General features: G+C 45.1%; 2 protein-coding genes and 1 non-coding gene across 5 annotated transcripts in view; 1 reads left to right on the forward strand and 2 right to left on the reverse strand.

Moving 5' to 3' along the window:
* Nucleotides 1-25694: 25694 nt before the first annotated feature.
* Nucleotides 25695-36319, forward strand: Znf133 (zinc finger protein 133). The gene is given in 8 exon segments (XM_050159576.1): nt 25695-25771; nt 26937-27142; nt 30439-30606; nt 31662-31754; nt 34306-34564; nt 34734-35937; nt 35940-35985; nt 35988-36319. Coding segments are annotated over 6 exon segments (1974 nt in total). The 5' UTR covers nt 25695-25771; nt 26937-27142; nt 30439-30485; the 3' UTR covers nt 36239-36319.
* On the reverse strand, nt 29721-29825 carry LOC126512078 (small nucleolar RNA U13). Its single transcript, XR_007594904.1, has one exon. It is a non-coding gene; the product is annotated as a small nucleolar RNA U13 (small nucleolar RNA).
* Nucleotides 36320-41190: 4871 nt separating the features above from the next.
* Dzank1 (double zinc ribbon and ankyrin repeat domains 1) overlaps nt 41191-71486 on the reverse strand; it is a 64436-nt gene continuing 34140 nt past the window's right edge. For 2 of the 3 annotated variants that reach the window (XM_050159561.1, XM_050159560.1), the window contains exons 8-21: nt 68098-68215; nt 66482-66595; nt 65049-65141; nt 61224-61349; nt 60031-60192; nt 58612-58819; nt 53571-53674; nt 52115-52189; nt 51394-51490; nt 50840-50940; nt 49543-49623; nt 48950-49077; nt 46072-46146; nt 41191-45702 (exon numbers count right to left, since the gene is read on the reverse strand). In XM_050159561.1, coding sequence (XP_050015518.1) covers nt 45537-45702; nt 46072-46146; nt 48950-49077; nt 49543-49623; nt 50840-50940; nt 51394-51490; nt 52115-52189; nt 53571-53674; nt 58612-58819; nt 60031-60192; nt 61224-61349; nt 65049-65141; nt 66482-66595; nt 68098-68215 — 1648 coding nt within the window. In that variant the 3' untranslated portion in view covers nt 41191-45536. The remainder of the gene's footprint in view (nt 45703-46071; nt 46147-48949; nt 49078-49542; nt 49624-50839; nt 50941-51393; nt 51491-52114; nt 52190-53570; nt 53675-58611; nt 58820-60030; nt 60193-61223; nt 61350-65048; nt 65142-66481; nt 66596-68097; nt 68216-71486) is intronic. The other variant, XR_007594891.1, reaches the window with a different exon arrangement.

The raw sequence follows: 71486 nt of genomic DNA on the forward strand, positions 1-71486 counted from the left end.
CATTTTAACTTGTCATCTTTCCCATGATTACTCAATCACCGTGAGCTTTAATCTCTTGCATATGTAGTTTCTCTTTTATGTGAATCTCTTTTTAAAGATTTATTTATCTTACTTTATGTGGATGAATGTTTTGCTTGCATGTATGTGCATACCTGTTGGATCCCCTGGAACTGAACTAGGGGTATGGGTGACTGTAAACCACCATGTGGGTGCTGGGAGTTGAACCTGCCAGAGCGACTACTGCGCTCTCAGCTACTGAGCCATCTTTTCAGCCCCTTATATGGACTTATCAGAAGCATCGCCACATAACAATGGCTTAAAAAGTTATTCTGGGTTAGAGAGTAAAGACGCGCTATGCTAAGCCTGATGACCTGAGTGCCATACCTGGGACCCACATGGTAGGAGAGAACTGACTTCCTGCAAACTGCTCTCTCCCTACATGAATGAATGAATGAATGAATGAATATTAAAGGGGATTACAAGGTTGGAGCAGGAAGCACACAACTATAAACTATACAATATCAAGACAGAAGGATCAAGAGTTTATGGACGTTGTATGACACTATTCCTTGAAGACATGGCAAACATCTAGTTACTCCAAATAGAAAACCAATGATAGACCAAAGTAAGGATAGCACCAAAGTGCAGCTTGGTGAAACAAAGTTTTATTGGGTTACTTGCAAGAGTAGAAATGACTCAAAGGCATCACCAAAGCCCACACCGTCATGAATAACAATTCAGAATATCTGGAGCCTGGAGCACACTTTGTAAACTGTAGACAGCTCAACACATTGGAGAGTGTCCTTTCCAGGTGGTTCAGTTGATGTGAGCCTTTCCCAGGCAGCTCAGTTGTCTTAGAGCGTGTCTTAATATTCCTTACAGCTTATGGGACTGGAGCTGCCCAGTGAATTTGGTCAGATTCAGGGATTTCCTGAAGACACTGAGTTGTTTACTTCCTCAGTATAAGGAGCTTCCCAGAAGGATGGAAAGTTTGACCTCCCTGTAAAAATCCTGCTATTTCACCTCCCCTTTATCATCTTGTGTCTTAAGGAGTTTCCCTTCAAGGAGGAAGGTTTTGATCAGAGAAAACTGCCATGCAATAATGCTATCCTCAGCTACACAGCTAGTTCAAGGTCAGCCTGGGCTACCTGAGACCCTGGCTCTAAAAACCAAACAACAAAATCACTATTTCAGTCAACAACCTAATAACCTCTGGCGATTTCAATCAAATATAATTCAACTTGAGTTTGGGCTTCATAAGCATTGTCATGTATAGTAGAGAAAATCTGCTGTAACAAAAATTAAGTTCATAGGGGCTGGAGAGATGGCTCAGTGGATAAGAAAGCACTTCCTGCTTTTCTAGAGAACCCAGGTTCTTCTCCCAGTACTCACGTGGTAACTCACAACCATCTTCAGTTCCAGGAGACTCAGTGCTTTCTTCTGGTCTCGTGGGCACCACGCACACTTATAGTACACCAACATACATGCTGGCAAGACTGTTATAGCTCTGAAAGGAAAAGTTTCCCCGTGGAAAGTGTTGCAGATCTGAGGGGAAAGGCTTCCCCAGTGGAAATGTTGCAGATATGAGAGGAAATGTTTCGCCAGTGGAAGTGTTGTAGCTCTGAAGAGAAAGATATCCTCACAGTTGGGAGGCAAGGAATACCACAGAGTCACACCACATAACAAACCTCACACAAGAGATTTATTGGGAAAGACAGAAGAGGGTGGCTGCCTTGGGAGAGAAGCAGTGGGGAACTGAGTGGGAGGCAGGCTTTATATAGGGTTTCTTGGGGGCAGAGTTTTTCAGGATGGAAATTTTCAGGATGGAGACTGGTAGATTTTCAAGCTCAGGGACTGGTGGGTTTTCAAATCCAGAAGCAAATTTAGACCTTTGCCCTACGGACATAAAATGAAAATAAATAGATATTTTTAAAAATTAAGTTCAAAATTCATAATTTAAAGCCCACTCATCTTAGCAATTACCTAGAAAACTCTGAGATTTAAAAAAAATGCCAAAAACTGAAACAAGAAAAGGCCCAGCACTCAGGAGGCAGAGGCAGGCAGATCTCTGAGTTCAAGGCCAGCCTGGTCTGCAGAGTGAGTTCCAGGACAGCCAGAGCTGCACAGAGAAGCCGTGTGTGTGTGTGTGTGTGTGTGTGTGTGTGTGTGTGCACATGCACGCATTTGACCTCAAAGGCCAGAGTGTTTAGAGCCCTCTGAATCTGGAGTAGAGGTGACGTGAGTGCTGGGCTCAAACTCGGGTCTTCTACAAGAAGAGTTTATGTTCTTAGCTGCGAAGCCGTCTTTCCAGCTCCCTCCATCAGAGATTTTAATTTTAGTCAAGGATTTTATTAAGCCTAAGACTTCAAGAAAAAAGCAATTGATAAGTAAAAGTCTCATGAAACAAATTAAAAACAAATAGAAAAATGACAGTTCAAGTTCAATTAACAAGCCTATCAAACGTAAGTGAACCAAATACTTCGGCTACAAGAAAGACATCACTCTACACATAAAAGCAAGACTCTACCCATCCTCTCTCTCGAGAACTAGAGAAGCAGTTTAAGTTGTATCAGCCCCACAGCTTGACAGTCTCAGCTGGGAAATGAAATCCTAGGACATTCAGGGCTCGGATTTAGTGTCTTCAAAACCAACAAAGAAATGAACCCTAGGGAAACGACATAGACCTTCCGTCTTAATGGGAAAGAATTTGGGCCATTTAAAATAGAATGCTGGTGGACAGTGAGATGGCTCAGTGGGTAAAAGCACTTCCCCTGATGACACGAATTTGGCCCCTGGCACCCTCATATGTAAGGAGAAAACGGACTCGTTTAACTTGATCTCTGATCTCTTCACGTGTATGTGTGTGCACGCACGCACACACATAAACTCAATAGATAGTTGTAGTCTTTTTTTTTTTTTTTATTTCGAGACAGGGTTTCTCCATAGCTTTTGGTTCCTGTCCTGGACACTAGCTCTTGTAGACCAGGCTGGCCTCGAACTCACAGAGATTCGCCTGCCTCTGCCTCCCGAGTGCTGGGATTAAAGGCGTGCGCCACCACCGCTTGGCTGATAGTTGTAGTCTTAAACATCTAAAGTGTAATTGTATGGTGGTGGTGCATGCCCAGTACTCAGGAGACAGAGGCAGGTGGATCTCTGAGTGCAGGTCTAGCCTGATGTACAGAGGGAGTTCCAAGACAGCCAGGGCTATTCAGAGAAATCCCATCTTGAAAAAAAAAAAAAGTAAAATGTAATGTTGTAAGAATAGATACAGTTCAGGGGTTGGAGAGATGACTCAGAGGTTAAGAGCGCTGGCTGCTCTTCCAGAAGTCCTGAGTATAATTTCCGGTAACCACATGGTAGCTCATAATCATCTATAATGAGATCTGGTGCCTTCTTTTGGCCTGCAGGCATATATGCAGTCAGAACACTATCTACATAACAAAAATAAATCTTTTTTTTAAGTTAAAAAAAAAAAGAATTGCTATAGTTTAGACGTTGAATGGGCTAGGTTGAAAGGATGTTGGTACCCTATCCCCCTTTCTATCCTGGAACTTGAACCTGGGGCCTCATGTATACTAGGCAAGGGCTGTTCTACTGAGCTGCACCCCTAGCTTGACACCCTCCTCTCTCTTTAACTGCCTGGTTCCCATGAGATGAGCATCCTCCTCTACAATGTGTGTTCTGGTGATGCACTATTCAGCTCCAAGCCCAAAGCAGCAAGGTTAAGTGACTATAGAATGGAACCTTTGAAGCTGTAGGGATTATAAACCTTACGAGCCAACACAAACCCTTTCCATCATTAAGGTGATATTCTTCAGGTGTTTCAGTGATGGAACGCTAACACAAAGTCAAAGTCACCTGAGCTGCATGAGAATTTGAATTAGCTATGGTGTTGATACCAGGCCCGTGAACAAGGGGTAACTAATAGCCATATCTGTTAAAACAGTGAACAACTTGAGTGCACAGTCTGGTCGGTCCTTCGGGGCTTCCTGTAGTGTCTCTTCATGAGATGATGTTTAGAAGACTCAGATTCTAAAATAATGATGTGAGTGCCGGTGACCCACTAAGAATGTTTTCTAGGAAGGCTCTTGTGGAAGGAAGACCACACAATTGTGTGATGTCAGGCAGAGCCTATGGCTTCTGCTAGATCCCCGGTCCTGGGGTTGATGCCTCTAGTTTCTCTGATTCCAGGCCAGTGAGTGGCTGCTGCGTTGATGCATCCTTCGAGTCTCAGTCACAGCCACCCCATTTGGAGGGTGTCAACTCTTAGCCACCGTTGGTAGTTTGAGTATGGAAACTGTCTTCAGGAGCCTGAGAACAGACCATCAAACAAGATCTCAGATGTGAACCATGAGATAAGCTCCCGATGTCAAAGGGCTCCAAGGGACCCGAGTCCTGCTGGTGCACGCCTTCCTTATCAGATATTAGGGGGAAACTGAGCTCTGCTGAGGACCGCCATGGTGCTGTGGTCCTCTGTGGGGCCCTGCACAGGCGAGATGTGTGCTCTGTGCTGTGCCCACACCCTGCATTTAATAGGAAAGCTTTGCGCTTACTTAAAGCTGAGAATGCTTCCAGGATAGTTAGGCGGTCGCCCCTAAGTTACTTAGCTGATTGTGAGTCTGTGATTTGTGCTCTGTGTGTGTCTCCCAGACTCCTTCCTGTGGTTTTGCCTGAGAAAGAGATGACCTTCATGAACCCTAGAGGACCTTCCTTTGGTCTTACCAACACAGGATTATAGCTGCGCTGAATTCATGGCTTTCCACTGCTGTACCAGTTTTGTGTGGCTGACAGGACACCTCTGTTAACCGCAAGACATGGTATGGCTTGAAACAAAAACTTACTGCCTTACCGTTTCAGAAGATGAAACTCCAAAATCAAGTTACTGGCAAGCTCAGAGTTCTCTTACACATCTTTACACTCAGGGAAAAAAAAAAATCAGGCATCCTTGATCTCAAAAGGCAAACCAATGACTTCCCATCCAGCAGCCTCTCAATGACTGGAAAACATATCTAAATTCGAAGCTTCAGACAGCTGAACCTGGTGGATTAATCTGGAATGTCATACTCTTGCTGTGAAACATCTTGTTGGCTAACAGGATCAAAGATGCCACCTCAGAGCAGACAGTGCTGTCTACCTTTGTTTGTGACTGAGACAAGATCTCCCCGTGTAGCCCACATTGGCTCCAAGCTTGCTGTCTTCCTACCGTGGTCTCTGAGTGCTGGGGTTACAGATGCACACCACCACCAGGGCAAGCTTCCTGCCCTCTCAGAGTCCCGGATGGTTCACCTGGAGGATCTCTCACCTCAGTCCCTGTGGTTTTTAAACTTGTTTTCTTGGCGTCCGTGTACCCCTTGGCTCTGCTGCAGTTCCCACAGGGCGTTGCCTGGTCACACCTGTCCCACACTTCTGCTGCATGCAGGCACAGCGCTCCAGGGGAGCCCCGAGGACCGAGATTGCACCACCTCTAACTTTTTCACCCTTACCTGCAGAAAGAAAAGCCTTTGAGCCAAAGGGTGGCAGGCCCTGGCCATGTGATCCATCTCGAGTCATCTCTGTTTTCCTTGGCTGGAAGCCTGGGCAGAACTGTCCTATCCAGGGAAAATATTCCCAGCTGTGTTGCCTTGGTCTTTCTCGAACTAGGACTAAAGTTGAGCAAATCTAAGCAAGAGCAGCTGCTGCTGTAGAGAGTAAACTATGATGGTGCATGTTCAAAAGAAAGAAGTGCCTCGGGCAGCTCAGGGTTATGAGTTGCTGATAAGCGACCAGCACCTGCTTAGGTTTATCTTCCATGAAGATTCCCAGGCAGCTGCATACGTGACTCAATCCATGCACCTAACATCCACCAAAGAAGACTACTTAGACATGGACTAAGCCAATAGAAAGTCTTTATTCGCTGACCAGTGGCTACACTGGGTGTAGCCCCGAGCCTTTTTCAGGATGATCTATCTTTTAAGCCAGTTAACAAGAATGCTAGCCAGAAGCAGAACTACAGAACCAGAAAGCAAGGTTAGGTACATTTAGCGACTTTACCAGAACTGTGGGCTTTGATGGATTAGGGTTTTTTTTTTTTGTTTGTTTCTTTATTTCATTTTTTGGCAGTGGTACTGTCCATGTGCTGAGTTTTATGGCCTGAATGGCACTTCCATCATGGAGTCAGTTGTGCTAAGGTCTGGGAACCTATCAGGGTCTGGGGCTCTGTTACAACAGGATGCGGGGAAGAAGGGAAAGGTTAACTGCATGCCACCTCCCCACCCCCACCCCTGCCGCCAGAGTTAGATACTGCAGGGCCCTGTATTATCTAGCTATGTGGTAAATGGTTGGAAAGCATTGGAAAATTGACCATAACTCAGTCGGAGAGAGCAGAGCTGAGGAGAAAGCTTTTCTATGCTGTCGTGTCTTTCCCGGTTACATGACTGGATCTCCCTGGCCTCCAGTTTGCAGACCCCTCCCCAGCACCTCTCCGTATTTCTGGATAAGAAACTAAAGCCTGACACCCTGGCTGACTCAGCATTAGCTGGTCATATTACTTTTCCAGGTTTGTACAGATGGCCCCATCTCCCAGGACTACAAATAATCACACTTTGGGGTGTGGTATATACAACACCTTTTTCTAAACAACAAATCAGGGCAGGGCTGTGACTGAGGCTGAGACCGGGTGACAGAGTGCTTGCTTACAGTGCTAGGTCCTGGGTGGTGCTCCAACGCTGAAAACCAAGGCAGCGTAGAGCCTAGTACATCATATGAATCAGTTTTCTTGAAGTCATTACCTCTGCCTTTTTGGTTATAGTGCATGTATGTGCACATACGTGTGTATGAGCGCATGTGGGGGATCATAGGTTGATGCTAGCTATCTTCCTTTATCACTCTCTGGCTTGTGTTTTGAGATATCTATCACTGGACCTGGAGCTCACAGGTTGGTTAGAATGGCTGGCCCCAAAGCTCTGAGGGTCTGCTTATTTCTGCACACACACACACACACACACACACACACACACGCACACACGCACACACGCATCCTCATACTTGCCCAGCAACCATTGCGCCAGTCCCTGCTTCCCTGAAATCACATGCCATGTTGGCCTGACATTGGTGGGTTGACGTTGGAGAGCAGGTCAGAGAAGCCCCATCTGTTATTACATGACCTACTAGGAACCAGGTGATGAGCAGGAAATAGAGGAAAACAGACTCACATCTCATAGTGTCTTCCGAGATGGAGGGTCTGCGTTCAGGAACCCAGGACATCCTGCATGTCGTTGTGGTTGTGAAACAGCCACCCTAGGAGGGGAAGTAGCTGAACAACATCCACAAAACAACTGAAAAGAACAGATCTTGCTCAAGTGCGGTTCTCAGGGAAAGCTGCTTAAGGAAGCTGCATTAAATTAAAAACGACTTGCTTTATGTATTTTATTGTTTATTTTCTAATTTTGAAAGGCAGTGTAGCCCATGCTGGCTTTGAATTCATGACCCTCTGCCCTCTGCCTCTCAAGTGCTAGGATTTACAGACATCATCACCACACTCCCTATAAGATAATGGTCTATAAAATATAACCCTGTTCTAATTGGAAAGTGAGGCTAAAGCCGCATGAACACTTGTGCACATCACCCGCCTCGGAAACTCCCCAGCTGAGGGGCAGATGCAAATGCCAATCCTTCTCCTCTGTTGCCCCACACAGCTGGGCTTGTAACTGCTGAGGGGGTGGATGCCCTCTCCAAACTACCCAGAATTGCCCCTGGCGCTGTCAATGGTGTGTGTGTGTGTGTGTGTGTGTGTGTGTGTGTGTGCATGCATACACGCACACACGCATGCACACGTGTGAGCACTAGGTGGAAACAAAAGATTTGAAGGTGTAAATTCTGGTAAGACGAAAGAGATTTTGATGACTTATGACTGCTGAAAACGCAACCATATGATGACCCAAATCTTTTTTTAAGTCCGGCTTATCTATCAAAAGTCTAAGACTCTGCTGTCCCAGAAACCTACTTACACTGTTCAGACATTCTTTGGAAATGTCCTGGACCCATAAAAAACAGCTATCTGCCTGCACACACACTGGGTAACTTCGTCTAAGGACAGCTTACTATTCTCTCTTTGTTTCCTATGTTTATAGCGCTGTTCTTGCTATTGTTGCGGTGCAATGAGCATAACATACAATTTACCGTTTTCACAATGCTTCGGGGCAGGGTTTAATTTCATTCAGAGTGTTGTGTGGTCACCTAGCTCCATAGCTTCCCTCACCCCAAAGGGAATCTATCTCTTGAACAGTATTTTTCCAAGCCCTCCTCCCACCCAGGCCCTGGACACTACTGCTTGACTGTCTGACCCTATGGCTGTGGCTGACTTCCTCCTAAGCGAAGCCTAATGCTGTATTGATTGCATTGCTCTTGCTGGGACAAAACACGTGACAAAGCCACGCTTACACAGGGAAGGGTTTGTATTGATTTACAGTTTATGAAGGCACACTGTGGTGATTGTTTGTATTCTAAGAAATAAAGCTTGCCTGAAGATCAGAGTGCAGAGCTAAACCACTAGTTAGCCACAGAGGCCAGGCAGTGGTGGCACACACCTTTAATCCCAGCACCCAGGAGACAGAGGCAGAGGGATCTCTGTTAGTTCAAGGCCATCCAGGGCTACAAGAGATTGAATCTGTCTAAAAGAGAAACAGAGCTCACACAAAGGTGATCTCAGCATTTGGGACCACACGCCTTTAATCCCAGCAGCGCTAGGGAGATGGAGGCAGGAGTGATATGGTTGGGCAGAGAGAAGAATCTAAGGTGAGATGAGACAAGAGGTCAGATGCAGTCTGAGGATTAAATCTGAGCATGCAGCATGAGGTTTCAGAGAGACAGCATTCAGTCTGGGGATTCATAGAGACAGGATCGCCAGCCTGGTCTTCAGAGTGAGTTCCAGGACGGCCAGGGATAATCAGAGAAAACCTGTCTTCAAAAACCAAAAATCAAACCAAACCAAACCAACAAACAAAAAAAAGAAATAAAAATAAATAATTTTGTTTATTATCATTAGTCTGTACAATGTGTGTATGTGTAGACATGTGTGCCACGGTGCGTATGTTGAGGTCAGAGGACAACTTCATGGAGTTAGTCCTCTCCTCCCACCTCTCCTTGGGAACCAGGGATGGCAGGAACTGAGGAACATGAGGCTCGCCATTTTGCCAGTTCTCGAAAAGCTCTGAGAATGGGAATTTAATATCAGTCAACATATGTGTACTAGCATGTAGAGCCCTTTCTGTGATGTCTTCTGTGCTTCAGATATGTCTTCCTGAGAAAGGTCTTTCCTGTTTGAGTTTTGAAATCTCTCAAGCCGTCTTCTGGTATCCCACACGTTTTCAAACTGCTTTGCCATCTGGAATTGACTCTGGTGTAAGGAAAAAGGGATGGCTCTAACTGGCAGTCAGCTGTCCCAAAGCCATTTATTGAATAATCCATCTTTCCCACGCTACTTTCAAATGCCGATGTTCCATATGGATTTGGATCTTGTTGTCCATTGATCTGGCTGCTGCCACAGACTGCTCCAGGCTTCCCTAAACTGTGGGTGTTATGATGCCTCTGGCTGTGTGGAAGGCACAGAGGTACCTTGTTAGCTTTCTTCTCTGGAGTTTCCTTGGATGATTGTCATTTGTTGGTTCACTTTCCATGCTAACTTGAGAATCAGCTCATCCCCTAAGACACTGGAGTTAGTTGAGAGCACATTCAAGTTTAGATGGATTCTAAGGGGAAGTGTGCTATTGGCTCCTTTTCTTTTTAGCATTTTCTACTTTTAGCTTTTAGTTTTTAAACTTTTTAAAAAATTTTCTTGGGGCTGGAAGGATGACTCAGCGATTAAAAAGCATTGGGTGCTCTTTCAGGGGAGGGTGTGTTCAGTTCCCGGAACCCACAGGTGGCTCGCAACTTTGTAACTCCTGTTCTAGGGGATCTGATACGTTCTTCTGGCCTTCAAGAGCATACACATATTGCATTTACAAACATGCTGGCAAGCACTTGTATATTATATATATATTATGAGTTTTTATATACATAAATAATAAATAATAGATAAAATAATATGAGTGTGTGTATATAATAAAAATAAACATATCTTATTAAAATATGTTTTCTTTGTGGCACTGGGTATGGTGGTCCACACCTTTAATCCTGGCAGAATCAGGTGGATCGTTGTGAGTTCAAGGACAACCTGATCCATCCATTGTGGGTGGCACCATTCCCTAGACTGGCTTTCTGAGCAGTATAAAAAAGCAGAAAGTGAGCAGAGCACAATCATGCATCAAGCTCCTCTTGCCTTTGGATGAAGCACGGCCGCCTGCCTCAGGTTCCTGATGCTGTGACTTTCCTACTGTGACGGGCTGTCCCCTGGACCTGTGAGCCAGAATAAACCTTTTCTCTCTAAATTTACTTTGGTCAGGGACTTTTTTTTTTTTTAAATCTCAGCAACAGAGAAGGTAGCCAAGACTGCATCTAACCATGCCCTGCCTGGTTTCAGACCACACATAAAGGTAATCCCAGAGTGGGCACTATGCTAGGAATGGGTTTGGTTCTTTATGTTACAGTTGTGTGCCCCATCTATGCTGTGGCGTTCACACACACACACACACACACACACACACACACACACACACAGGGAACCTTTTTATAACCACATTCTCATTGCTGCAAAGTATTACACTGAAGTAACAAACCCTAATTCATCCTTCCATTCTCTTGGTGGATATTTGAGTAGTTTTCAATTTGAAGATAGTACAAAAAGACATGTTTTGCCTCTCTTCCCTCTCTGAGCATCACAGCTGGGATTGCTGACGACTAACTTTCCCTCTTAGGAGGACAGGGCAGGAAGGGCCATGGAACCTTCACCTCCATATCCAGCCACTCCTCCCAGCCCCTGTGTGCAATGCTGCCTTAATTGCCCGTGGCCTTGGGGACTTAGGGAGGGCTGGAGAGCCAGAGGACTAGGGGAAGGGGCTCCATCTGTGCAGTCATGGGGGTCATCATCATGCTGGGTGCAGACCTTCCTTTGTGACTGCTTAAGGTTACCTATGCTCCTTCCTATAACCCCCTACCTATATGTTCTGTAAGGAACCAGATACACTGATTGGTTCCCCAGGTGAACTCTGATGGAACTGAACCTTGGTTTGTCATTGGAACCTTGTAAGGAGGGCCGGGGAGATGTTGCCTAGTCTCCACCCCAGGGGGAAAAGTAGCATATCACCATGCCAACAATATTCTCTTCTTTAAGTACATTCACATTTTTCTTTCTTTTATTTATTATGGAATAGGATATTATTAGAAAGTTTTTTTAAAAAAGGATTTATTTAAAGCATCCTTAAAGATTTATTTTTAATTATGTTTGTGTGAGAGGAGTGGATATTTACACATGAGTGCAGTTGCTATGCAGAGTCTCAGATTCCTTGGGTTCCTTGAAGTTGGGAGTTATAGGCAGCACTCTTAACCGCAGGGTTATCTCTTCAGCCATTTTTAAGTTCTAGTTCTTCCATTGGTCTCTCATAACTGTACACACTCATGAATAGTGTGATGGTACTGCTGTATATGTAATACTGACAATGCCCTGTCGCCAAATCATGAGAATTGGCACAGCTAACGTTGTGTATGTTTATTATTGCTCTGCACTGAGAACTTTCAAGATCTCTTTCCTGTTTTGTAATATACAGTTATTGTTAGCTATCATCCCCTTCCTCAGTCCTGTACAGGTGAATCCTTGTACCTATCACCTCACCTCTCTGTCACCTGTCCCCCTCCTCCCTTCCCCCCAGTCACTCGTTGGCACTATTTATTCATATTCTATGGGATTAGCTCTGTTTTCTCTGGGTGTGTTGGTGCACACATGTGTGATCCCAGTGTTCGGAAGGTAGAGGCAGAAGGATTAAAAGTTTAAGGTCATCCTTAAACTACATAGAAAGTTTGGGATTAGCCTGGGCTACATAAAATCGTCTCTCAAAAAGAAGCAAATAGGCTGATGAGATGGGTCAGCAGGGAGAAGCACTTGCGGCATAGTCAGGACCCACGTTTAATCCCTCGGGTTCCCAGGGTGGCAGGAGAGAACCGGATCCTGAAAGTTGTTCTCAGACCTCCGTGTGTGTGCTTGGGGCACATACACTCAAGTACACACACACACACACACACACACACACACACGAAAACAAGTTGAAGGGACTGGAGAGATGGTTCAGTGTTTAAGAGCACTGGCAGAAGACTGGGCTTTTGTTTCTAGCACCCACATGGCATATCACAACCATCTATAATTCTTGTTCCAGGGGATTAGATGCCCTTTTCTGGCATCCACAGTCAACAAGCACACAAACACACACACAGTAAGTATGTATATATACACACATATATATATATGGGCAAAATACTCATACACACAAAATAAAAATAAGTAAAATATTTAAGTAGAAAAGCCTTTTAAAATCTTCTATCAGTGAGTGGGAGTATGTCACATACGCCATTCTATGCCTGGCTTATTTCGCTTGACATAGTTTTGTCTACCACGGTTACTTAGGTTCTGCAAACAGCAGGATTCTAGTCTTCTTAAAGAATCGATTCATATCCTATTATGTATGTATGCCACTTAAAGATGCATTCACCAGGGTTGCCGAGATGGCTCAGTGGTTAAGAGCACGGGTTGATCTTCCAGAGGACTCAGATTCAATCCTGAACACCCACATGTTGGCTCCCAGCCATCCATAACTCCAGTTCCAGGGGATCTCACGCTGTCTTCTGCCCTCTGAGGGCACCGCATATATGAGGTACACATACATGCATGCAGGGAAAGCACCCGTGCACACAAACAAATAAGTTTTAAAAAGGCATTCATCTGCGAATGGATGCCTCCTTTTCCCACCTCAGCCAGTGCTGTGATGAACAGGAAGTGCAATGAGATTGTCGGGTAGAATGTTGGGTCCTACTTCTAGTTCAGAGAGGAGAACCGCTGGTAAGTTTTGTGTCACGCCCCACCTCGTCCAGCAAGAATGACGCGCAACACACCGGAGCTCTTCTCACTGCAGTTTATTCCAGGACTTTATTCACTTTCTCTCTCTCTCCCTCTCTCTCTCTGGTCAAACCTCTCCCAGCCCTTAAGTAGGCATGGGCTGCCAATCCCGGATTGCCAGGTGGGCACTGCCCATAGGCCCACGCACATGCAGGCAGCTGATGATCATTGCGTGATCAGGCATAAGTCAGACTTTAGCCATAGGAGTTGATTATCCATCTCCATCAGGTGTGGCTCTATGCTGCTTGCTACAGTTTTGAAATAGGGTCTCATGTTGAAACAGGAGCTCCTGGTCTTCCTGCCTCGGCCGCCTACGAGCAGGGATTACAACCTATACTACCATGCTTGGCTTTGGCTGAGAACACTCTGGAAAGAAATCTCTGAGGGCACAGAGGCCCCGTGTAGTCAGTCTAAGTGTGTGAGAGTGGAATTGTTGGGTCAGAGCGTGAGGCTGTGCTCAGCTTTAGGAAATCAGGCCCCGCGGGTTTCTTGGGGGTTGTACCAGTTTCATCGCTGCCTGGAGCTAAACTTAAAGGGTACAGACCAGTGTTTCTAACTGAGTGACTGCAGTGTTTCAATTATCCAAATGAGGCAGCGCCTTGTAGCAATTGGACCACCTTCAATTTCAACCAAGATTCAAAAAAAAAAAAAAAAAAAAAAAAAAAAAAAAAAAAAAAGCCACTGAGGGCTATAATTCCTTCCCTTTTGCTTCTAACAAGAGAGAGATCAAGTTGCTCACCAAAACCCCAGAGCTTGACGAAAACAGCACTCTGAATACCTTTCAACTTTGTAAAAGATCATTTTATTATTTTATGTGTATGGGAAGTTTATTGGCATGTATGTTTGCACACTACATGTTTGCCTGGTGCCCTCAGAGGCTAGAGGAAGGCAATGAACCCCTGGGATCTGGAGTTATGGACAACTGTGAGCCGCCACATAGGGGCTGAGAATCGGATTAGAGCAGCCAATGCTCTTACCCACTGAGCCATCTCTCCAGCTTTCCTGAACATCTTCTCACCGTGTTACTAGTTCATTAACAGATGCTAATTAGGGTGTAGGGCTCTGCAGCTGAATCCCAGGGTGTAGGCCTGTCTTCTCTGCCAGCTTCTGGACCCCCGGGGCAGAGATCTGGTCCTCACCTGCCTGGGTCCTCATTTATAGCAAAGGATATGGTTTTAGGAGTAGCTGCTTCCTAGTGTTGCTTTGGAACTGAATGATACTATCTATATATAATGACTGAAGGGATAGAGTTTCTATAGAAGCTCAAGAAGTATCAACGACTATTCTGATTTTTTTTTTTTTAAAGTGAGGTGTGATGGTGCATACCTTGGGAGGCAAAGGCACTGGATCTCTGTGAGTTCAAGGCCAGTTTGGTCTACATACCAAGCTCACACCCACAACCCACCTCACCCATACCCCACCCCCCCCAAAAAAAGAAAAGAAAGATGAATACTTAAAAACCTGACTTGTAGCAAGGATATTCAAAGGATACTGTTAACACCGTTGTCTGTTTCCTTGTCTCCACACTCATCCCCCACTTGGCAGCACCAGTTCCTAGATGCACCACCCATGAAAACTAAGGCTGCAAGGCCAGGGGACATCAACAGAGTCAGGCTCCGTTTTACGATCCCAGCAAAGCTTCTTACATACACTTGCATGGCACACTGGGTCCCAAGTGAGCAGCTCCTACCAGCCCACTGCTGGCTAGGGAAAAAAGGGGGTCACTGCAGGCAGGCCACCAGAGGCAGAAAGCAAGAACCAGCAAAACTGCGGCCAGTAGCCGTTGGGACCCTGGAATGATTTCCTGCCTAGCAGAAGTGGGCAGGAAAATCCAGAGGATACCAGTAACTGTGGTCTATCTACAAAGCCTTGACCTTTTATTATTCTCCTGATAGAGAATTTAGGTTTCTTCAAAAGAAAAATTATTTGATGAAAGTAAAGACTAAACTTTAGGACTTTTACAGATCATATCACGGCTTGGAAAATTGCTCAGTGGGTAAAAGGTCTTAGCGGTGCAAGTCTGAGGATCCGAGTTCAAATCCCCAGCCCTCTTCTGTAGCTGCTCGCAGTCGGATACAGGAGGATTCAGTGGGTATAGCCAAGGAGGAGGCCGTGAGCGTCCTGATCAGCTTCTGGGACAGGCGGGATATCGTGTCTTCCAAGACTTGGTATCTTCATCCACATGATAATCTGTGACAAACCGTGGGAGAGCCCGGGAGCCCATTGCTTCTCCCCAAGGGCGTTGCTAGGTGCTTAGTCATCTGAGGAGCCTTGGCCCATTTGCGCAATTCCTGCAACCAAGAATGGTTCCACACCAGCCCTTCTTTGGTGCTGCTGACTCTGTCATCTCTGGAAGCCACAGCAAGCAGTTTTGGATCGGAGCAAAGAGCCAGAAACATGGGTGGCGACTTGCATGGCACAAGGGGCCATAACTGCTGAAGGGCCCCTGCAGCTTTCATGCCTGGATACTTGGCTGGCTTTCCCAGGTTTACAGGGAACGACTCCTTTCTGTTCGTTTGCTTGGCAAATATTTTTTGGCTGGTGTTCAGAGATGATTAAAAGAAGTGTGTGGAGAAGTAAGTTGTAGTCCCCAGAGTGGCTCCGGAAGTTTCCCAAAGGCCTCGAGGTTGGGCAGAAAGGGTGTGCAGGGCTGGGCTGGGTGAGTCCTGGCCCGAAGACCTGCTGAGTGAGGGTGGAGCCACAAATCCGTGCTCCCCACACGCCCCACCCCTAGGTCAGGCAGCAGACAGCAGGCCTTCTGTGAACAGACCCAAGTGAGTCTTTGAGTGCTTGCTGGAGACAATCCTGCCTCCCTGCAGACTGCCCAGCCCAGCGAAGCTGTCCATTGTCACTTGTAAAATTTCCCCAAATCTCACATCAACCACTCACGGGAAGCACACCTAACAAGGAAAGACTCACACCTATCAGCAAAATGCAAACCAAAACCAGTGAGAAGGCAACTAGCAAAACAAAACAAACTAGCCAGAGCTGAGGAGGCGGGAGGGACACGGGAGCCTGTGTGCGCACTCTTGGTGGGAATGTACGATGGCACAGCTGCTATGGGAAACAGCGTCCCTGTTCAGAACAAAAAGGGACAGCCTTATCTGAGGGTCCCACAGTGCTACTTTTGGATCCATACCTGAAAGAATAAAAACCGATTTGAAGAGCTATCTGCATATTCATTTTCTTTATTTTTATTTTTCATTTATCTTTGTGTATACTCCCACAGAGGTCAGAAGAGGGGGGCAGATTTGGAGCTGGTGTTACTAGTGGTTGTGTATGGGTATCAGTGTGTGTGTTCTCTATGGAATATTATTCAGCCTTCAAAAGGAAGGGAATTCCAACACATGCAGTAACTTGAGGACATTATGTTAAGTGAAATAAGTCAGTCACAGAAGGACAAATACCACATAATTCGATTTAAACAAGGCCCCTAAAGTTCTCAGAGTCACAGAGATACAAAGTAGATAGTGGTTGCCAGGGGCTTGGGAGAGCATGCAGGAATTTCAGTTTGGGCAGATGAAGAAAGTTCTAGAAATAGGAACAGCAATTAATGTAGTTAATAACCCTGAATTATAGAGGGGGAAAAAAGCAACCCATCACTTCTGTATTAATGAATCTTACAGCAACAGCAAAAATATCAGAAGGGAAAACAGCTACAGTAAATACAGCAAAAACTCTTAGTCTTGCCCCAGTGTGGCCTCAGGCTGCTGGCTGGTCCCGTCTGCTGTTCCTCATCCTCCATGCTAGCCCCCATCCCAGCTGTGCCCACTTCCTGTGCAGCCCATTCAACAGTGTCTCAGCAGATGGGTGCTTAGAGTTCTGGCTCTACTTCTTATTGGTCATGAATGTGGGTGGGCCAGGGGTTAAAGAGCCATCTCTCCAGTCTCCTGCTCTAAGTCTCGTGTTCAGGCCACTCACACACTAACACTCATACATGCAGTCAAACACCAAATGCACATACAATAGAAATAAGTGGTTATTGTTGTGGTTAGATCAACAACTACCTGTTTGTTACAGTTTTCTGTTCCCAGCCCTCATTGTTTGCTTCTCTTTTGTGTTTTTCTTTTCTGCCTCTTCTGTGTTTAATTGAGCATTTCAAACGATTTCTTCTGCTCTCATATCAACGACAGTGATTTTATGAATATCGTTAGTGGCTACTCTGGAGTTTGTACTTAAACTAATCCAGGTCTATTTTTAAATAACAATATAACATTTTATTCCTGACTAGAAAGAGTGTAACAGTCCTTACATACACACACTTACCACACACAAATATATATACATACACACACATACACACACACATACAGACATTGTGTGTGTGTTTTCAAGACAGGGTTTCTCTAAGTTAACAGTCCTGGCTGTCCTGGCATCTGCTTTGTAGACTAGGCTAGCCTCAGACTCACAAAGATGCCTGCTTCTGCCTCCTGAGGGCTGGGATTAAAGGTGTGTGCCACCACACCTGGCCACATAGTATATATTTTACATTTGAGAATTGTGAGATGTTTTTACTTATTCTGTCCTCACTGTAAGTACATATGTGAGTTGACAAATCTGCTAATTAGCTGAATGTAATAATTTCACTATATATATAGTATATATAGTTATAACATGTATAAATATATATCACATTATGGTGCACATTGTGAATATGATTAATGTTAACTGTGTCTTGACAAAACTGGAGAAAATTAAAATTGAGTAAAATATCTTAATTATTAGATTTTAAGCTTCAGGTTTAATATTTCATTCTCAAAAATCTGAGTTGGGGAAGCAACAATGTGGCTAAAAGCTAATTTTAAGGAGCTCTGCACTTGAACCCAAACACAGTCCCAGTTACTAGCAAGATGCCCTCAACACAGTCCTTACTCATCCCATGGAACAGCTTCTGCTGCTGGTGTAGACTTCTGCCCTAAGGCGCATGGACAGTTAAGGAAAGGGTTCCACCTAGAAGTTTGGAAATGCACCTAGGGCCTCCTGCTGGGGAGACTTCACTTTAAGGGCACAAGGCTAAGCTGCTCCACAGAGGAGAGGGCTCTGCTCCAGGGCACCAACATGAGAAAAGTCTTGCTTGCCCTAGATGGCATATCGATTTTTGTTAGGAAGAATGTGGTGGTGTTATAAAACAAGAGATTTCTTGTGTGTAGGGACATTGGAGGAGTCTTTTGATCTAATATGGCCTTTGCCCCTGGCTCCTGAGACCTTTGTGGTTTCCTGAGTGATAACACCTGTGAGCAGAGCTTCTAACCCCTTTGGAATCTCCTGGGTGATAGGAGCAGCCTTTGTTCCAGTGTGGCGGCTTTTGGTGGGCATCTGCACAGCCCAAGGGTGGGGTCTGCTTGCCAGGGTGCTGTGGGATAATCCTCTGTACACTGTAAAGATTTGTCATTCATATTAGTTTAGTAAAACGCCTATTGGCCAGTAGCCAGGCAGGAAGTATAGGTGAGGCGGCCAAACTAAAAATGAAGAATGGAGTCAGGAGTCACCAGCCAGATGCAGAGGGTACAGGAGATGAACGTGCCATGTTAACAGAGGTACCACCACATGGCAGAGCATGAACCAGGAATATGGGTTAACTTCAAACGTAAGAGCTAGTTAGTCACAAAGCTTGAGCTATCAGCTGAGCATTTATAAGTAATATTAAGCCTCTGAGTCCATTATTTGGGAAATTGCCGCTGGGTATTCGAAACAGGAGGGAGAGAGAGAAACATCTGCTCCCACTGGGACTTTCAGCCAAGTCCCATGTACACACCGCTGGCTGCTGGAGGGAGATGAAGGTTGTGCTGACCACCAGTGTCCACTGATTAGATAGAGGCCTTGTAACGAAACGTCCACGAAAACCCAGAGGACACACACACCAGCCATAAGACTGTGGGTATCTTGGGTGCCAGGGCATGGTAAGTCTAAGTGTCAGCAAATGGCTGTCAGCTGTCTCCGTTAGAATAGATTATCAAATCAATAAGCTAGTCATCCTTATTGCTCTTGGGAGGTGTAGACAGGAGGAGCAGTTTAAGCAAGATACTGCTTAGTAAGTTTGAGGCCGGCTTAGGCTACATGAGACCCTAATAATAAACAAGGGTTGGGAAGTTGACTCAGTTGGTAAAGTGCCTGCTGCCTGATGTATAAACATGAGTACCCAAGTTCAGATCCCCAGCACCCATGTAAAGAGCTGGCACACACACACACACACACACACACACACACACACACGCACACATACACGCGCACACACACAAACACGCACACACAATCCCAGTAGGGCCAACTCAATGAGCTCCGTGTTCAGTGAGAGATCTTGTTGCCAAGCATAAGGCAGATGATGGGCTGAGGGCTGACTCAGTGGCTAAGAGCACTTGTTGCTCTTGCAAAACAGCTGGGGTTGGTTTCCAGAACCCACATGGTGGTTCAGGATCATCCATAACTCGGGTTCCAGAACGTCGGGGGCCCTCTTCTGATCTCTGAGGGCACGCATGTGGTCCACATCCATACGTGCAGGCAAAACTTACTCCTACACAGAAAGTAAAATAAAATAAACAAACCTTAAAACAAGGAAGGTGGTTGAGTTCAAGGCCATCCAGAGCTATGTATTGAAGAATCAAAAGCCAAAGTGGTGGAGAGGAATTGAGGAAGGCACCTGATACCAGCCTCCCTCTCCATGTGTGTGACTGTGTCCACATGTGTAATACACGTGTGTGACTGTGTCTTCATGTGTACACTATGCACATGTTTATTAATTTTAACAGCAACATAGAAAGTCATTTGTGGAAGAAATTTGTCTCTTTTTAAATTAATCTACTTAGTCACAATCTAAGGTGACATTTTTGTTTTTTAAAAGAGGAAGTTTTGAAAAAAATCTTTTTCATTGTTTTTTTCCAAAAGACGTTCTCATCAGTGAAACCTAGTTATTTCCCTTCAGTAGAATCTCGAACTCCAAAGAACTCAAAATCTCTAAGAAGACTGAACTCACCTTTGTGACGGTTTTAGGCACTATGCTGGAAGCGAGGAAAGCAGAACCATTTAGTAGCTGATGCCCCTTAGGTGCCCACCAATCCCTTGTGCGTGCTCTCAGCTCACTGGGGTCCTCGACTGTGAGATGACACCCTCAGCAAACCAGCCTATCAGGAGGAAGCTCTTAGAGTCACGTGCCTGCCTTTCCATTTCAAGCTCCAGGCCACCACTGAGCGCCCTCCGTCATGGACACAGGTGATCCTGGTGCCTCCCTGGGAGGAGAAGCCACGGTAAACATGGTGCAATATAATAAGACGAAAATACTAAGGCAGCCATTGTAAAATGTGCTAGAAAGCCGAAGGAGGAACGGTGGGGTGCGAGGGCCTCAGAGAGCGGCCCTCGGGCTGCAGAAATGGCTCAGAAGTCAAGAGCTTTTGCTGCTCTCGGAGAAGTTCTGGCTTTGGAGAGGGAGGGAAGGAGGAGAATCTGAGACACACTGAGGTGCCTGGTGACCATCCGAGCAACGGCAGAGTGTGGATCTATGGCCTGGATATAGCTATTGTATTTTATTTATTTATTTATTTATTTATTTATTTATTTATTTATTTATTTATTTAGATTTTTGAGACAAGGTTTCTCCGTAGCTTTTGGTTCCTGTCCTGGAACTAGTTCTTCTAGACCAAGTTGGCCTCGAACTCACAGAGATCCGCTTGCCTCTGCCTCCCGAGTGCTGGGATTAAAGGCGTGCGCCACCACCGCCCGGCTTATTGTATTTTATTGTACAGGTAAGGAGACCTTGTTCTGACTGTGTCTTGTTTATTGTCGGAATCTTAGTGTCAAATACAGTGCGGGGCATATAGAAGGTGCCCAGTAGATGATTTGGCTGGCTAAGTAAAACTTTTTGTCTTTTACTTTAAGATCGAGAAAAAAAGGAAAATGAATTCAGGAACTGAGACAGTTAAAGACTTTATCTATCCCTGGCAGGCCATGTTAATATTTATTGAGCAAATGCCATGGTTTGAGATACTTTAGACACACAGACTCATTAAACGGTCACATGACCTATGGAACCTCACATAAATTATGGCAGCATTCACATGGGGGCAGCCTAGCCCCGGGACATGAGCCATTACTAAACCAGATGCCTTAGCTGCTGCCATCGGCCCAAGCGCCCTATCGCTCACTTTAGTCCTGGGACTGATAGATAGGGACAAGCTTTATGTCACCGTCTGTCTTTCTTCTAACAGCGATGTGTGTGAGTATACCTCAGCCCACGGCCATGTTCTCAATGACCTCTTTCTGCTAGTAGAATCACTCCTGCAGAGACAAGCACGAGTTCTGTCCTCCACCCTGGCTCCAGGAGCTTTGTTTGGTACTGTGTAGCATCTGTGCAGTCCACATTCTCGGCTAGAGCAAATATGGTTCCACGTGTGCCCTAGTGCCTAAGGCTATTTCACCATGAAAATGCCCGGATGATCCAGTTTCAGGGCCTTGTTTTGTTAATACTAGAAAGGAATAGTAGCTGGCACTAAGTACCACTTACACATTGAGCTGTCCATGCGGAGAACCCAAGGGCCATTGGGAGTATACATTGGGAGTATGTACTCCCTCTCCCTGAGATGAGCGCTTGTATTAACTCACCTGGAGTTCGCTCTGGAGCAGTGAATTACTGCCGAATAGTAGCGGTGCCCCTCCCCCACGGACTTCAGTAATACTCTTCGTTAGAATGCAATTAAAAGTTTTCATTCACAGATATTTGGAAAATTGAAAAGTCAGCTGATTCCTCGGAGTTCTTGGCTACCCATACTGCCCAGGGGAAAGTTGAATAATCGAATCCTAATGGTTGAAAAATTAGCCTGCTGGGCGGCAGAAAGGGTGCGAGGCAAAGAAGCAATCACTGTGTGTAGGGCGACCCCTGCTGTCCAAAGGGCAGAACAGATAAGAGAACCAAGTCTGTGATCACCTTATGGAGCAGGGGAACTACTAATTTCAATCTCTTGCCTTTGTAAAACTTAGCAAGCACATCATAAATCCACTATGCCCGGGTCTCTAAAAACTTTTAAATTATTTACGTGTGTGTCTTGCCATGGCTTGTGAAGGTCAGAGGACAATTTGTGGGGTCGCTTCTCTTCTACTACGTGGTCCAGTGGATCAACTCAAGTCGTCAAAGCTTGGCAGCAAGGGCCTCTATGCAATGAACCATCTTGTCTCAGCGTGTGTGTGTGTGTGTGTGTGTGTGTGAGATGAAGATTGAGTATCTTTCTTAACCATTTTCTACCTTGTGTATCTATTTTTGTAAGACGTTTATAAAGACAAAAACCACAAGACAGTCACAAGATTACAGTCTCAAAATACAGATTGCTTATCCTACATCCCAATTGGCTAAAGCTTAGGTAAAGCTCAGCTGTTAGTTCCTGATAGGCTATTATTGTCTAAGGGGGATAGCAACAGCCCCCTGGTCATGTCCTCCGGACATCTGCTGACCCTTTGCTAACCGCAGGAGCTGTTTGGAATCCTATCTGATTGGTCCATCATTACTCAACGGATAGGCGAAGTTAGGTGGTCAGCAGTTTTGTGTAGCTTGGGTTTTCCCATTAGCTAATACTTTCCCTAAAAGGGAGCTAGCGACCCCCGGCTTTCCTCAGGAGTGAGGGTGAAGTTCAGAGGCCCACAAGGTCCCAGCACATAAATGGAACCTTTTCCAGCCTCACAAGAGCACTGGCTGCTCTTCCAGAGGTTTTGAGAAATAGGGGTTAATTTAAGTTGTAAGAGCTAGTTAGTAATAAGCCTAAACTATCAGTGATCATTTATAATTAGCAGTGAGTCTTGTGCTAATTGAGTCAATTGGGGAAGGCTGTGGTCCCAGCGGAAACTCCATCTATTAGCACTAGTTCCATAGAATTGCTATAAGACTAGTTAAAAGGAACTCTATTTTGGAGGTCAGGAAAAATATTTGAATTCGATCCCAGAAACTTAGGCTTCTGATAGTCGTTCAAAGTTCCTCGTTCTTAATAGATACAGCAGAAGGGGGGCTCCATTGCTTATTTTTTGACAAATAAGGCTGTTGTGACTTTTTACTTTCCCTTTTTGGGGGCTGTTCCTGAAATAATGGGATGAGCACATAACAGCCAGACAGTCAGTCTTCACTTGACCCTCCCTGCTGGGTTCTTTGTGGTTCTCACAAGCATTCCTTGTTTCTGTTATGATCCTCTCAATCTCCTTTGGAGGAAGAGTCACCTAGGGTTTGAACTAATGGGTTGCTAGCACAGCCCAAGTGTTAGTACCCTGATAAGAATTACACTGGGCAACAGCAACAACCGGGAATAAGGAGGAGAACTACAAAGTGTATGGAGTTCTTCAACCAGCTTTCTATTCAGCCGAACCAAATCCCATGAAAGAAAAATCCAACAGTGGATTTTATTCTCCTGCAAGAACCAAATGACTTGCTCTTTAAGTTACTGTTCAGAGGCAGATATCCAAATACAACTGAAAGTGACAACCTGCATATAAAAATGCCAGTTTTCAGCCCATAAATTCTTTAAGATAATTCCGTGGTCCAGCAACTTGGAGCATGGAACTGAAAAGCCTTTCTGTTCCATTTGCTTACCGACACCAACTACATGTGCAATGACTGCCGCATTTCACAGTGTTTCAGATGTATCCTGTGGGGGTCGCTGGTACAGCTGAGTGGTTAAGCATGAACTTAGCATGTGGAGGGAATCCTTAGGTTCAGTTCTATCATGACAAAGGAAGCAAAACCTGAATCTTATTAAATTCATTCATTCAATATTAAGGAAGAAACCCTGGCATAGAACCATGGGAATCAACGAGAAAGCATTAAGTTATTTAAAGGCTCACCGAAAAATATGTACACTAAGCCAAATAATGACAAAAATCGATTCCTCAGGGACAAACTCCATCCTCTCTTCAAGGATGACATTGTGTGGTGATCACAGCTGACATGGATACATCCAGTAAGGAAAAGTAAAGCCAAGTAAAGTCCATGCATGCTGAAAGTGTCTCGGATATCAGTATGACAAAGCACAATCTAATTAAAAGCAATTCAACCAGCACAAGGACATGGATTAGTTGGGTATAAAGATTATAAATATGTCTATAATTTAACACAATTATGTTAGAAAGCTTTACAGAAAAGATAAAGTACTGATAACTGAAACATTCGTGATGTATTCCCGAAAAAAAAAAAAAACAGTAATACCAAGCACACACCATTAACATTTTTAAACACGGAACCCGCTTCTGCTGCCATGCCATATGTTCCCACCGTGGTGACTCCATCCCTCTGGAACCCGAAGCCAAATCAGCTTCTTCTTCTTTAAGTTGCTATTGGCCGTGGTATTTTATCATGGCAACAGAGAAGTAACAGATCTACTAGGCAAGAACCACTACTGTTTCAGCTACATCTCTAGCCCCCCGAAACAACAACAACAACAACAACAACAGGGCTTCTCTGTGTAGCCTTGGCTGTCCCAGAACTCACTCTATAGACCAGGCTGAAGTGAACTCAGAGATCCACCTGTCTCTGCCTCCTGAGTGCTGGGATTAAAGGTGCACACCACCACTGCCTGAACTTAATTCTTTAGATGAATCTTATCACATTGTGACTTTTTTTTATAGGATATTCTACTGAAAGTACCTCATTGGTTATTTGGAGGGAGTAGGGAAAGGATAATAAATCCAGTTCATTTAAAGTTACGTATCCATCTGTGACCTTACTGACTCTCACAAACTAGTTCTGTAAGGATTAGTAATATAAGGATTAGTATATAAGGATTAGTAATGTAAGGATTAGTATATAAGGATTGGTCTGAGCATCAGGATCATGAGAAAAATAAACAAAAATGTGATTTAAAGTAGTGTCTGATAAAACAACTTGCTTCCATTTTAGGCTTAAAAGTTATCCTATAGTAAAGTAAAACGAGATTCATCATGTTTATGATTAAATCTGTTTCTCATGGATTGGGTTCGCCTGTTCCAGGAATGGCAACCGCGCCTGTTTCCAAAAGTCATTATGACCACCTGTTGTTATGACCACCTCGTTACGATTACCTTGCAAATATGTCTTTGTTTCAGCAAGTTGCTATAACCAATATGTTATGCTTAATTTCTGCTCCTGTAACCCCAACGGTTTGTCTGCCAACTCCCCCATTTGGAAACCCCCACTTCTGAGCTATAAAAATCTTTACTCCATGTCCAATGCTGATCTCTTGAACCCACTTTTAAGGAGAGTTTTTGCCTAAAATATACATGGTCCTAGCTCCAAACTCTCACAGGTTCCCAACCTCGCAGCAGGTACTGAGAGACCCCGAAAGACCCAAAGAGTGCAGTTCTTCCACTGGGTAACCAAGAAGCATCTCTGGGACGCTATTTCAGCTCGCGGGTGGATTTGTGTGTGTATGGGACGGGTGTGTGGGGCGGGGCGTCAGATGGCACCGGGTGCGGAAGTCGCTGCAGGGGGCACTGGGGAGTGTAGTTTCTCAGGCAGAGGCGCTGAGAGGAGCGTGACTACGTTTTAGGAACGTTATCTTAGGAAGGAGGATAACGCCTCCAGGTACCGAAGCAACCACACTCCAGCTAAGCGGGACGCACTCGGCCAGAAATGGACCGATCAAAGGACCACGGGAGCTGCGGGCAGTCCAAGTTAATGGGTGGCGCGGGGGCATCCTGGGAGGCGTGGTTCTTGCGCCTGGAGGACTCTGGGTGATGTAGTCCCGACGCCTGCTGGGGGGGTCGCTCCCCCAGCTGGTGGCTGGAGCAGCCCCTTATTCTTTGGTGGCGTCGGTGAGTTTCTCTCTCGGGGGCCCCTATTCGGGACCGAGGGGAAGATCATGCAGGGCTGGTCTTGGGGTCTAGCTGGGCACTCGGCAGTGGTGCTGGAATCTGGGAGCTGAGGGGACGCGCCCGCGCGGGTGTGTTATCTTGGGGGTGTGAGCATGCATTTCTGAGGAAGTTGTATGAACCTCAGCTGTCCTAGTGTTCTATGGGTGCGCAAGGCTTGGTTCTTCTTTGGTAGGGTTCTTGTGGGTGGGGACAGGTTCAGCGTTGGTTGAAATGGCAGTATTGTTATAGGAGATCGCTCAAGCTTTAGGTGCCTAAGTAGGTGAGGCCTGAGTAAGGAGACTTTTAGGGGTGTGATATTTATTTACTAGGTGTTGGGATGAGACTGTCTAGGTCTGTGAGCCTAGACAGAATTTCTTTGGTGTTTTGGGGAGTTAGAGGTCTTTTGGTCTTACCACTTCTCAACTTTGCTGATATGTGATGAGGGCCCCGTACCCTAGCCCAATAAGCCCAGATTTCACTGTGTGTCAGGTGGCTATGTTGGCCCGGTCTTAGGGTCTCAGCTTAGTGCTCCCCACTCCCAGTTAGGGCTTTAAAAAGGAGGCGGGCAAACTGGGACCTATTCCTCAACTTTTTCAAAGCACCCAAAGACTTAGTGACTACAAGAACCTTAGGGTTTTTAAATTCCATTTTAATGTTTTGTTATAGAGAAATCCCAAACAGCCAGAAAAATATAAAAAATATAAAACTTCAAAGACCTGTCACCCAGATGCTGGCCACCCTGTCACTAATCATGATTCATCTCAAAGTTAACACACGAAGGACCCTTAGCACCCGAGAGACTCTGGGCCTCACAGCCATGTTTTCAAGGCTGTCACTTCCTAGTCGGTCACCTTGGCAAGGGCCTGATCTCATTGTGTCCCCAGTCTCACGTGTAAAAGGAGAGTAGCATCTACTTGGAGTTGTTGCTAGAATGAAGACTGCCTGGAGCAGTCTCTGGAGTGTTCTAAGCGTCCAGTAAGTATTGACTTTCATGACTACCAGCCAGACAGGATTATCTTACGCCTGCCATCAGCAGCACGCCAGGGAAGGCTGAGTTCCTCGACCGCATCCCAGCTTGTTCTCTAGGAAGTACCCACAATTCTTCTCGTCTTGTCTTCTGTGGCAGGTCCGTTCCTAATGCCTTTAAGGAAGAAGCAGTGCACAGCCCTGCTTCTTGAAGCCCTGGAGCTTGAAGATTTCCAAGGACTTTCCTGAACCTTTGTTGTTGTTTGTTTGTTTGTTTGTTGTTGCTGTGCGTCCTGGGACCCCTGGCTGCCTACAGTGCCTCCTGCTGGGAAGAATACTTTTGGGTTCCTGACTGCCCAGCTTCAGGTGAGTGTCGTTCACTTTTGCATCCTGAACCAGGAGTAGGTTTGACTTTGCTCTCATCTTGTATCTTGTGGTGTCCCACTGGGGACCAGAACCCCAGCTGGCTCTCCCAGGAAGATCCCCTTGCTCTAAGGGTGACAGTTTGTGCAGGGAATCAGTATTCAGGCCAGGTGTGCTCACTTACTGCTCCTCCCGCCATTTCCCCTGCGTTCCATTCCACATCAGCGTTTGTTCGCCTTGCTCGGTCCTAGGGCTCGTCAGGAGCTGGCCTGTGTCTGTCCTCATTTGCTGTTTGTCCTGCTGGAATAGTTTTCAGTTATTTTCCTGGCACCTACTTCAGTAGACATCCCTAACACCTAGTGACAGCTGCACACACACGATTTTATTTTAAAAGATGCATAACTTTAATGCATACAATTTCATTGTCACACCCAATGCCATTAAACTTAATCATTTAATATTCAGTCCGTGTGGAGTTTGCGAAGTATGTTTTTTGTTGTCTTCTCTTTTTTTCTCCAGATTTAACATCTGTGATCGAAGGTAAAAGAGATGTGGAATTCACCCAACTGGCTTTCTCTTCCTGTGCCCCTCCTCCTGTTTCCCTGGGCCTTGCTGGGCCATGTTTAACAGCTGTAACTTACCTGGTGATACAAGCTGGCTCTCTGAGTTTGCCTTGCTCCTTTGTTCTTTCCAGATTCACTGTGTTTGATTGGCTGTGGAATCCTCTCCTGAGTTCCACGCGTGCTCACTTAGCTCCACGAACTGTCACTGACACTGGCTGCTTCCACTATGGTCTGGGTCCGTGGATGATCAGTACCATCTCCTGACCTCTTCACTTACTCTCTTACCCTGCCCCCAGGCACGTTTGTACAGAAACCATGAGGATCTTTTCAGCTGTAATGATGTCAGCCGGTGACTTTTCATCTTAATCAAAGTTGAAACCAGTGTCCTCCAACACTAGGTCTCATTGCCCTCTACTGATGCTTGGACTTCCTCTTCACTCCTCTGTCCTGACTTGCCACATCCATCGTTCCTCTGTCTTGCCAGCCTATGCCCGGGCTATTCTCTTGTCTGAGCTATTTACTCCCGCACAGCCTTCAGACCTGACAGAGGTCTCTAACCGCTCTTTAAAATTCCAGAGCCCCAGTCACTTCTGTTACTGTTCTTCTGTGCTCGTGCGTGTTTGTGAAAGGGTGTGTCTTATTCATTCACCTCTTCCCCTAGGCTGTAGTCACTTATGTAGAACGATATAAGATAATACTCTCCACACCTTTGGTGCTTTGGTGGGTTCACTAGAAGACTGGAGTCAGCAAGGACCCCTGGTCTCACCCTCTTCATGTAGCATGCAGTACCTGGCTCCCTGCCTCTGTGTGTTCTCTCCAGCAGGGTAGCTGGAACGTCATACATGGTATCTTAGGGGTGCCAAGAGTGAAAGTTGTCTCGTGTTCTTCAGTGTAAGCTGGTGATACAGTGTTACCTGAATCACGGTTATTAGTTAAAGCAGAGGCAACCCAAAACCAGTGTTTAAGGCTGGGGTAAGGCAATCTGAACAGCAGAAAACATAGTGATAGTAATAGATTATATAACCCCAGAGGTAACAACCCAACTGTATATAAATAAATAACTGAGTTCAATAAGCAGGGAGATGGGACAACTGCTCTTACAGAGCTGTAATGACTGAACTCAGGGTGGAAAAGGGAAAGAGAACATTGCCCCTCTGTACATGCCGCAGTAATAACTGGTGTGGTGGGCTTCACACACGTATGGTTGAGTCCGTGAGTGGAGGTTTGAAGAGACACGGGTTACTGGTAAAAATCTCCAGGTATTCCCTCAGCACTGGGAGTGAAACTGCGATCTGTCCACACCAGTGAGCCAATCCCCGCTCGAGTTTCTGCTCTCGGTGCTCTGTGTGTATGTTCAGAGTAGCGTGGTGGAGCACACTGTCCTTTTGTGAGGAGCCACTGGATGGATTTGTGGCTCTGCCATTTTACATCCCTGCCTGTAACGTGTAGTGGTCGAGTTGTGATTTTGAAAGTTTATTGAAGACTAGTTTCTTTTGCTTACCATCGCTCTGTGTTCTTCTACGACTCCTAGACTCTCTAGTGGATTCTCAGAGTGGAGAGTCGGCCCTTCTCCCTGTCTCATAGTACTTTCATATTTGATTCAGGTCTGTCATCTGTTTTGTTTTGCTTTGCTTTGGAGACAGGGTCTCTCCACATAGCCCTGGCTGTCCTAGAACTCACTATGTAGACCAGGCTACCCTCAAAATCAGAGATTCACCTGCCTATGCTTCCCAAGGGCTGGGATTAAAGGTGTGCACCACCACACCCAGTCCCAGTCAGGTATTTTAGAAGTGTTTTCTTCTATCATGCTTTTAGATACTTGTTCTGCGCATTGTTTTTGTTGGTTTGTTCTCAGAAAGAGTAATTACATGAACGTTATACTTTTATCTCTTTTCTTTCTCACCTTTCTCTTTGGTCCTTTTGCATCTTTATTTTTTTACCTTCAGGGTTTTTCCTGGCCATTCTTCAATGTCTGTCATTTTTATTCAGCCTATTCTTGGATATTTTTTTTTTCTTCACGTCAGACGGGTAATGTGCCCACGTGGTAACAAGGTTTAATGGGCGGCACATATCGCGCACTAGCGTGAAACCCCAATCATCACGCTTATGAACCATGAAAGGATCTATTCTTGGATATCTTATAATTTATTCTTCGCTCTTCATAAGCAATCCTGCAGATAGGCCTTTTCTGTGTTTTCTCCCAGACAGATCTTCTTGGGGTCTAGATTCTGCCCATTTCTCGGTTTCTTAGTTTTTGAATTTTTGATTCTAGATGTTTTCATGTATGTCTCAAGATACTTAATTCAAGCTAGAGTTAGGATTTTATTTTGGTTCTTTTCTTTCTCAATATGAATCTTTTAATGAGGTCATTTTTAGCTGAATTGTTTGAATTCTCATTTTCTGTTTTACATTTTAATTTAAAAAAATGGTGTTTGAGATTAGTTTTTATTTCATGTATGATGTTTTGCCTGTATGTATGTCTGTGTACCACATTCACACAGTGCCTGTGGAGACCAAAGAAGGCATCGGATCCCCAGGGGTTGCGTGCTGCCGTGTGGGTACTGGGAATCAAGCCAGTCCTTTGGAAGCTCAAACAGTTCTATTAACTGCAGAGCCATCTCCCACTCCAGCTTGAGAAAATGCTTTTGTAAGCTTAAATATGGTTTTCATAATGGTTGCTGAGGATAGAGAGGTCAGTGTCCTTTGGTGTCTGTTTTCATTCGTTTTGTTTTGCAGGTACCTGGCTTCGGGGCAAGCAGGGCTGTTCTGTGTTACAGGTACACATGGCATTCAGAGATGTGGCTGTGGATTTCTCTCAGGAGGAGTGGCGCCTGCTGAGCCCTGCTCAGAGGTCCCTGTACAGAGAGGTGATGTTGGAGAACTACAGCAACCTGGTGTCTCTGGGTAAGCGGTGTTGTCTCAGGATGCACGCTCTCAGTTAGTGCATGTACACCTGGAATTTTAGGCTGTGCTGGAGAGGCCATCTTGCTTTTTGTATTGACTTTTGGGTTTGTTTGCTCTCCCTGCTCATTCCCTGTTTTCCTAGGGAAGTCTGATTTTGTAGAGTTGAATGTCAGTAGGAGTGTGTGCACGCGTGCACACACACATGTGTGTGTGTGTGTGTGTGAACGTGCGTGTGCACACGTGTGCGGCATGATAGTTGTAATCTGTGTCTCTAGGCTTTTCCCTCCAACCTGGGGCTCTTTCTTTCCCTAAGTTAACTTTTTTAAAATGAGACAGGTGTGTTAGACTTTGTACTTTTGGGGCAAATACCCAAGAAAACACCTTAAAGGGAGGAATTACCTTTTGTTTTTGTTTCTGAGGCAGGGTCCTCTACATACCATTGGCTGTCATAGAATGCACTGCGTGGACTAGGCTGGCCTCAAACTTGTAGAGATCCATCCTCCTGTGCCTTCCAAGCGTTGGGATTAAAGGAGTGCACCACCATGCTCAGAAGGACTTACTTATGACGGTTCACAGTTTCAGTCTGACCTGGGACTGGGCCTTGACAGATCCCAACAGTATACTGCATGCCAGCCAGGAGCAGAGAGAGGGAGGAAGGGCGAACCTGTGTGTGTGGACTTACTTTTCATCTCTAGTCCATTCAGGCCTAGCCTACGGGGTGATGCCACCCCCTGTCAAGGCAAGGTCTTTCTTCCCAGTGAGTCCTCTCTGGAACCCCTCACAGACAGTCTCAAAGGTGCACTGCACTGATCTCCTAGGTGTTTCTCTACCCAGTCAGGATTACTCTAATAGAGTTCTGTCCACCCAGCATGGAGCAGACTCAGTGTACCCTCATCTGGGTTCACTGTCCCGCTGATCTCAAGTAACGGTTAACCCACGGCACTGCCCCTGAAGCTCCTCCTCCAGTCTTTGCTTTGGAGTCTATTCCAAAGGTAAGTCAGAATTCCTTCCATACCCTAACCTATAGTCATCCTGTTTTCGTTTCTGGTGAACAGGAATTCCAGTTTCAAAACCGAAACTTATCACCCAGCTGGAGCAAGGGAAAGAAACATGGCAAGAAGAGAGGAAATGCCCACAGGCAGCTGCAGGTCAGGGTGAGTGGGGAAAGCCTGGGCATACGGGACGCAGGGCTGGTAGCGGCCCAGGATGCTGAGGAGAAGAGACAGTGATGAGGAACTGGGTTCTCTTTGACTCAGGGCCACCCTGTCTTCCGGCAGGAACTTTCCTGGTGTCTCTTGTCTCTTTTTCCTTGAAGCCTCTGGCCTCCTGCCTCTGCTTTCTGAGAGCCGGGATTAAAGTCATGTGGCACCATGCCTGACTGAGTTTTTGAAATTTAAACTTATATCAGTATTGATTAAATCTGTATGAACTTTAAATATAGGAGCACCTGTAGATGTAAGATACTTTTCAAACTAATTCATTGAACTGATTATATTTTGTGTTCAATTTTCCCTCAGACTAAATAGCCCAGAGTGTTCACATAATGGCAGATTCACAGTCAATGGAAAGAATCAGCCAGTGGAAAACTGAAATTTTGTTTTCCTGTCACTCCATACAGATGTTACAACAATGTTGAAATTTCTTTGAAAGGGCCAATTTAATTCTGAACTGTGTTGACTGCAAATAAAAGCCAGCTACTTTGTGTGCCCACAGAAGTGAGGAGACTCAAGTTGCTGGCCATAAATAGGACCCCGACTCAGCTGATTTGATTTGTGAAATGCCTTCTTGGTGACACAAAAGGAAGTTGCTAACAGCAGCCAGGCTTCAGATACACCCAAGGAACAGGCCTGGGGCACTGCTGGCTACCTAGTCAGGGTGCTCCATTGTCCTGGGGCTGGGGAGGGATGGGCATCAGGTTGGATCAGTGGCTCCCAGACTGTCATTCACAGCTGTTGTGACAACCACAACAGGTGGGAAAGAATTGCACCTAGGTGCTGGAGAGATGATGCAGCAGGTAACGGTTGTCCTTGCCAAGGACTCAGGTTCAATACTCTCATGACGGTTCACAATCACTGAGCTCCACAAGCACCAGGCACACATGTGGTACCCAAACATATACATGCAGACAAAGTATTCATACGCATAAAAAATTTACTAAAAGAAGAACTGCACTTAGTTACTTATAAGACATTGGAAGATAAAAGGGAGGTGTTTCTTTGGTAGTTGGCCATACAGAGTGAAGGGCTTTATGTTAGGAAAGGGTGCTTATGCTTACTTTAATAATGAAGACAATTATTCTAACTATGCTAATTTAGTTATAACTGAAAACTGCATTCAGTATAGGGTAGAATAATGTAATTCTGATAACTGATTGTCCATTGGCTAAGAAAAAGAGTGTTTAGGAAGATTCGGTAAGATCTGTACTAACTGCTCAAACCGTTTGGTCACTGACTGCCTTCAGCTGACCAGAACCAGCACTGCTGAAACAGTAAGAGGTACAGCCAGAGAACTGATTCCTGGGCTTGGGCTTGGTTTCTTCTTAACTTTCAGTTGTCACTGATGTCTGTTGCCTGGGTCTTCTCAGGACCTATCCCTTCCCTGTCATAAGCTGCGTCTCTGCTGTGAGACGTGCAATGGTTGTCTTCTGGTTCTGTTGTTGTCACCTAGTCCTGTAGTTTCATGTTTAACAACAACAATGTGTATATCAGGCTGGCCTCAAATCCATGATCCTCCTGCCTCAGCCTTCCAGTTTCCCCTCGTGTTTCCTGCCTGCCTGCTTGCCGGTCTGTCTGTCTCCCTGTGGTTCTAAGGACCAAGGCCCATGAGAGCGGCAAGTACTCTACCACTCAGCTGTATTTCTAGCCTCCAGGTTTGTTGTTTGTACTGATCTTGGGGACATTTTTATTTACACTAATTCTGGAAATTAACAGGACTTAGAGGTTAGTTAGGGGCATCTTTGACAACACCGTGGATCTTGCTATAATCACGCTGTTCCCTGCTAAGGGCTTACGGCCCTGTAGAATTCTAGCAGAGTGGTCCACTGATACCGTGTTTGTCAAGTGTGGGGACGCCAGTGCAAGTGTGTCATGCACTTTCAATTTAACCATTGCTTCTCTTTTTTTAAAAATATTTGTTGGAGCAGGGCATTCACGTGCTCTGGTGCACATATGGAGGTCAGAAGACAACTTGTGGTACTAAGTTCCCTCCTACCGTGTGTGCTCCAGCTTTGGTGACAAACACCTTGTCTTGCTACACCCTCTGGGCCACCCACTCTCCTAGGCTGTCTTGCACTAGAGTTGGAATTATGCTTTCTCAGGCTGCTTGCTTCATCCTCCAGAACAGCAGGAGACATTTCCACACGGGTCTTGTTCACAGCTCTCTATCAAAAGCACAGTTACACAGCACACAGGGGACACAGTATCTGTCTCGGTGCGGCTGTGAGTCAGAGGTATTGTAGTAGTAACTGTGCGGAGACTCGTGTATTGGCCTGATTCACCCATCTGTCAACTGTGGTGCTTTTTATAGCCTCGAGTTTGTAGTGCTTCTCCGGATGTAGTAGGAGATGGGAGAGGTAGTGAGGCTGGGGAGGAAGTCTTGTGGGGTAGCTCTGAGGACCAGGTGCAGTCACCAGCAGGTTAGGCAGGATTGTTTGGGTGATCCCTGCACGGACCCCATTCTGACTTGTTCTTTTCTCCGCAGCACAGGCAAAGCTGGAACTCTGCCCTGGTCCTGTCTGCCCCCCGGATCTCACCAATCAGAAACTCCCTGTGCAGTGTGTGCTGAGTGATTGTGCACCGTGGATCTTTACATGCCTGTGTGCAAAATGTCACGCCAATGCAGGAGACGCCTGCCATGGGGCCCAGGAGACGCAGCAGCGAGCCTCTGATAGGAGCTCCTGCAGCGATAAATCAGAAGGTGGAGAGAGAGGTGCCAGGCCTTCATTTAGAAGGACAAAGAAGCCGGGCGATGGTGGCGCACGCCTTTAATCCCAGCACTCGGGAGGCAGAGGCAGGCGGATCTCTGTGAGTTCGAGACCAGCCTGGTCTACAGAGCTAGTGCCAGGACAGGCTCCAAAGCCACAGAGAAACCCTGTCTCGAAAAACCCAAAAAAAAAAAAAAAAAAATAGAAGGACAAAGAAAAGGAGTTTGGGGACCCTCTCCAGGCCGTCCCTAAAGCAGCCAGTCAGCTTTCGGAATGGTATCAGACGGGTAGGGATGGCGACCAGCCCAGCACAAGCTGGGTGCACTGAAGAACCCGAAAAGTTGTTGAAGCGAATAGAAATCTTGGGGTTTGGAACGGTCAGCTGTGGAGAGTGTGGGCTGGGCTTCTGCAAGATGACAAACCTGCTTAGTTACCAGAGGATCCATTCAGGGGAGAAGCCGTATGTGTGTGGGGTGTGTGAGAAGGGCTTCAGCCTAAAGAAGAGCCTTGCCAGACACCAGAAGGCGCACTCTGGGGAAAAACCCATCGTGTGCAGAGAGTGTGGGCGAGGCTTTAGCCAGAAGTCAAACCTCATCATCCATCGGCGGACACACTCAGGGGAGAAGCCTTACGTGTGCAGGGAGTGTGGCAAAGGCTTTAGCCAGAAGTCAGCTGTTGTGAGACACCAGAGGACTCACTTAGAGGAGAAGACCATCGTGTGCAGTGACTGCGGCCTTGGCTTCAGCGACAGGTCCAACCTCATCTCCCACCAGCGGACGCACTCAGGGGCGAAGCCTTATGTTTGTAAGGAGTGCGGGCGGTGCTTCAGACAGGGGACAACCCTTGTCAATCATCAGAGGACTCACTCAAAGGAGAAGCCTTACGTGTGTGGTGTGTGTGGGCACAGCTTTAGCCAGAATTCAACTCTCATCTCCCACAAGAGGACACATACCGGGGAGAAGCCATACGTGTGTGGGGTATGTGGACGAGGCTTCAGTTTAAAGTCCCACCTCAACAGACACCAGCACATCCACTCAGGGGAGAAGCCCATCGTGTGCAAGGATTGTGGGCGAGGCTTCAGCCAGCAGTCGAACCTCGTCAGGCACCTGAGGACACACTCTGGGGAGAAGAAGCCCATGGTGTGTGAGGAATGTGGACGAGGCTTTAGCCAGAAGTCAAACCTCCTCGCACACCAGAGGACACACTCAGGAGAAAAGCCATTTGTGTGCCGAGACTGCGGGCGAGGCTTCAGTCACCAGGCCGGGCTCATCAGACACAAGAGGAAGCATTCAAGGGAGAAGCCGTACGTGTGCAGGCAGTGTGGACTGGGCTTTGCCAACAAGTCAGCTCTGATCACACATAAGCGGGCACACTTTGAAGAGAAGCCCTGTGTGTGGACAGAGTGTGGCCCAGAGACTTTATCCAGAAGTCACACCTCACCTTACATCAGATGACACATAAGGGGAGAAAACTTACACATCCAAGACCTGTAGACAGGGCTTTAGGCAAAGGTCTCACCTTATCAGACACAGGAAGATGAAAGGGCCCACCACAAACGGCTCCTGCAGCCCGACTCGGAAGCCTGTTTGGGGCACTCATCTGGGCCCTTCTATTCCCTTTGAAAATGAGGATGATGGAAAGGTTCATTGTCAGAATTCTTACACTTTCGTGAAGCAGACCAATGAACTTCATAAGGCCTACGGGCAGTAACTCAGCCCACTTCCTTCCAGTCTCACCTTCTGTGGCCTGTTGTCTAGTAAACTTTCAGCCCACTTCCTTCTGATCTCACGTTCTGTGGCCTGTTGTCTAGTAAACTTTCAACCCACTTCCTTCTGATCTCACGTTCTGTGGCCTGTTGTCTAGTAAACTTTCAGCCCACTTCCTTCTGGTCTCATGTTCTGTGACCTGTTGTCTAGTGAACTTTGCTTCTTTACAAGTCTGCAACCTGATCTGTGATTCTCATTCTTTTAGGAAATGGACCATTCGGGTGTCTTGAACTCACTGTTCACAAAAATCCATTGCTTGGGAGATAAGGGCATAGCTGCAAGACCCGTAAGGCCTCAGAGAGAGTAAGTGTGTGGCTAAGCCACACAGAGTGGTTTCAGTGGCTGTTGATGCAGCCATTCCTAAGCATTTTAATACCTCAACCTGAGCGTCTTGTTTCGGGATCTTTGTGGAAGGGTTTTTACCTCATGAAGTGAAATTCATTTAAACGGGCAGGAAACCCAATAGAAATTCCAGCTATGAAATCAGATTTTTCTTTTCACCCAAATTCACTCCAAAAGTTGTTTTTATACTTAAGTGCATATACCCAATATTTATTTATTTATTGTTTGTCTTTTCAAGACAGGGTTTCTCTGTAGCTTTGGAGCCTGTCCTAGAACTCGCTCTGTCAACCAGACTAGCCTCAAACTCACAGAGATCCGCCTGCCTCTGCCTCCCGAGTGCTAGGATTAAAGGTGGGCGCCACCAAGCAATTTTTAAAAGATAGTCCAGAAACACAGTTGTTGTTGTTGTTGTTGTTTTTAATTTTATGTATTTGAGTGTTTTTCCTGCATGTATCACAAGCATGCTTGCAGCCCTCGGAGGACAGAAGAGGGCATCAGACACCTTAGAACCAGAGTTATGGATGGCTCTGAGCCACCATATGAGTGCTGGAAATAGAGTCTGGCTCTCTACAAGAGCAGCTGTTGTACTTAACCTCTAAGCGATCGCCTCTGCCCCCTAATTGCAGTTTTTCACCCCAATTGCATACTAGGATTATCTGGATAAGATAGCATACTATATTTTCCTTTCAAATGCTCTTGCAGTTAGGACTTTTTATCCAAATTCACTAATTCTTATAGTCTTTAGGAAATAATGCCAGATTTTAAAAAAATTACCAGGTATGTGATTTTTCTTATAAATTTCCTTAGATTTTTGGAGTGTTCATAGACTATATGCTGCATTATTTTATGGACTGTCAAGAGATAAATAGTTCATATCATTGCACTGTAGGTTTAGGGGACACAAATGTGTTCCCAGGTTTCCCTTTGGATGATCAAGAAACAAATTAAAAACCAAATTTATGTAAACAGTGGGGACTTTGGGGAGAGAAAACCATTATTTCTGTCCAGATTTTCTAGAACTGTGGTATTTTCAGTTACATCTGCTCAAGTGTGAATGGTATAAGAACTAAATCTTCTAAGATATATGCAGAAAATGTAATTTCTTCTAAAATTCACTGAAATCATGGAGGCTTGTTTTGCTGTTGTTACATACCCTTTGCAAGAATTTTCTTCTAAATGGCATTGAAGTACGATTTTCCCGTCAAATTGGCTCAAATAGAGAAGTCTTGGGGAATAATTTCTATGCCAGAATTTTCTTCCAGTGTATCTTAAAGACTTATATTTCATCCAAATTTCTTTACTTGATGGGTACTAGGGTGGGATAGGAAAATAAGCCCTCTTCCACAAGTGGTAAGAAAACACTTGTTAAATTTTGTAACTTCCTAATAGGAGCAGGCTCTGCGCCATATTTTCTCCACAATGGCTCCTACACATGATTTTTAAGAATCCAGATTCAGACCAGTGTGCACGTTTGTTTTATCTTGTTCTTTCCTCATGTCAGACCTTAGCTAGCTAGCTTTTCTTCCCGAAAGCGATTTTTTTTTAATTCAAAACATCTTTTTTTTTGGTCCAAAGTGATTTAAAAAGACAGCCTTTCACCCAAAGTTGCCAGAAGTGGAATTGCAGGCACAGTGCATGACATATTGTCCATGTCCAGATTTGTATAATGTCGGGGTGGGGCAGTCAACATGAGTTATTTACCACTGTCACCTCAAAGAGCATGCAAATGCACACCCCCCCCCCTGTTTTTGAGACAGGTTTTTTTTTAAGATTTATTTATTTATTTATTTATTTATTTATTTATTTATTTATTTAGTATACAATATTCTGCCTCCATGTATGCCCACACGCCAGAAGAGGGCACCAGATCTCATTACAGATGGCTGTGAGCTACCATGTGGTTGCTGGGGAGGTGCCACTGAGCCATCTCTCCAGCCCCGAGACAGGGTTTCTTTATGTAGCCCTGGTAGTTCTGTAGACTAGTGTAGACCAGGCTGGCCTCAAACTCAGAGATCCGCCTGCCTCTGCCTCCTGAATGCTGGGATTAAAGTTGTGTGCCACCACTGCCTGGCAAAAATGCATCTTTTTAAGATCCATATTCATTCAGATTGTGATTTTCTTTATATTTGACCTAATTTTTTAAAAATATTTATTTATTTATTATGTATACAATATTCTATCTGTGTGCATGTCTGCAGACCAGAAGAGGGCACCAGACCTCATTACAGATGGTTGTGAGCCACCATGTGGTTGCCGGGAATTGAACTCAGAACCTTTGGAAGAGCAGGCAATACTCTTAACCACTGAGCCATCTCTCCAGCCCCCTTGACCTAATTCTTAAAGCAGTTTCTTTGTTCTAGACTAGCCCAGAAACATGATTATTCATTTACATTGCTTGTGCTATAGATGATTTTGGATATAATTCTGTGCCAGATCTTCCAAAATGACCCTGGCTAGGGTTTTTGTAAAGCCAGACTGAGCGAGGTGTGTGCCCATGTCTTTAATCCCAGCGCTGGAGAGGGCAGAGGCCGAAAGCAAGTACACTGAACTGCAGGTTCAATGAAGAGACCTCCACAAGGATACCTGGTCTAGCCTTCTCTAGCTCCTGCATGTTCACACCTGCATACGCCCCACACACCCCTCGAGCCCTCATGCTTATGCAGCAGGCGCTCTTACCCCCTGAGCCATTCCCTGGCACCCTTCTCCCATTCCACAGCAAGAATATGAAATAGGAGAAATAGAAAAAAAAAAAAAAAAAAAAAAAAGGGAAAGGGGCATGGGAAACAGACGTCAGCCTTTTTTCGGACCTTTGACCAAGGCTTGTCCATGATGCAGACAGTCCAGTGTCTGAGTACCGTTTGTCCAGGTCTCATTTTAAGGACATCTTTGAAAGGCTGATGGTGTAGCTCAGTGGTAGAGCACTTGCCTCTCACAAGAGGGGCTCTGGATTTGATCCCTAGTACCACCAAATTGGTACATGAATATTTTTGTGGTCTGTGTGTGTGTTGTAATATAACTCTTCACGTAGTAGTGTTCAGATTCCATTCAGATGAAGGGAGCGATGGTCAAGGTCACAGGCAACACAAAGCTGAACTTACGAAGATACACGAAGATGGCTGTGATTTTAAGTTGGGTGTTCTAGAGATGCCTCACAGTCCACTAGACAGACAAACACAGGTTGATTGGCACGCGCTCAGTTTCCTCTTTCTCTTCCAAGGCTACAGCAAAATCTCACACGCTGGGATCACACCTTTTTTTTATTCTTTTTAGGCATATACTAAATAACTTTAGATTGTTTTTATTTCCCTGATTTTAAGGAATTTAAGGAAGGAGGAACATAGAAGCAGGTGATATGATTCTTTTTTAAAAACAGCAGGTGGAAAAAAGAAAAAAACAGCAATTTCTTGGTATACTATGATGATTAGTTTTAAGTTTCAACCTGGGAAGTGTCTCAGTGAGGCTCTGTCTACATCAGGCATTGGTAGGGGTTGTCTAGATTATGCTAATTTGAGGTGGGAAGGCCAAACCACGATGGGTGGCATTATTCCCTGATGTGGGATACCCCTCTGTATACTGTGACTATGTTTTATCATCATTGGTTAATAAAGAAGCTGCTTTGGCCTATGGCAGGACAGAATATAGCCAGGCTGGAAATCCAAGCAGAGGGAGAGGGGGAAAGAAGGCGGAGCCAGGGAGATGCCAGCATCTGCCAGAGAAGTGGGATGTGAGGTAACAAGCCACGAGCCTTGTGGTAGAATATAAAATAATAGAAATGGGTTAAATTAAGTTATAAGAGCTAGTTAATAATAAGCCTCAGGTAAGAAGCCAAACAGTTTGTAATTAATATCAAGCCTCAGAGTGGTTATTTGGGAACTGGTGGGTGGGAGACCAGCTACAGTTCCCTAAGTGGGGGATCCTGGACCGCAGAAGAGTGGACAAAGTGAGCTGAGCAGGAGCATGCAGGCGTTTACTGCTCCTTGTTCCTGGTTATGGATGTGACATGATGCGCTCCCTCAAGCTCCTGCCACATACGAGCTAAGTTGGCGTTGTCAGGAGTCTATCAGAGCAACCAGAAAAGAAACTTAAGACATACCAACCAGAATCAGAATACTGGGGTTGGAGAGAGGGGTCGGAGGTTAAGAGTGCTTGCACTGTAATCATGAAGAATGGAGTTCAAATTCCAGCATCTGTTTAACAAGCTGAAGTTTTCTACAAACATCTGTAACCCCAGAGCTAATGTGGCAGAGACAGGATGGTTGCTCAAGTTTACTTGCTTCCAGCTTAGCTGAGACATGAACCTTGAATTCAAGAAGAGGCCCTGTTCAGAGGAAGAGGCAGAGAGACAGAAGACACCTGGTGCCCTCTCCTGGTCTCTGTGAGCATACACAGGAGTGTGAACCACCCCACACACATGCACACTCTCAGACACCACACATACACACAATCTTTTAAATCATAATATTATTTCATAAGGAAATAGATATTATTTAAAACTAGTTATTTAAAATAACCCATGCACAGAAACCTTGAAAAACTGACACTCTAAGAATGTGATAGTTCAGGAATTTTTCCTTTATTTAAATTTTCTGCTGTTTTAATTTCTTATAACACACATGAAATGTTTTATGAAATGGTCACTTGTCTGCACAGGATAAGCGGTGAATTCATTCTGCTGAGATCTGAACGTCCATCTTGACTGTACACGTATCCAGGAGGCAAAACCTGCACCAGCATTTCTTGTCTCACAACACATAAACCCATACAACCAAGATATGGATCCACTTAGAAATTTGCTGGCATATATATTTTCATTTTGAGTACAACCTTGTATCAGAAAATAAAACTTTTCCAAGCTTAATAGCCAAGATATCTATTTTCCAAAGCTATTCTTTAGGCTCATTAATCATTCAAAAAACCATAAAGTGCATTTTCACAACTACTTCCTAAGAACCCACCTGTGCCAGGAGCTAGAGTTAAACATAAGACGCACAGTCTCAGGCATGGAGACTGGGTGTGTAGGCATGCAGGTACAACATTGTGCTGGTCAGCTTTTCATCACTATAACACAATACCAGAGATGATCAACTTATAAACAAAAAGTTTGGTGTTTGCTCACAGTTTTGAAGTTTCCAGTCCATGGTCATTTGGTTCCATGCCATTGGGCATGTGGCAAGGCAACACATCGTACCAGAACAAAATCATTCACGGCATCACCAGGAAGCAAAAGAGAATGAGTTCCCACAAGCCCCTCCAAAGACCTGCCTTCAACCTTTAAAAGACATCTTACAGGCCCACATTTCTTGAAGGCTTCTTCTTGGGATTCCCCTATCCTCACCCATGCTCCCAGGTGAACTTCAAGATTTGTCCAGCTCAGTGGTCAAACCACTGTGAAATGAAAAGACACTTTCGGGACTTTGGCCATCAGGAACATCACACAGAAACAACCCATATGGTCACATCACTGAAGAAGCTTACTGAAGGAAACGGACTACTTATACTGACATGTCACAGTATTAGACACAACAAAAAATTCACTTTCAACACGTTCGCCTTAAGAAAATATGCAAGGGATCACCAACTCTTTGCTGTCTCTCATGTGATGACCTGGGTAGGCAGGGAGGCGCAGGCTCATTCCCAACAGGGTACCAATGATACATGGTGGATGAGCTGGCATACATGCTGCCTACACTTTAAAATGATTTGCACTCAATGGTTCTAGAGCAAGTGGAAGGCCCGTGTTCACTGCTGTTGACCTATGTACAAAAGCTGGATCGTCTAGACAGCTTTCAGACTTGATAATACATTTTTTTGGTAGATATTACTATTTTGAATAATCACTTTGGGTAACCTGAATCTACAGACTGCATACTGCCAAAAATACCAGCCAAGACAACCTACAGCTCCTCCTGGGCTCTTAGGGTGGATAAAGAGACCTGGAGATGGAAAGCTCCAGCCTGGGCCCAAATGGGAACAGATCAGAAACAATGAAGTGCTTTTGCTTTAGCGGTTGCAGGAGACGAGAACCCTGCCATTGGTGAATGCAGTTTCTGTCTCAGCCTTATAAATTCAACTTTGCTAAAGATGGGAGACTTTGGGGAGTTCAAGGGTATCAGCCCGGGAAGCTTACTGAGACTTTCAGGTACTTTTTGTGGGGAGCTGGCTACGTACTCTCTTCCATCATGAGCCAGCTCACTGCATTATGAATTTACCTAATATCAAACAATGCAGGGTGTACAGAATGTCCCATTAGTTGGCCTGTCACAACCAATCAGTTAAGAATTCAAGACTCCTCTGAGTGCACTAATGCCCTAGACAGACACCAATCGGGAGAAGTATCCTCCTGGACAGATGTTCCTCCCTGGAGCCATACAAGTCCATCCTTCAGATGACCACTCCACAAGAGGACATTCCATCCCAGTCTCCCACTCACGCATGGCCACTGAACCGCTCTCTGCTAGACTGGATTTAGCATTCTCTGCCCACATACCCTCTTTTGTACGTACTAAGAACCACATCCATGCCACTACCATAACATTCTAAGACCTTAGTCTTCTCTTGCCACTTTCTTCCTATGCTCCCCCAGTGCTGTATCTAACGATATCTAACAATGTTGTTTTATGCCAGCTCCATTGTGTGTCAGCATGTGTGTCTATGGGAACAGTGTCACAGTTTTAGAGATGCTTTCTTCTACCACCTCAGCGAAAGGTCGGGGACTTTAAACTACCCTCCGTTGCGTTTTCAAGGAACATACGCAGAGCCAATATCCAGGCCGAGGACTTTGGTTTCAAATTGGCCAACAGGATTTGTAGAGTGAGTGCTGGCAAAGTAGGCTCTGAGGACTGTGGGATCATAATTATCATTAGGCCACTGATCGTGACCAAGAGTGTCGTCTGTTATACAGAGACAGGCAAGATGGCAGCCACCCCTCTGTCCAGGTAGATTCGCATCTACTATTATTACACAAAGGGGACAGATACAGCTGCTGGAGGCCCACAGTGTTCTGATACAATGTCAAGTTTTCTTCAAGGAGGGGTTGAGTGCTAGACTCTTTTCGCCCAGGAAGGTAGGAGACAAAACTCCTGTAGAACTGGAGACACAGAAGCGTCTGCTCCCACTTCCCAAATGTCCACACGTGTGTAGGAAGTGCCTCCCAGGTCTCTTATAGACAGTGGCTCTCATGCCTGATGGAGGGCATGAGTTGAGAGAAGAGGAGCAGCCATTAACACGAAGTCAAGCTGAGTAGGAGTAGCCTTGCTTTCAGAGGACTTAGCAGAACCTAAGTTACAAGGATGTGGGACCCATCCCTAGGAACATACTTCTGGGGAGCCCCCTTTGCCGCAAAGAAAGCCATCTGTAAAGCTCTCATCCGAACAGAATTATTTTCAGGCACCCGTCTGCTGTGGGTGAGAGGTCACTAGCATGCAGGAAGAACTGCCGGGAGGAGGGGGGAAGAGCCTGGACGCACTGAGTCCGGCCTGAGGGAGCGAGAAACAGGGCCATCTAGTTCTGAATCAGGGGAAGAGACCCACAGTTGACTTTCTGCTAAGATAAGGACACAGTCACTCTACTATGAATTCTTATAAGTTATTTGATTAAGCTATATATAGATATATATGTTCAATAGAAGCGGGGAAGGATATATACGTGCTATATAGTTTTATGTTATACTCCTTGTGCACACAGACAGATGTGATTACATAATGTTGTATCACCCCTGCAGAGACATGGTTGACTCTGAGGGTGAAGCAGTGGCTGAAGAATCGGAATGAGAAGAGCTTTATTATAATAGTACTTTATACTTTTTGACTTTGAGCCACGTTAACTATTACCTACTGTAAAGTAAATTAGCAGCTGGGCTCAGGTACTTCAGTTGGTCGGGTATTTGGTTAGCATGCATGAAGCCCTGGGTTCCGTTCCCTGTACCACATAAAACTGAATGTGGTGGTACAAGTCTGGAATCCCAGGACTCAGTGGGTTGGAGGCAGCAGGGTCAGGAGTTCAAGGTCATATTCAGCTAAATAGCAAGTTTAAGGACAGGGCACATGAGACCCTGTCTCAAAAACAACAATAAAGAAGAAAAACAAAAATTTAAAACCAAACTTCAAAATTATCAGTAAAACATTAAAAAGTATCTGGACATGGTGGCACATGCCTTTAATCCTAGCATTTGGGAGACAGAGACAGATTGATCTCTGTGAGTTCAAGGCCAGCCTGGTCTATGTATCAAATTCTAGGCCAGTCATGGCTGTATATTGAGACACTGACTCAAAAAAAAAAAAAAGCAAGAAAGAAAAGAAAAAGAAAGAAAGAAAAAATAAAAAGAAAACAACAAAACAGAAAATAAAATATTAAAAAACATATTTTAATTTCCCCATACTCCAAAGTATATATGGTATTCGATAGTAATACCAGTTAGAAAAAGAAAAAAGAGCTGGGTCTGCTGGTCCCAGCATGTCCTCTCAGTTACTTGGGAGGCTGAGGAGGGAAGATCCCAAGTTGTTCAAGGCCTTTCTATGCTACAGAGTAAGTTCAAGACCAGTCTGAGCAAATTCACACGTTCAAAACAAAGAAGGCTAGGAATATAGCACAGTGGTACACTTGCCTAGCCTCTGCAAGGCCCTGGGTTCAGTCCCTCCTACCACTTGCAAGTGTGTGTATGTGCACGAATACACATACACACATACACTCATACATTCACTCACATATACACACATGCACACACACACATACACGCATACACACACACACACGCATACACACACACACATACACACACACACGCATACACACACATCTTATGAGTTCCTTTCAATTCTGATTCTTACACTTAAATACACATTCCAAAAACAAGAACATCTGTAGCTGGATAGTCTCTTTGCAGCCTTGTGACTACGTCAGATCTAACTGTCACCTAGGATGGGGTTCCCGGACGGGGAGAGTTGGTCCTCCAGACCTTGGCTGAACTTAGCGGCAAAGAGCGAAGCGGTGAAGTCATCCCCAATCTCAAGAGCGATGTCATATGCTGTCTGGCCTCTGGTGTTCTTCTTTTGAGGATTTGCGTTGCACCTGCGAAGGAAGTGGAGAAAGTTACTCAAGGTCACTCAGGAATATGACCCTCAGAGCTGACTATTCCTTGCCACAGAGACCAATGTAGGTACCTGGTTCTACCTCCCCAAACGTGTCCCAAAGAGGCCAGCTCTCAGAATGACTCTCCCTTTTAAGGGATTGTGGGGTTTCAAATGTTCAATTGCCTGTCCTTGTGGTTGCCTTAAATCGCATCAAAGTCCTATAGCCATGTTAAATGAGGGTACCACTCATTGTGCGATAGTGGCCTTCCCTGACAGGGATAACAGTTCGGAAGGTAGGGCCTGTCTAATACCACTGAGTGTCAGTAGGGATGTCACTGCTATCCTCGGTGGAAGCCTTCGGACATACCCCAGTAACGTGGTGATGCTCTCCTTTCCTTCCAGGCCAAGCAGAGTTGCTTCATGAAGAGCTGTATTTCTGAACCTATTTGTGGGGGGAAAAATTTCTGGGTAAACGTTTAGCGTCATCAGGAAAATGGAAAGGGACTAAACTCAGGTCCTCAGGCTCGGTGGCAGGTGCCTTTACTGCTGAGTCACCTTGCTGGCCCTAATTCTGGTTTCTAAGGAGCACCTTGCCAAGCCTCTCAGCTCTCTAGCTTCAGAAAAACTAGGTCTCTGAACGGCTGAAGCCTAAGGGTGGCGGGGTGGAGGGGATGTGGTTCCCTGGATGCACCAAGCCCAGCTGCAGGGCAGAGGCCATGCTGGAAGGTTTCAATTTTTTAGATGGATATATTTGAGGTAGATTTAGTAGCATTTAACTCTCTGGGGGCAAGTCTACTTCCCTTTATTGGCACCGACTAAAAAGGAAGAAGAACTCTGTGTTTTATTTGGGAAGATGGCCTCCAGTCTGGCTTTCTTCCCTCAAAGACTTTCAGCTACTTAAGTTAAACACTGCTCAGGGCAATCTTGATAACGCAGTGGGAGCCGCGTTGTTACTACTCCACTCAGGGGCACAGCCACAAAGCTGCGACTTAGGAGGCCTGCACTGGCACTGTGCATCAGTCAGCGGGACGGGCCAAACCAAGCACAGGACTCGGCATGTCTGCAGTGAAATCCCATGTGTATCTGGGTCACTGTGGCGTGCCTGTGAAGTATATAAGGAAACTAAGGAAGACCACAATAAAGTGGCAACTTGTTCTATGTCCACAGAAGTTTCAAACTCGTAGTTGAATTGTTCATGAATCCAGGACTCATTTTACTGGAGAATCGTTTAAAAAGTGACTTGCAGATCAACCACAAGGCATCATGCTTAAATGCTATGAAAACTTGTCTGAATTATAAAAATACAAAATATATTATGAAGCAAATAGCATCACTGGGTACAGTGGTGCACACCTTAGATCTCAATGCACAGAATGTCGAGGCAGGTGGATCTTCGTGAATTCAAGATCAGCCAGGCTGAGCAGCCAGTGAGACATTATTAAAAAAAAAAACCCACACTTAATCAAATAGCATCATTTATTTCATCATCAAGAAAACGATGCAAAGGTATGGGAAAATGAAGAGGGTGCAGACTTAAGAAAACTCAAGAAAGTCAACAATGTTCTATAACTATATATCAAATATTCTGTTATAGAATAAGCCTGAAAGGGTGCAGACTCTTCTGATACAGTGTCCTATGGGAAATACTATAAATTGTACTCAGAAAATAGGCTCTTGTTATTATAGCCCTGTCTAGCCTCAAACTTGTGGTCCTCCTGCCACAGCCTAAGTGCTGAGAGTACAGGTATGTACCAACAGCCCTGGTGACAAATTTTACAAGTACATATAGTCAATTTGGAAGACTAAGAAAGCAAAATGAATAGTAGCCATAAAGAATATATATATATTTAGAAAAATTCAAACAGATAATAGAAGCAAAGCTATGGGAATTTTATTCCCTCCTCCATGGTGGCTGGAAATACCAAACAACACATCTCACCAAGCCAGGAAGCAAGAAGGCTAAATCCCCGCATTTTTGGAAACTTCTATTTGACATCATGTCCAGAAGATGAGCATTGCCATACATGAAACATACTACAGGAACTTCTGAACCCAGTTTCCAAAGTAATTTGGAAGCAAACAAGAGAATCTCAGACAGGGATTAGGTTGTGAGTCAAGATGGCCCTGAGGCTGGGCAGTAGGTAACTTTACATGGAACCCCTCGTCCTCAGATGTGGACACTAAGGGGCCAGGGACTGTGTGGTGGACTCTCACGGCAGCTCCTCACCGGTGGTTTCAGCCCGGCAGACAGCCATGTAACCCTTTCTTTCTGCATTAACTTTATAGATATATTTTCACAGGAATACACCAAGGTCTCTCTTTACTCAGCATAGGCCTTAACAGTTTGGATGATGACAATAGCTTTGCCCAATATCCCAAGAGTTAAAGATTCCTTAGACCTAGAAAAGTACAAGTTCATGTTGGATGTGGTAGCACACACCTATAATCTCAGCACTCAGGAAGCAGAGGCAGAAGGAGAGCAAATTCAAGGCCAGATGGTCTACATTAGCAAGTTTTAGGTTGGCCATGCCTAAATAAAAAGCATACAAAAAGTACAAATTAATAGGTTAGCAAATGCATTACCATTTATAAAGCCCATTAGCAATGCTGGCACATGCTTTTAATCCTAGCTATCAGGAGGCAGGCGGATCTCTGAGTTCAAGGCCAGCCTGATCTACAGAGTTTCAGGACAGCCAGGGCTACACAGAGATACCCTGTCTCAAAAAAAGAAAATTATAAACCCCATTAAGTTAGGCAATAGAGTATTTTAAAATTTGGTTTTACTCAAGGTCCCTTGAGTCATTGTTTTAGAAGGCTGTAGAACTTTTAGGAGGTGGAAATTAACTAGGGGAAGGTCACTGAGGGTGGGCTTAGACGTATTATAGCCCTGCCCCACTTCTTCCTGAGTGTAGATACAATGTGAGCAGTGACCTCCTGCTCCTGACCAAGCCTTCCCTGCCTGCTGCCTTTTTGGACTACATCCCTCCAAACTGTAAGCCCGATCAAACCCTTTCTCCCCTGGGTTGTTTCTGCCAGGGCTTTCTATCACAGGAGAAATAAAGTCGAAAGCACCAGCTTTGGAAAATACCCATTAAGCATTTTACAAAGGCTGGAAGAGAGTAAAACAGTTCTGGGGGTTCCAATCGAGCAGGACACTTGCACGGACTGACTCTACTGTGACAGAACCCTGTGAGCTATGCTTAGTCACAACAGGTGCCCTGCTGTCCTTCCAGTGTTTCACTTACGGTCCCCACTGCAGGTCGATGTCTGCTCCTCTCTGAGCAAGAACTGGAATGGCTTCATGGTGTTTATTCACAACAGCCACGATAACAGCGGGTCGCCCTTGACTATCACAACAGTTAGGGTCTGCTCCCTGTGGGTCATGGAAAGGGACAAACTCGCCATAAACCCCGAACTCAACATTGCCCAACTGCCATCCCACCATGAATGACAAATGTCCTGCAAAGGGATGATGGCATTAAACTGAGTACAAACCAAAGGAGAATGAGGAATCTTATGAACACAGCTATAATGGACACAGATGTCAAGCCCCCAGATGTTTAAGACTTTCCCCCACATCGGGAGGAGCAAGCAAGCACCCAACTACCTTGCCTTGTTAGGAAAGCAGGCTGAGAGCAAATTTGGCCACATTCTGTCCAGCTCAAGGACATTACTTAGGTTCGCACGTGCTTGTCTTTGCTATAAAAGCAGGCAGAGAAGCACCTCGGAGTATAAAGCCCTTGGGCAGTTTTTCAGCCCTTGCATGCAGAGCTCGGTCAGCAGGCAGCGCACAAAGCAGGCTGCTCTCTGCAGAGAGGCCTGTTCTGAGGGCACTCACTTCATCGAGCAGCTGTTCCAGCACGGACAGTCTTCCTTTCCCGGCGGGGCCAACCTCCTCCAGCAGGAGTCTGTTTTCAGGCTGTGGGGTGACAGAACAGGGCATCTTCATGGCCTCTGGGTACCTGTGCTGCAGAGTCCCAGCCGAGCGCTCAAGGCAAACCCCTCCCCGCTCCCAGGCTAGTAGTTATCTTCTCCGTTGAACAACATGGACGGGTAAGTGTGAGTTTTGAGAGAAGGGGTGTATGTGTGTGTGTGTGGTGTGGTGTGTTTTTCTGAGTGTTTCTGTGTGTACACAGTCCTCCATATGCAGTAGTACAGACATACACGTGTAACTGTAATGTGTAATCTGTGTTCAGCTCCCAAGCCTTGTTATGGGTACCAGGACACTGCCTTGACATTTGTTTTATACAATCAAGGGCAAGGAAGCCCATGAGAGGCCTCACAAAACCTCAGAAATTTGCAAAGTTTGTAATGAATAGCTCCCGGAAGAGCAGCTAGGGTGAAACCTCAAATCTACTCTGTGGCTTCACTCTGTGGCTTACGAAAGTGCCTGAGGCTAGCCCAGGATGACAGATCACATGCTCGCCCAAGAAATGGAACCAACAGACCAATACTTTCATTGGTCCATAGACATCTGAAGAATTTCTTTCATGTTTTCAAAATGCCATGAAATTTACCTTTATCTGTCTTTAATATCATTTTATATATAGAAAGGATTCCAAATACTAGATGACTGAAGGAATTAGGCCCAAACAAGCACACCGCTTTAGTATGCTTCTGCCACTAGGTTCCAGTCATGCCTTGGGTGGTCACAGGGACTGGGACTGCCCTTTGTAGAAGCGGTTACAAAACCTACTCCCCTCCCTGGGCTACTAAGCCTTTCAGAAGATATGGGGTTCAGTCTATGTGACCCCTCATTTGCCACCCCACCTCTCTGGTGAATTTCTTGGAACAAGGTACTGTTTCCTAATCAGAAAAACCCCACATGGTCTTAGGTATGGTGCCCTTTATTCGTTAAGTGACTAGACAATGAAGCATCATCATGTATTTAGCCAAACCAATTATCAGAGAAATTTGAGCACTCAGAACTGACCCTGGAGGAAACAGAGATGATCCAGGAAACTGATGAGACTTTAAAATTAGCCCTAGTTCACTATCTTAAGAAATTTGCCACAAAAGAGACAGCACTGTTGTTTAAAAGGAGAAAATAAGAAAGCATCCTATTACAAAATGTCCAAATCAACACCGGTGCAGCAGGCTGCACGAGAGCTACGGAGACCAAGAAGTGCACCTACTGCAGGCAGCTCTGGGTTTCTGTGCAAGTTTTTGGTCTTGAGATCCTTCATCTTCTTGATATTTTCAGGCATGTCTGAGGCGCTCTGGCTATAGGCACTAACTGAAATGACAAAAAGTTGGAGACCAAAATGACCCTGCCTTACTTGTCAGGTGGAAGGACACTTTGGTCATGCCTCCAAAAGTCACAATGATAAAATGGATTTTCTAGATTTTTTTTTTAAATTAAACCTGGCAGGTGGAACTCTTGACCACCCCTTCCAGGAACCTGGAGATGATTTGAAAGGGAAAAGAAGGGATTTTAATTTTTAGATTAAAAAGCACATGTACACCCCCCTCGCCCTCCACCAGCTGCAGCAAATAAACTTCCTAAGCCCTGTGAAGGATTTCAGAAGTCAGACCCCCCCATCTCCAGAGAAGCCAGACAAATAAACTGCCTGGAACATGTTGAGATTTGTGACTCAGCTTCAAATTTTATACGAGTCTCACCAATCCCTGACTAATCAGTGTGTTCTTGGTTTAATTACTGAAAACTCACCACGAGGGTATAACTTACCCAAGCTGGCCCTGCTGTCATACAGCCCGTTTCCACCTTCGCTGATACTGCTCAGAAAGTGGTCACTGAGATTCATCGCCTTGTTGATGTACAGGTTCTGGCCAATGAAAACATTTCAAGCATCAATAACAATGGGGCTGCTATATCTCAGTAGAGAGAAGCTCTCCTGCGAGCCTGCTCCTCCGAGGAACACTTACAGTGCAGCCTGAGGCTGGGAACCTTGTGCAAGGTAGGCAAGCATTCTACCATTAAGTCCTAGCCTCTACTTTTTAAGCTTCTACTTTTTAAGACTGCTCTAACAAACTTGTCCCAGATGGTCCTGAACTCATTCTGGCCTTTACTTTGAGATCCTCATGCCTCATCCTTCCAAGTGGTTTATTTTGTATAAAACAAGTCAAGGTGAAAAATCAGTAAATATTTTTTTGTTAGTCTTTTTCCAAGTTTGTTATATCCCAGGCATATAATCATTTTAGTAAGCTGTGACCCCAAGGAAAACCAGAGCAAGTGTGGGTAGCAGCTCCTGCTGCCAGCACATCCACTGGGCTGGACAGTGGGCCTCTCTGACGGTTCGCACGGTTATTTATGTAGTACCATGGAATTCCTTGTCTAGGTCGGGTTTATTATTTGAAACTTTTCCTTTCTATTCATTATGCAAAAGCATCCCTGTGAACTGTAAACCATGGGGCAATCACTTGTCGATAACTTCTGGAGGAGTACATACCTTGTTTGAGACTTGAACATAGTTCAGCCTGATGCTAACTTCGTAGCCATCTTCATGGACAGTGGCAGAGATAAGCTTTTAAAGAAATTTAAAGAATATTCTCAGTTGTGGTGTGGGACTCAACCCCTAAGAACTGTGAGATGTGAAACTCTCTATTTAGTAAAATATTTATCACAAAAAGGTTAGACTGGAGAAACAAGAGGAGAAAGATGAGATAAATAGAAAACAGAGAACAAAACAGCAGACTCCAAACCAACCGACCTGTATTCCTAATTATAAATGAACTAAATACGTTAGTTGAGGGCAGGGACTCTCAGACTCAATAAGAACAAGATCCAAATTTATATTTTCTTCAAGAGACTTCTCCAGTCAGTCATATGGCTTGCCATGAAGATCTACAGACCCTGAAAAGGTGTCCTGGTGAATGGGGAGGAGGCAGCTCTGCAAGGAAGGAGCTCATGAGTGAGTGGTTTGCGCTGTAAGCTGTGGAATGAACTTAAAAGGGGGCAACAAATGTTTCTGAGGATCAAATGGTAGTTTTTATTTAGGTCTCGTGGGTCATAAATTCTCTACTGCAAATGCTTAGCCTTGCTGTGGTAACCCAAAGCAGCCACGGCTAACATGTAAATGGCTGGATACATCTCTGGTCCAATTACATATTACTTGTAAAACTAGGCAGTGGGCCACATTTGTCTCAGAGAGAATAGTTTGCTGAACTCCAGATTAAGACAAAGTTTGCATAAGCTACCAAATAGTCCATCAAAGGAAGCCGAGCAGTACGTGAAAACAAGACAGGTTCAGTGTTGGATGCTTTTGTGACTGATTTGAAAGGGTTCCTTCTAGTCTGTGATGAACAGGACATGTTATCCCACTGAACTGTCTCTTAATGATTTTGTGCTAAAGAAAAGGCATGTGGCTTGGGATCTCCAGACCTGCTCCAAATCTTAATGCCAAGACACAGCAGTGCAGTTTGGGGCAATCTGTCAAACCTCTCTGAGCTTCGGTTACATTGGTTATCAAATAAGACTTGCTATGAAGATCTACAGACTTAAAACAACATAAAACAAAGCTACTTCAATTCTGTGCCATTAAAAAACACTACTTGCAGGCGGTGGTGGCACGCGCCTTTAATCCCAGCACTTGGGAGGCAGAGGCAGGCAGATCTCTGAGTTCAGGACCAGCCTGGTCTGCAGAGCAAGTTCCAGGACTGCCAGTATTACACACAGAAACCCTGTCTCAAGTAGAAAGAAAGAAAATACACACACACACACACACACACACACACACACACACACACACACATAATGAAAGGAAGGAAGAAAGGAAGGAAGGAGAATGAAAAACATAGAAAGCAGAGATGGAAGGGAAAGGAAGAGGAAAAACCACAATTAACAAGCAAAGTCTTGGGGAAGCCTGATCCCAGGGATGCTCTAAACAGCAGCTTCATCTTACCCACCTTTCCCATCCTGGGTTCTGCAATCAAGGCCCGGAAATCAGGGTTATTCTGAGCATAGGACCTGAGGTGAGCAGAGATGTGATCCAATTGTTTTCTCCAGTAGCCTAAAAAGGGAGAGAAACCCAAACATACGGATAATTCTTCCACATTTAAGAAAGAAAGAAGTGAGTGTGGAAGTTCTCTGGCAGGTAATTTCCCTTGGCTAACTGTGTTGGGTTTTCCTTATAGAACCTCAAGTATGTACTAAAGTAAGTGCCACTACCACCCCAGACTATTATACACAGTTATCACAGACCATCACATTTCAAAAGAATATGTAGATTGCTGCATGTGAAGCCCGATGTGGGACGACCTTCTGTCTATGTGTTTATTGGCTAATTAATCAAGCTGTTTTGGCCAATAGCTTAGCAGAATATAGCCAGGCTGGAAGAGATATAGAGAGTGTAGGCAGAGTCAGAGGGATGCCATGTAGCTGCTGCGGGATAGAGATGCCATATTCTTATCGGTAAGCCACAGCCTCATGCCAATACATAGATTAATAGAAATGGGTTAATTCAAGATGTAAGAGCGAATTAGAAATATGCCTGAGTCATTGGTCAAACAGTGTTGTAATTAATATAGTTTCAGTGTGATTATTCAGGTCTGAGCAGTCAGAAACAAAAGGGCAGTCTCCTATTATAGGAGACTTTTATTCTTTTATTATTCTATCTCACATATAAATTACATAGTCCTAAATGGGTTTGAGAATTGTATTCATCCCAAACAACATACAGAACATTTCTATTACTCCAGAAAGTTTCTGTGCTCCTTTTCTGTCTATATAGGGGTTTAAATGGATTTGAATTAGAAATTAGAGCACTTTTGTGAGCCCAGGGGTTTGGCTTTTCATGCGTGGGAGAAAGATATAGTGGTTCCCACCTTTCTGCCAAGATTGAAGGCCCCTGACAAGGAGAAGCAGACTGGGGTGGAATCCCAGCTAAGGTGGCAGAGCCTTTCAGGCAGTGACGGGTAGATTTAGTCCTTTTCTCACTGCTGTGTGGGCTCTCTGAAATGACTGAGTTTGTTGGTGCCCCTGTTCTCCTCTAGCAGGTCTTTCATTCAGGAATACACAGTGAATTTCTTTACTTGGTGCTGACTTTCTAGAGAGCACATTGACCCTCATCCTTCTTCAGGCTTAAGGTCAGAACTCTCAGGGCATCTCATCTATCATGTTCCACTGGCCAGCAAGTGACCACGCCATCAAGATTCCAAGAGACATAAAACAGCCTCTTCCTCTTGAGGAAAGGAGGGATATTAGGAATCATTCTGGAAATGGCTGCAGACAATCTCCTTAGGACTAATGCCACACTCAAGTCTAGAAGAGTCAACCAAACTGTGGCTGAGTTATAACTCTTAACAGCACACTTGGGGAGCAAGTGTAGGGCTGAGAGACCTCCATCACGGCATCCTGGGGATCTTGGTGCTCTCTTTCCCCCAGAGAAACCAGTGTTAAAAAGCAAGGAGAGGCTGGAGAGGTTGCTCAGTGGTTAGAGCACTTGCTTTGGAAAAGGACCTGGATTTGACATCTAAGACTCACACGGTGGCTCACAATCGTCTCTAACTCCAGTTCCAGGGGATTTGATGTCCTCTTCTGACTTCTATGGGCAGGCACCAAGCACACATGTAATGCAGATATATATGTGCAGGCAAACATTCATACATATAAAATAAGTAAACCTAAAAAATAATCAATGATTTAAATTCTCTGGACTTGTTTCTAAAGACATTAGCAAGTTAAGTATTTAATGAAAAAAAAAAGTACTGAAACTCAAGATAGTAATTGGATGGTGTCTGACTCATTACCCAACCCCCTCTTGCTGAATAGGATGGAAACTCCAGTCCAGGTATGTCAGTCAGGAACACAGTCCTGTCCATCTTGGCTCTAAGTTCAACCTCACTATCTTCTCAGAGCAAACAAGATTTCCATATTTCTCATCCTGCCCCAGCTGCCTATTGCACAGCCTAAGCTCTTGGCAAGTGTGGTCCAAAGGGTGTTCTCTCTACTCCTGCCCAGTCATTTCTCATAGGATGGAGGCTTTACCTTGATCTGAGGCACTGCTGCTACTGGGTACCCAGATCTCCTAATCGTGGCTCACTTATCAAAGGCCCATTCTGAGAGAGGTAAAAATAGAAAAATTATATGATTGCTGTATTCCCTGGGATGGATGTCATACTGACAGAAATGTGCCAATATCCAATTCCAAACAAATTTCTGCCCAGGAGAGAAAGAAGGCCAGGAAGCAGAGAGCTCAGAAGCTCTTCCCAAAGCAACTGACTTCACTGTAACAGGGTGGCAGAGTCTTTGCCTAACATGCACAGGACCTGAGTTCAATACCAGCACCTAAAGAAGGGAGCGGGGGCAAGTACAATGCTGATAAATTCACTACAGGTCAGAGTTGCATCATAGGTTGACCACTTTACATAGAACCAGGAAGTAACAGCTAATAAAAGCCCTTCTGAAGTCAGAAGAGTATTCAAATACTGACCTGTAAAAATACTGTTGTAAAAGACCCCACGTTTAATTAGACCAGTCTGTGAAAGGGCTGATGCCGACCTAGAGCTGAAAACAACAAAGTGATGGACTAGCAGTCACGACTGGGAGTGGTCAGGGAAGGAGGCCAGGAGCCTTGCCCAAACCACCAAAGCTACCATCTTCCTAGGATGGCAGAGTGCAGACCAAGGGTGTACTCCCCAAAGTGCAGCCTCAGAGGCTTCACACAGCAGGATGAACTGAAGTTCACCGGGAAGATGGAGCTAGCTGCTAGACAGATAAATGTGCAAATAGCAAGAACCAGCTTGGAAGGGAAACCAGACTAGAGTTGAAATACTCAGTCATTTAAAACCTCCAGCTCTGGGGGCCGTCTCTGATTCTTTTACTTGTTTTTTGGGACCTTTCCTTCTACTGGATTGCCTAGTCCAGCCTTAATATGAGGGGAGGTGCCTAGTTTTACGGCAACTTGATATGCTGTGTTTGTTTGATAGCCCAGGGAGGCCTGCCCTTTCCTGAAGGGATGCAGAGGAGGAATAGGATGGGTGTGGGAGGTGTGGGATGGGGAGGCACGGGAAAGGGACTGGGAAAAAAGGAGAGAAGGGAAACTATGATCAGAATGCAATATATAAGAGAAGAATAAATTTAAGAAAACTTTGGTTCTAACAAAATATTATAAAATGGTAAAAGAAAGAAGAAAGTTAACTAAAACATAAGAACAAAAGGCAGGGGAGAGCCAGGTGATGATGGTGCTCACCTTTAATCTCAGCACTTGGGAGGCAGAGGCAGGAGGATCTCTGAGTTCAAGGCTAGCCTGGTCTACAGAGAGTTCCAGAACATATCCCAGCCATGGTTACACAGAGAAATCCTGTCTTGAGAGAACAAAACAAAAACAAACAAACAAAAAAGGCAGGGGAGAAAAAAACGCCTGCAACAGCAACTGCAAGGCAGGGCTTTAACAGAACTTCAGAGGAGCCGATATAAACATGTTCGGGTGCTAGACTGCAGGTTCTGTAGACGTCCCTCTCTCTTCCAGAAATAAGCACTCCTCCCCCCTTGGACACTGAGTAGTGGCAAGGCCACAGACAGACAGGCCAGTGGGTGACAGGCACTCTGGCACTTGTGAGAGCATATACAGGAGAAGGGATGTGGGAGGTGACCATTTGAGAAATACAAGCTTGCTACTGGAGTGATGGCTGTGTTCACTCCTGAAGAAGAGTGATGATGTCTGTGTAACATCATTAATGAATGTGCTTGATACTGTTCGTTGCATACTTAAACATAGTTAAGATAGTGGATGGTATACTACATGAGTTTTATGCACTAAAATGCTGTAATGACAGGTGGTAAGGATGAGACAGACTAAGCCTGTCTACACAGCAGAATGAACCCACAGGCGCCATGAGACGGATGGGCTAGACAGCTGTTGGGGAATATTATTTTAAAGTGTGTGACTTTTGTTTAGGCTGTATTTGATTAACTCTGTGAAGCTGTGATTCTTTGCTTGTTTAAAACACCCGATGTCTAGTGAAGAGCTGAATGGCCAATAGCAAGGCAGAGCAAGGACAGGCGGGGCTGGCAGCAGAGAGGATAAACAGAAGAAAGAGGAGAGCAAGAAAACAAGGAGAGGAGGACACCAGGAGTCACCCACCCATGCAGCAAGCCATGAGGAAAGAAGTAAAGAAAGATTACAGAAGTAGAGAAAGACAAAAAGCCCAGAGGGAAAAGGTAGTTGGGTTAATATAAGAAAAGCTGGCAAGAAACAGGCCAAGCTAAGGCTTATTTCAGGTTTTATGTGGTGTTAGTTAACCACGATGGGCGCCACGCTGTAGTAGGGAGTGCGGGGGGGGGGGGGGGGNGTTTTTCATCCCGCCCTGCTAGCTTAACCCCCCCCCCGAAATAACCACACAGAAATTGTATTAATTAAATTATTGCCTGGCCCATTAGCTCTATCCTCTTGTTGGCTAACTCTCACATTTTGATTAACCCATTTCTATTAAATCTGTATATCCCAACGTGACTGTGGCTTACTGGCAAGATTCTAACCTACATCCGTCTCAGGCTGGAGATACACGGCATCTGCCACACTGCCCTTCTTCCCAGCATTCAGTTGTGTCTACCCCACCTATCTAAGTCTGCCCTAAAGGCCGGCCACGGCAGTTTTTTTATTCAACCAATAAAAGCAATACAAATACAGAAGGACCACCTACTGGTCCTACGCCACTGGGCATTTATAACTAAGAATAAGCCTGTGTGTGATTTGTTTGGGAGCTGGGTGGTGAGTCCCTCAAAAAGCCAAAAGAACAAAACATCCTACAACAGACAGTAGGCCGGGAGTTAAAGTACTGGAGGAGGAAAGGTTTAAGGAAAAGCTACTGCCCATACAAAGAAAATGACCTGAACAGAGAAAACAGAACATATTTCTAGTCCATGAAAAACGAATCTAAAAGGGAGGAGACATGGGAGGCTCTTCAGAGAGTGGATTTCCTTCTACCGGGAGCAAGTGCCCCTTACCTCTTCCTGGGCTGACAGCCGTGAGCACTGGCCTGTGGTCACTCATCTTCTCCTGCCTCTGCCTGTGACAAGCCGCCTCCAGTTCCTTCTTTGCCAGGAGCTTGCCAGATGGGTAGAAGAGGCCAGAGGTCTGTGTGCCCGTGTCCTTCTTAGACCCAATAGCAGGGCTGGGCAAAGAGACACTCAGGGACTGCCAGGCAGATCGGGGCTGTAAGCAACGGAGAATACACTTAAAGATCAGGACATAATTTAACTAGCCCATCTCTAGTCACAAAACACAATTTTAATCAGAATAGAAAACACCCAGAAGCTTTCTTTGAACTAAAGGTTTCTGTTGGGGTGTGTGTATGTTCTCGCCACCACTGCCTCGTCTTTCTCAGCAACTCCTACCTGATCCATGAAGGTAGCCCCTCCCCTTGGTCAGTTATTGTTCCAGGTTCAGCCAATTAACGGTGCCTTTTAATCTGCCTGGGGCCTGGAAGACATCAGCCTTCTCAGTTCTACAAGGAATGGAATACAGTCTTTACTGCACAACTACATTCAACCGCTGACTATTTCTTTGATGGACCTAAGAAAATCACCATGGAAGGCGGTGTGGGCTGCCTGGTGTCATTGTGGCTAAAGGGGCACCATTCACACGGCAGACAGTGCACATCTGCATATTTATTAGGATGAGTTTCCTGGCAGAGAGAAGAAAGAGCATCTACCATGGACAGTTCTAACAGACGGCAGGTGTTGTACGGAAAGAACACCTCCTTCTCACGCATCAAACGTGCAGATGGGCCTGGTGGCCCCACAAGTCTGCCTCTGAGTTAAGGCACCACGTGTCCTTCACAAGTGTACATGCTAGGGGCTCAGTGTGCATACAGTCTCTCATCTGTCTTCAGTTCCCATCAGTAAAGAGATGAGGTGGCATCTGAAGGTCTTTGTGCGGCTCAGAGAAGAGACTCGGAAGGCTAGCAGGCAGCTGGTTGCCCCGTGTGTGCGGCTGAGAATGACCACCAGCCAGCGCTTGTTGACAGCGGAAATCTCACACAGCGGATGTAACAGGACACGGAGGCAGGTTCTTGGCTTGCTACTGGAAAAATGCAAGAGCGGTTCATTCTGCCCCACACAGAGAAAGTTACTTCTCTCTGGGCACTCCACTGCCTCAGAGCTGCTATTAGACACAAATCTCTGTCGGAACAATGCAATTTTAGTTTCTTGACTTTTTTTTTTTTTATTTTGAGACTCTCTACCCTAGGCTATACTTGAACTTGGATATATAATTTTTGAAGAAATCATTCAGGAGTTTGAAACCTAAGTGGAATTTATGTGTAAAGTCTACGTATTCTGGTTCTGCTCTCCTGGACTGACCCACAGGGCAGGGCACACCAAGTCAGCCATTCTTCCCACCGTGCAGCACGCAGGCCTCCTTACCTCAGAAAATGGGCGTGATCCCCCAGCAACTAGGGCCAAGCTGTTCATTCTAAAGCGGGTTATGGACTTCACGTAAATACCGCAGGTGCCACAGAACCGGGCAGACAGATGATTGTTGGCCCCACATTTTGGGCACACAGAGTGGCTACCAGAAATGCCAAGCTAGGGAACAGAAATTTTTTATGGTTTAGAGTTTTGACTCACCCACATAAACTATTCTCATGCCATACTCTCTTATCATCAAGATGACATATGCTCCTGCCCTCTGCCCTAACATTCTACCTCCAGGCTTTCTCCGACACATGGACAAGCACTTCAAGAAATGTATCCCAGGCCATCTTTTCTAGTATTATAGGTGTTTAAAAATTTGTGCGTGCATGTGTGTGTGAGTGTGAGTGTGGGTATCACAGTGCCTGTATAGAGGTCAGAGGACAACACTGGAGGGCTGGCCGTTTCTTTCCATGGGGCGGATCCTGAGAATTGAATTCAAGTCTTCAGGTTTGGGGGAGGGTGCTTTCGCTCCCTGAGCCATCTTTCCAGCCCAGGAGTGGCAGTCCAGAGGAAATAAGTGTCCAGCAATGGGGCCCATGGCCTAAATAAACCACGGTGTGTGCATATAGAGTCTATATTATAGACAATGGCAGGTGAAGCTACAGGGAAGCAAGGCATAGTGCCAGGTGGAAAGAATGGTCAGTGAGCGCCAGTTCACTGGGGAACTGAGAGCACCTGGTTTATCTCGACAGTAGGCGTGCTTCTGAACAGGGGAGCTGCAGGCTGAGACGAAGGAGACAGCCATTCCCTCTTGTTACTTGCATGAAATACCAGATATACATAAACGGTCTGAATATTTTGATTAAAAACAGGCAAACTCCATTCACAGAAGAAATTTCAGTAATGAGTGGAAAGGGTTAACCTAAAAAAATGTAAATTAAATGTCAGGGAGAAGGGCTCTGAAACTATCGTTTCTACCTCCAAATTCTTGATACAGAAACCATAAGAAGGATCTCCTGCAAGGCCATGAGCAGACCTTAGCTCTCCATGGTGCCTGAGTAGCTCTGGCTGTCCTGGAGCTTGCTCTATAGACCAGGCTGGCCTCAAAGGCACAGAGATCTGCCTGCCTCTGTTTCCTGAGTGCTGGGATTAAAGGCATGCGCCCCTACCACCTGGTGGCGAGGCTGTATTTAAATCCCTACCGTGGCTCCACACCAGTCGCAGAAGGATGCCTCCCAGAGGTTCTGGCAGCCACACCTGGAGCAGGAAATGGTCTCCCCGTTCCGAGAGGGTGGACGAGAGACTTCGTTTCCACTGCACAGCCACTGCTGAATAAAGAAGTGTGGACAGGCAGGGTCAGAACTATGTTCTCCAGTCCTGCTTCATATCCAGACCAGGGGATAGAGCACCAAACAGCAGAAACTGGAAATAGAGTCCCCCCCACCCCGTGCTTTTTTTTTTTTTTTTTGACAAAAGGAGTAAAAGTATGATAGACTTCGCCAATTTTTGTTTGTTTTTGAGACAGAGTCTCTACATAGTCCTAGTTGTCCTGGAACTTGCTATGTAGATCAAGGTGGCCTGGAATTCACAGAGATTCACCTGTCTCTGCCTCTGAGTGCTGCGATTAAAGGTGTGTGTGAGACTAAGCCTGGCCCATATTCACCAAGCTTTAAGTTCATATTCCTTCCTGCAAATCGTAGGGAGTATGAAGAGTGGAGTCTCCTACATCTCCATACCCCTCCATATCATTGGCATCACAGGCCGAGCAAGCCTACTAGTATTAATAGAGCATTACTGGTAAGCCGAGCCGAGCCGAGCCACACAGGGCCATGACTCATCTTCTCCCCCCCTGCCCCAGGGAAATGTTGATTTATTCTCCAACCTGGGCATGGGAATGATAGGGTGAGGTAATGGCCACTTGTATTCTGCATTGTAAGACCACATTTGGTGGCTGGAAAGATGGCTCAGTGGTTAAGAGAACCTGTCCCTCTTTCTCAGGATCTGGGCTCCATTCCCAGCACCCATATGGGAGGTAGTTCACGACTGTCTGTAACTCCAGTTCCAGGGGATCTGACACTCTCTTCTGACCTCTGAGGGCACGAGACACAGACACAAGAGGTACAAAGAAGAAATACACGCAGTCCAAACACCCATATACTTAAAACAAATCATGTTGTAGGACAGAGCCTGCAGATCCACACTGAACGCAGTCCAGCATGAACACCTGACAGCTGCTAATAGTGTGCTTGTTCCGAGCTAGCTTTTGAGGAGGGGATCTTTAGACCTCATCACTGGGATATGGGAACTCTGACTACACAGAGACAACAACAAGGGGAAAGCACAGAGAGCAACAAGGAGAGAAGCACCGATGCCGCGGACCAGGGAGACAACCTTTGCAATGATCCGCTGCCTTTCTTCCGGTTCCCTGTAAAGGATGCTGGCTGGGGATGGATGGGGAAGGCAGACTGGGGGATGTTCCCTGGCTTTCCTGATTGCCAGCTCTCTAGGTAAATTATAGTTTCATAACTCAGTTCCTGTCTCTTGTTCCCGGGCTCTATTTATACAAGGAATTATTTTATTGTGGAGCGGGAAACGGCTGCTTCTTGAGTTTCTGACGCTGTTAGGCAGACCTGGGTTAGCATCTGGCTCCCGCTGCTTATTCACTATTGTGGAATGTGACAGCTTCTCACTTTCCCAATGGGGTGACGGTAGAACTGACATTTCTGTGTCTGTGCAGGAACTGTCCCAGGTACTGGCCTGCACCCTATGTCAGCTCACACGACCTGTGAGATAGGTGTCATCACTGGTCTTACAGCCTGCTGTCCAGGATTTCACAGTCTCTCGGCAGCATCCTCACAGGTCTATAGTGGGTTTAGGTGAATGCCAAGTGAGTACAAAGGAACGCTCAGCACAGGGTCAAGTTCTCTTCCTCAAGCTTGTCTCTCTTTGGATTCCTTTCTTTATTTTGTTAAAAATAAAGTCACTGAAATTTTGAAAGGATTTTCCTGAATCTGTAGACTGCTTTGGAAACTGCAGATATTTTATTTATGCTAATTCTTCCGATGCCTGGACATGGGATAACCTTCCACTTATTCCTGTCTTCAATTTCATTTTCCTTCTGTTTTCTCTTTTGTCTTTTGAGACAGTCTTGCTGTCTGAGGTTGTGTAGAGAACAGCAGCAGTCTGAGGTTCAATAGAGGTACAAAGAGCTCTCTAGTGGCTAACTGCTCTGCTTCTGTGATCTCTCAGCTTTTACCCCTGAATAACTGACTCTGGGTTTTTTATTAATACCAATTAGAATCCATGCTACAATTATCCTGCCTCAACCCTGGCGCTGGGATTATAGGCCTATTACCATGCTCAGTTTTTCTTTAATTAACACTCTAAACTTTTCATTTTTATCTTTGTCTGCTTACTACCTCTTCTTCAAAATTTGCTAGAAGGAATAGAAAGACAAAAACAAGCCAACAAAACCAGCAAAGGTATCTGCAGCATCCTTCTGAGATTTAACTGGTACTCACTGAATGCTGCACCTATCAATGACAGAAAACTCACACTGCGCAGGTGTACCAGGATGTTTCCAAGTTAGAGCATATGATGGGCCACGGAATAAATCATATTAGAGTAACGAACCACACAAAGCATGTGCACTAGCCATAAGAGTTAATTATTGGTGGCTGGTGGGGTGGCACATGACTTTAATCCTAGTACCGGGAAGGCAGAGGACGGCTAATATTTGACTTTTAGGCCAGCCTAGTCTACAGAGAGAGTTCCAGGACTGCCAGGCTACACAGTGAAACCCTGTCTTGAAAAAAAAACAAAAAACAAAAAAGAGTTAACTTTTAAGTCACCACTGCTAACAATGAGGAAAAGACCATATATTTGGAAACGAAGCAAACAACTAATAAGTCTTAGACTAAAGAAGAAATCCCAGGAAAATGGACAGTATTTTTAAAGGTATTATCGTGAAAACACAATATATACACTTATAATTACAGCATGCTGCCAAAGAAGATCTTCAGAATTTTACATTTCGTGTTGGAACGAGGAAAGAAATTTAAAGTCAGTGGTCTGAGTTCTTATTTCAGGAAATTAGAGTTGGCTCAGCAGGTAAAGGCGCGTGCTGCAAGCCTAACAACCCGGGTTTGATTCCCAGGACCCACATGGTAGAAGAAGAAAACCTGTCCTCTGACCTTATGTGCATATGTGTGCACACACAAAAAATAGAAAATCTGAAGAAAAAATAAGGCCAGGAATAGTGGCACACACCTTTAATTCGAGTAATTAGGAAGCAGAGGCAGGCAGGTCTTTGTGAGCCTGGTCAGTATAGTAAGTTCCAGGCCAGCCAGCATTACATAGTAAGACAGAAAGAAGAAAGGAAGGAAGAAAGGAAGAAAAGAAGAATATAAGGAAGGAAAAAAAGAGAGAGTGATAAAGAAAGAAAATTCAAAAATAAGTGAATAAATAAATAAAAAGGAATCTGAAAAAAGAGGACCAAATTAAAGCAAAGAGAAAGAAATTAAAAAACAAATAAAAACTAGGATGTAGAATTTGAAGACCTTGAAAAGGTCATAAAATTCACACATCTCTGACACGATGGCGGAGGGGACAGGACAACCATATTACCAAGCATAAGAGAAGCATGTAAACATAGATCCTACAGACAAACAGGCGACATCATACGGTTAAAATATGGTAACATCTGTGCTGGTGAAAGAAACAAGATTAAAGACAGAAGTAAGTGGAAGATTATCCTATGTTCAGGCTTCAGAAGAATTAACATAGATAAAATGTCTGCAGTGGGGGTCAGAGGATAATCTGGGGAGTCAATTCTCTTCTTCCACTGTGAAGTCTATGGAACTCAGGTTGCCAAGCTTTTGAGGCAAGCGCTTTCACCTGCTGAGCCCTAGTCTGTGGTTTCATAACCATCTTTCTCCTCCCACTGCATGTCTTACTTCTCTAGTAACATCAGCACCCAGCACTTGGTGACCACCAAAGACAGGGACATTCACATTCAGCCCACCTACCTCTTGTGCTCCAGGGAGGGTCCCCTCACAGGTGACACAGTATCTCAGCTGAACAGGATTCCCGGTGCCACAGGTGCGACAGATCACCTTCTCCTTGCCAACAGGGAATCAGAAACAGGATGAGCAATGACAGGGTGGAGGGCCCGGCAGTGTTACAGCATCCAGTCAGGAATACTGCATTGGGCTGGGATTACTGCAACAGTGCCAGGCGAGTGAACACAGTTTTAAAGGAGACAAAACTGCAAGCAAGCAAACAAACCCAAGACAGCATTCATTTACTTTGAGGAAGACAATTTGAAATTTTAGGATGGTGATGTTCCCGTCTCCAATGTGGGAAAGCTGACAGCCAACAGGCTTTCTGTTCATGGCCTATACTATAAGGAGAAAGACTTGAGGCCAGCAGAAGCTTGTCTGTGGACTTACAAGTCTGTTGGGTCCTGCAGCTTTATGCTACCTATGAATTTAGGCTTCTTCTGTAGGTTATGATTTAGTTAGAAGTGGAAGAAATGGTTGTCAGAAGAAAACATTAATGTAACTTCCCAATCAGTCCGAGAGTCAAGATGCAACACAGAAACAGAGGAGACGACAGAACTGGACAGGGCTAGGAATGAGAAGGAAGTGCAGAGGAAACGAAGGAGGCCGGGACGCTGTGACTGTTAATAAGGTTGGTACAGTTAAGGAGAAACCTCACATTTTGCCCTGGATTAGGAAACTGCCTACAGGGTAAGGCTCTACCCATAGAAGGTTCTAGTTTGTAAAATGCAAACTGATTAGTAAGAACTACCACAACTGCTTAGGCCAGTGCTTGCAGGTCCAGCCACCGAGGAGCACAGAGGCTGGCAAGCATGGAAGAAGTGGGCCAAAGTTTATCTGGAGCTGGCAGTAAAATTTAAGAGCACCAGCCACAAGGTACTGGTTTTGCAGCCACGAAAGATGCGATGCTGAGGGCATCATTGAGGCTTGCATCAAAGGTCCTGAAAGCTGTTGAGGCCAGGCAGTGGGTGATGGGGTCAGATTCCCTAAAAGAGGCCCCGAGGAGCCACTGCATGAGGCTGGGAAGGTGAAGCGTAAACTGCATTGGAGATGCCAGGGCATGAATAATTCTACCCACTCTTTCTACAAAACAGGAAGCCACCATCAAACAGAACACGAAACCACTTCCAGGGAATAATTATAAGTCAGTATTAGTAGCAATAATTAATCAAAACACTGTCTAAATTAGCTATATTGCAGTTTGTCCTCAAAATTCATTTTTGGGGCATGTGTATAGGCATCTCCCTTACAGATCCTTTGGATCGGTACACCTTCCTAAAAGTGGGAATGGGTTTGCTCACGACACTTTATCCATCACTAGTCCACTCCTCCAGCTGAAGACAGACACACAATGACTCAGACACCACTGTCTGCGTTTTGACAGACTCACACTCCCCTACCTTCAGGTGGAGGCTGGCCTGGGGGCGCAGCTGTGGAGCAAGAGGAGCCTCGCACACCACACAGATGGGGGTGTTCATGGGTACCACGCTTCCACACTCTGTGCACAGGCCCATCTGCTCAAAGGAAAAGGCCAGGGTTGACTGCGAGGTAAAGGCTGACAGGACTTAGTTCATAAGGTTTGACTTGCTTCTGTAAACATTTAAAATAATTACCTTTCCTCCTATTTTATTGCCATTAAGAGTAAAAACAACAACAAAAGAAAACTGCTTTACTCTAGAACGAGAACTGTAAGCCGCTGGTAAGCAACAGACTGAAAGTTCCTGAAAATACCCATTTGCACAAGAGTATGGTGGCTCTTACAGGCTGCTCTCCTCCTCCCTGCTCTGGGCAGCAGCTCCTCCGGGGCAGGGCAGGCTGGGAACAGTAGCACTTCTGTGACTGCCGCTGTATAAGGTCTTCCTTACTTGAAACATTGCCGAGATGACAATCTCAGTGGCAAACAAAGAGGACCAGGGGCTCATGGTAATCAACAGACAGGCGAAGTGCCCAAGGATTTTTTATTTGTTGCTATTATTTTGATTATTGTTTCGAATAGATTGATTTGCTTTTATTATGATTCCCATTTTAACTTTTGAAAAATACTCTGTGTGTGTGTATGTGTGTGTTGGGACAGAGAGGGTTGGGAATGACATAGGTGTAGTAGTGATCATGTATGAAATTCTCGAAAAAAAAATCAAACTATGTGTGTGTGTTCATACATGTGCAAGAGCACATATATGTACAGGTTTGCGTGTGTGCAGGCCAGAAGATAGCCTCAGGTGTCATCATCAGGAATGCTGTCCATCTCCCTTGACACAGGGTTTCTCATTACCAATTATGCTAAGCCTGAAGTCTGGCTAGTGAGCTAGGTGTTGAGGACTGACCTCGCCTGTGTGCTTTCAAGTTAACAGCGCTTTACTGATGGAGACATTCTCCCAGCACCAAGCCCAGGAACTGTCTCAATAAGCTCTCAGTTCTCCCAAGCAGCCACACATCTCTACTTGCATGTGTAGATGAAAAAGAGCTCAATATAAGTAAAAAGTGCCGGGCGGTGGTGGTGCACACCTTTGATCTCAGTACTCAGCAGGCAGAGGCAGGAGGATTTCTGTGAGTTCAAGACCAGCCTGGTCTACAGAGTGAATTCCAGGACAGCCATGACTACACACAGAAACCCTGTATCAAAAAACAAAACAAATTAATTTAAAAAAAAGTAAAAGCTTAGGCTGACTTGAAAACAATCTTAAGTTTTATATTCGGTCCAGCCCACACCAACATCTATCAGCAAAGTCTTTACTAGCTTGAGGTACTTGAGCGCAGTTTTGGGCCAACCTTGTCCCATTAAAACAGTAACATTTCAGCCGGTTTCTGTCTGTCTTCTCCAAGGCCACACTAAAGAAATCCTGTTAGAAGTATGTTGTCTATTCTCAAGAAGGATCTGGATAGCAAGAGATCAATGCCCTCAAAATTCTTTCAATGAACGTTTATGTTTGTGGCTCATGTGACAGGCCCAGGTCATGGATACCCACACAGGTCACATAAACCAGAAACCAATGTTTTCAAACACTCCGAAGCTTACCTGAGCCGCTTCTGGGGGTGGAAGACGATAGCCAAATATGGGTGGAACAGGAGCCCCACATTCATGACAGAAGCGAGCAAAGGGATCAGATGGACGGGAGGCCAGACAGTGGGCACACCTACAGCAAAACAGGTCCCATTTATCCATAGGGGTCTACAGGAACATTCTTACATATCTAATGTATGGGAGAGGGTGTGTGAGCTCCTGCTTCCCAAAGGACCACTGGCGGTAAAAGGTTGTTTGGGGGGGGAGCATCTTTATCGGTGATATGCCTACTGAACAGCAGCCCATGCTCATGAAAGCAACCCTAATTAAATTCAGCCACACACGCATAAACTCATGCACTCACACGACATGAAAGTTGAAGGGGAAATTCTTAAGAAGAGTCAAGTGTGTGTGTGTATTTCTAAACACCTTCATTAGAATGCAGAGATTGTCTAATATAATTTTTTAAAGATTTATTTATTTATTATGTATACAACATTCCTTCCATGTATGTTTGTATGCCAGAAGAGGGCACTAGATCTCATTATAGATGGTTGTGAGCCACCATGTGGTTGCTGGGAATTGAACTCAGGACCTTTGGAGGAGCAGGCAATGCTCTTAACCACTGAGCCATCTCTCCAGCCCCCTAATATAATTTTTTGAAAGTAAGACATAGCTATATTTTGCTTTAAAAAAATCAACATTAAGTAGAGGAACAAAAGTAAATTATAAAATACAATATGTCACATAGATATTAGCTAGAAGAAGGCAGGAGTGGCTACTTATTATTAGAGCAAACAGCATCTGGGCAAAGGAAGTCGTCAGGGTTAAAGAAGGTCATTTCACAGTGCCATAGGAGTGAACTCAACAACAGGACATAAACATTCAAACAATGCCATATTTAAGAGCAGTTTTAAGAAGTCTTTTAAAACTATAAATTGCATCTTGCATTCTGAGATGGTCATGAGCTTTGGGGCCAGGAGTGAAATGTTATGACTTGGATCTGTAATGCCCGCACAGCCCTTAGGCCTTTCCTATGTCATTTGAAGGTTGTGGTGCCTGTTTGGTGAGACATGTTACCAGAGAATGGACTCTGAAGGTTATACCCATCCCTGGTTCAGTCCAGGAGCTTTCTGCTTCTTGCTTGCCAAGTTGTGAATAAGCTGAGAGGGTCTTACTGTGTTTCCTAAGCTAACCTAGAACTTACTATATAGGCCAGGTTAGCCCAGAACTTGTGATCTTCCTACCTCAGCATCCTTAAGGTTGGCATTACAGGCATGTGTCACATGTGAAAACCTGTGAAGTTTTCCATAAATATGACAAACTAAGAATTAAATATGACCAAGTGGTGGTGGCAAACACCTTTAATCACTGCACTTAGGAGGCAGAGGCAGGTAGATCTCTGATTTTTGAGACCAGCCTGATCTACAGAGTGAGTTCCATGACAGCCAGGGATACACATAAGAGAAGGCCTGTCTCAAAAAACCAGAAAAAAAAGAATTAACTATAAAAGAAAACCAAGTACATTAGACTCCATCAAATTGCAGAGCTCAAAATTAGAAAGTATTTGTAAAACATCTGACAAGGGAGAACTTTTATAACCTAATAATAATAATAAATATAATATATAACAACTTTAAATTTCAATAGATTATTTACCAAAAATTTATACATGACAAGTAAGTACATAAAAGATGCCTACTACTAATCACTAGGGAAATATAAATTAGAATCACAGTGATCTACCACTATAATCGCAGTCTCACTAAATGCCCCAAAATACAAATTGTTGGTAAAGATATAAAAACTGGAATTCTGGAGAGCAAGGAAAGAGATATTTTGATTGAGGGAGCCATTATAGGGTGAGCAAGAAGCCTGACTCTAGAGAAATTGCCAGGAATCCACAAGGATGACCCCAGCTAAGACCCTAAGTGATAGAGAAGAGGGGACCCAACCATGACTTGCCCTGTAGTCAGATTGATGAATATCTTAAATTTCACTATAGAACCTTCATCCAGCAACTGATGGAAACAGAGGCAGAAACCCACATTAGAGCACTGGGCTGAGCTCCCAAAGTCTAGTTGAAGAGTGGGAGGAGTGAGAATATGAGCAAAGAGGTCAAGACCATGATGGGGACACCCACTGAAACAGTCTACCTGAGCTAATGGGAGCTCACCAACACCAGCTGGAATGGGAAGGAACAAGCATAGGATCAAACTAGTTCCTCTGATTGTGGTTGACATGGCTGGGAGAGACTGAAGGGCCACTGACAGTCACACCAGGATTTATCCCTACTGCATATACTAGCTTTTTTTTTTTAAGGAACCTATTCTCTTTGGATGTATTACCTTGCTCAGCCTAGATAAAGGGGTGGGGAGGGCTGGACCTTCCCCAAAGCAATATGTCTTACCCTCTCTGAGAATTAGATGGGGGTGGGATGGGAGGGTATGTGGAGAGAATGGAAGGAGAGGAAGGAGTGGGAACTTGGATTGGTATGTATAATGAAAAAAGATAGTTTGTTTTCTTTCTTAAAAAATAAATTAAAAAGGAAAAAAACTGGAATTCTGTAACACTGCCGAGTGAATATAAGTGATACACCTCCTTTGGAAACAACTGGCTAATTTCTTAAAAAGCTGCGAAGATAAATCACCCATCATAAGACCCAGTCATTTTCCTTCCCGATATCCACCATATAGGACATGGAGGTCAATGTACATACAGTGGCGTGTGTATAAACATTCACATTAGTTTTACAATTTGACTTGTTAGCCAGACACCAGGAGGAGCATGTGCTCTCACAAGTGAGTGGGTAAGCAAACTGTGGGGTACCCATGGCACTGAAGCAACAATAAACAGAACACTTGGCAATAAAACGAATAGACCTTTGATGTCAGCCACCTGTGTGAATCTCAGAACAATTATGCTGAAATCGGTAAGGCCTGGGGAGCGGGTAAAGCGTGTGTGTTGATTTAATCCATTACCTATGGAGGCAATGCAAACCAGAGTGACAAGAGCCGTATCCACAGCTGACTGGATGGGGCAGGATAAGAAGGGTCAATGTCGGGATGAACTTGTTCATCTCTGTGATTGTAGTGTTAGCTTCATATACATGTGTCAATCACACTGTTGACAGATACACATTTTAGGGTATGTCAGTTACACTCTTTTTTCTTTTAAATTTTTTTCTGTTTTATTTTCTATGTATGGACGTTTTGCCTGCAATATATGCCCATGCACACAGAGGACAGAAGAGGGTGTCAGATCCCCTGGGACCGGAGTTACTGACAGTTGTGAGCCACTATGTGGGTGCTGGGAATTCAACCAGCTCCTCTGGAAGAGAAATCAGTTAGTGCTCCTAACCACTTAGCCATCTCTCCAGCCCTGGCCTCCTTTCTTTAACTATG

The sequence above is a fragment of the Alexandromys fortis genome, unplaced genomic scaffold, assembly GCF_014885135.2.
Source record: "Alexandromys fortis isolate MF-2015 unplaced genomic scaffold, M_Fortis_MF-2015_v1.1 scaffold_115, whole genome shotgun sequence".
NCBI lineage: Eukaryota > Metazoa > Chordata > Mammalia > Rodentia > Cricetidae > Alexandromys > Alexandromys fortis.